The sequence below is a fragment of the Gymnogyps californianus genome, chromosome 17, assembly GCF_018139145.2.
Source record: "Gymnogyps californianus isolate 813 chromosome 17, ASM1813914v2, whole genome shotgun sequence".
Taxonomy (NCBI): domain Eukaryota; kingdom Metazoa; phylum Chordata; class Aves; order Accipitriformes; family Cathartidae; genus Gymnogyps; species Gymnogyps californianus.
Genome location: NC_059487.1, coordinates 15,137,010 through 15,197,789, shown reverse-complemented (window position 1 = coordinate 15,197,789; position 60,780 = coordinate 15,137,010). Strand labels below are relative to the sequence as shown.

The 60,780-nt window shown below is 44.6% G+C and overlaps 1 protein-coding gene across 2 annotated transcripts; it reads left to right on the top strand.

The window, feature by feature from the left end:
* The first annotated feature begins 37,473 nt into the window (after window positions 1-37,473).
* Window positions 37,474-59,972, top strand: CHRNA4 (cholinergic receptor nicotinic alpha 4 subunit). Of its 2 annotated transcripts, XM_050907116.1 has the most exons (6): window positions 37,474-37,534; window positions 38,794-38,945; window positions 42,374-42,418; window positions 42,510-42,619; window positions 52,207-53,587; window positions 59,422-59,972. In XM_050907116.1, exons 1-6 carry the CDS (start codon window positions 37,474-37,476, stop codon window positions 59,545-59,547), a joined length of 1,875 nt encoding a protein of 624 aa, XP_050763073.1. In that variant the 3' UTR covers window positions 59,548-59,972. The 2 variants fall into 2 exon arrangements, with proteins under 2 accessions (XP_050763073.1, XP_050763074.1); XM_050907117.1 differs by lacking the exons at window positions 37,474-37,534; window positions 38,794-38,945 and having other exon boundaries at window positions 52,207-53,033; window positions 53,448-53,587.
* The last annotated feature ends 808 nt before the right edge of the window (window positions 59,973-60,780 follow it).

The following is a 60,780-nucleotide window of genomic DNA, read 5'->3' as shown; positions in this document are numbered from 1 at the left end:
CTGGAGTGTGAAGTCTTCAAAGGGACAGCCTATCTCCAGATTTATATACACCAGCATTTGCCTGAAAGCAGAATCCAGTTTATATGTGAAAATAAGGATTTGATTGCATGTAGCCTACCATGTTTGCTCATAGTATGATGACAGATTTGCAAGATGGAAAGTTAAAGGGTATTTCATCACTCTTTTTTGTAAGGGTGTTTACTGCAATAACTCATTGTAGCTACCAGGTCCCACTGTTACTACAAACCTGCACAGAAACTCACATTAAAAAAAACCATTGGAAAAAACCCCAAATTTTGCATGTGGGTGTTCAGTGCGGATTGAAAGAGAAGTGAAAGGATTTAGTGCCAAGCATGAGAACATTTCTCATGAAAATGAATCAATTCCAATATACTCAGGGTGAAGAAGGAATTTCATGCTTTGGTAACTTTTCCTGACATTGTAATTTATATGGGCCCTGACTGTGTAACCACTGAAGTGCTGAAATGAGTGTTTTTCCCAAGGAAAACACAGCTGATTTCCCCCGTGCGACACCACACAGAGTCACTGAAGCTGGAGGAAACCTCTGGGTGCCTCCTGCTCCAGCCCTGCTTCCCGAGCAGGGAGGACTATGACGTTTGACCTGGCTTTGAAGTCAGACCAGGTTGCTCCGGCCCTTTTGCAATCAATTTTTGAATGTGTCCAGGGATGGAGACTTCACAGCTTCCCTGGGCAGCCTGAGGGCTCTGCAGGGAAACCTGCAGCAGAAGGGTAGACACAAAGTTGACTCTCTGCTGATGACCTGGTGGTGGCTGTTCTTATCAAAACAGAGACAGCACTCGGTTATCTAAACTGCATAGACCCGTATGCAAGTGCTATACTCTCCCTTTTCAGGTTTTCTGCCAAATCACACAAGCACATAATCAAATGAAATCAAGTTATGGCATGACAAATTTAAGGTCACCAGATGAGCGGAGCAGAAAATCTTATACATCCTTTTATCCCTTTGGACGGTGAAATGTATTTGCTTAAGCTTGTCTCATTAAGTCAATCTAACGTGATCATATTAGCTGGCACCCTGGACCAGTCCATGCCAATGTGGAGGCTAGGATTATGGAAACAAATCAGCGGTCTCCCCTCAGTCCTTCCCTTTTCCTCTCTACACAGCATAAGACAAGGCAAATAATGCAAAAACAAATGCAGTTTTACCAGGGGTCAGGGTCATGGGAAAAGATGCTATTCCCTTTTACAGGGTGATAAGCACTGAATATGGCAGCAGGAGACAATCTGCGGGCAGTAAGCAGTGGTATGGGAGGTTTAATTTAGTGCTTTTTGCAACAGCGCTATCCAGTCCAGTATGATAGCATCTGGACACAAATAATATCATTCAGCCAGACAGCTAGGGGAAGGAGATGATACTTTTACTGTCCTGTGAACCACAATACGGTGTGATTTCAGACTATGATAATGAGCATACCGTAATTTTGTCACACCAAGAGTGATTGCATTCAAGTCCTTTTGCAGCATTACAGCTGACAGATCTGGTCTCAGTGGGAATCCCAAGGAACTGAGGCAAAAGTCAAAATTCATCCCCTGTGGGTAGAAGAGAAAAACTTTTGACAGACAAAAAAAATTACCTGGATAATATCTAGCCCTAAAATGTCCAAATGTCACCAATGCACTGACGTTTCAGCTCTGCAGGCACTGGCTGCTGGGATTGACACAGCACCCACAGCGTTAGAGCTGACCAAAACAGTCTGAAAAGGTCTCAGGTGTCTTAGATCGTGGTTTCTCAGCCTAAAATGCAATGTTGCGACCCCTTCTGTTAACTTGGAATCCTGGACTTAATTTTTAAATTAAAAGAGAAGGCTGTCTAGCCTCCATCTATGAGCTTGTTCCTTATGAGCTTTCTGGCACATCCATCCATCCATCCATCCATCCATCCATCCATCCATCCATCCAGTCTTTTCAGACTGTTTAAACAGTACCTTCAGGTGTCAGGCTGCAGAGCTGCCCTACAACAGATTAAACACCAAGGATATTTCTTCTGATGCAATTCAGACATGAATCTCAGAAGACATAGTTTTATTCACCTAACAACTGCTCTGTTTTAAAACTAGTGAAATTCAGAGTGTGCTAATTTTATTAGTAATCACCAAATTATAGCAGTGTTGGCTGGAAAGGGCTTCTGGAAGTCTCTAATCCAACCTCCAGCTTGAAGCAGGACTATTGCCAACACTTGATCATGCCAGCCATGGCCTTAAATCCCTGACCTCATGAGTTTTATCCCTGCCCTTCACATTGTCCTGTTTTCCCATATTTTTCTCACTCGGTTAGTGTTTGTATTATTCTGCATCCAAGAACCCCTAACTGACATCATGCACCACTGTGCGAAAAGATGCACAGATACATAATAGATGTGATTTGTCTGAAAACTGTCTAAGTAAGCAAGAACTAGCACTATCTTTATTTTGCAGTTGGAGACACATGGAGGTACAGATCCGTACATTATATGCCTTAGGGCAGATGAAGGGCAGAAGGGACACAAGAAGGAAGACTGTGACAAACGAGGGGCTCAGTTTGTGTGTCAGGACACAGACACGCTGGTGGGTGTGATGGATGGGGAGTGTGCACAGCGAAGTGTCAAGACCTCGGTACCCTGATGCCTGGAACAAATTGGCTCATCAGAGTTCAAAATGATTGGTGCTGCCCAAGACTCATCTCTTGCTGTCTTTTGCCTTCTAGACTCCAGCCCAACTTTAATCCAAAGCAAGAAAATCCCACTGGTCTCCTACTCATTTCCCACCACAAGAGCATCCTCAGCAGGGGCGGTTCTTGCTGGTCTTCAGAGTTCTGTCTTCTTGCAGCAGTTCGTGATTTTCTGCAATGATTTACTCACCGAGAACACCTCAGAATCAGTGCTTGCAGGACCTGGGCTTGTAATCTATTCTGGGAAAGGAATCCATCTTCATTAACTCTGTAAGCAGCCATGTGCATCCAAAGTCCTATGTTAATAATAACCAGTCCCACACTTGATTAAAACAGAGGCACAACTCCAACACTCATTAAATGCAAGGGCCCAAATCTCATAAACATTCCTGGTGCCTTAATTACAATAGAACAGAGAAGAGACAGCAGATAGTCATGTACTTTTTGACAGACAGTTGCTCTGTATTACAAGGGCATAGGGAATACAGACCTTATTTGAATGCATCAAGAAACAGCAGCCCTCAGAAGAGCCTGAAGAAAATGTCTACCATATTTTAATGATTTTTTCCAGCTAATTTTCCACTTAAACAAGGGAGCAGTATCAGTTTACAATCAGCTAAGACTCTGACACTAGCTTCCAGTGCTTCCTTATCACATTTACAATAGCTCTTTCGTACGGCTTGGTTGGAATTAGCATTCAGGACCAGCAGCAATGCAGGCTCCCAAGCCAAGCACCTGTATACGATAGGAAATTAAAATCAGGAGCCAGAACTGAAAGCCAGATCTTGCATACAAGCAACCCAAATCTCCAGAGGTGTAGTATAGACTGGAGGATTTCATGCTGCATTGAGCATGAATGTAGCCTGATTTCTAGGTCCAAATCTGTTCTTATTAAACACATACGGAGCAAGAATAACCCACAAGGTAGGATTTGGGGTTGGGGACTCTGCTTTGCCACAGATTAATCTTGATCAATGACTTTGCTTCTCTGTCCCCTAGTTCTCTGTCAAATGAAAAGTTTTTCTCCATCCACCCTTCAGGCTGTGAGATGCTGAGATCTTCTGGGTGGGAGAGGGCAGAGGAATTAGGCAGCAGAGTTGCTTGGATAAGCTGTCCAAATACCAAATAGTTATTTGAGTGGAGAATAGAAAAATCCCACCAAAAAAAAAAAAAAAAAAAAAAAAAAGAAAAAAAAAAGCACAGATTCCCTCCTTCACCCATTAAAACTCAAGTTTATGGAAGAGAAAACCTGCCTGCATTGAGAGCTTGGAGAAAGTCACTGGCTGAGATCAGTGCTTTCTCTGTTTCTTAATGTGCATTAAGTTACCTGAATACAAAGCCTCTATGCTTATCCTTTAAGCCTTGTCTGGTCACGCAGAGCAATCCAGCAGAACAATTATCTGTTGCAGGCAGGCAGCTCACGACGGCTCCCAGGTCTTTGTGTCTGTTCCTCCCTCTATTTGGAGGAACGATGCTGATCTCCCTGATCAAGCCTCTGGTCACCGACAGCTCCCATCAGCAGCAGCTCCCCAAATGGGGCTCCACTATCACCGGGCTCCAGCTGCAGTCGGTGCCTCTCCATCTCTCCCACCTACAGTGCCCCACGTCAGACACCTGGCTGCTGCCACCACCTTGTACATCTTTCCTTAAACACACGCTGAAAAAACAAAAAGGCAGAATTTTTTTTAATTCACAGCCATTTTTACAGCGTCATAGACCATGAAAAAGTAAAAATCATCTCCGCCTTGTAAACAGGTCCAAGGGCAAAGTACCTGCCTTGTTGCACTCTGTCCTGACCCAGAGCAGCTTTCTCTCCTCTTAGAGGTAGTTTTAGAGGTAGTGCCCAGTGTTTTAGCTGGGCACATCCCTCTGGGAGAGGGGGAGGCTGCAGCTTTTCTCCCAAGGGAGGCAAATCACTGAGCTGTGGTTTGCTCTGTGCCCTGAGAAAGGAGCTCACAGGACTTTGTCCAGACAATGTCTTTTTTTTGGCATGCTGTCTCTCTAACCTGAGGTTACACGCTGTAATAGTAGAGGTTTTCTGTTGAACCCCAGGTCACAGACAGCAAAGCCTTGCTGAGAAGTTACTTTCTGGATTTGGGCTGTACATCTGAGATGCCTGCTTCCACCACAGTCACCGCAAGCAACAGGAAAGAGGACGGGGTGTGCTAATTGCATTCAAGGCATGGCACTTAGGTCCTGACCATTCAAGTTGGCCCAGAGGAAGCCTGTGATGAGCTGGTGGAGGTCAGACTTTCAGATGCTCACAGGTTACAGTCACTCACTAAGTTAAGAAGTGTTTTGTAGCACAAAGACCCGAACCCTGTCTCAGAAAAGTGAGGCAGGACCCATCTTAGGACTGAAAGACAGAGGTATTAATCTTCTTCTCACACCTTCCCAAGCAGGGTTGAAATGTTTGCCAATCCTTAGTTTATATGAGGTAGATAAGAGTCTGGAAAAACAAGATTATATTCACTGAAGACTTCAAAGAGAAGTGGCAACAGTTTCATGCAGCAAAACCAGCTCTGCCTTCCCTGCGCGTGCAGCCGGAGCCCGTTGGGAGGGGAAGCGAGGTCTGCCTCAACCGAAAGCAGCAAAGGGGCTGTCCCTGTCCCCCTCCCCATCCCTATGCCCAGGACAGCCCTGCCTGGCAGTCCCTGCCATCGCACACTTAGCTACCTCCACAAGGCGCACTGCAAGCAGCTTTCTCCTTCAGAAATGTTAAATCTGCATTTCACTTCTCCCTGTCATTTTCTTTTCATTCCAGATGGCACGTGATTAGAGTCCTAATCAGCTATTAGCTTATCAACACCATCCCTAAGCACAGACCAACCCATAATAAGAAAAAGCAAAAGGGAATTAAAAAACGTTCAGTGGATTGGCTCATTTAGCTTATAAGGGTTTGCATGAAACAATTAACTGGAATCCTCTTGATTGGTATTTTGTAGTGAAGGATGCCCCTATTGACAGCTTGGAGGAAAAATCATTATGGAAAGGAGAGTTATAATGTGAGGGGAAAAATATTGAAAAGGATTTGTGTTCATTCTTTCATCTTAAGCAAAGGAAACAAAGAAAAAGTAAAATTTTATTTGCGCCCAACCACTGTTCCCACCTCCACAGGCTCTGAGTCACTGACATGCACAATCTAAGGTGTATCAAACCCTCATTTGGCTCCGGCAAGATCTTTCAGTGACATCCACAGGTTGTCAAAAAGCAGCTGAATTTCATCGTTTTCACTGGAATGATGCTCATTTGTATCCCTTTGATGATCTGGCCCTACCAATGCCAGGCGTGACACAGAGAGGGTTTGGAGCAGTTGAGGTGATCAAAATGATACTTCAAGAAAATTGGAAGCCAGCTAAGACAGCAAAATACAATGAGAAGCTAATGAGGCATTTAGGGAGGCAGAGGAGAGGGAGAGCATCCCATCCTGAAGGGATACGAAGGAAGGAGCTGAATTACAGAGTCAGATATAAACCTGGTTTGGATGTGCCTCATTCAGCAGGGGGAAAAACCATCTCACTGAGATAAAATATGGAAACTTGCTCAATGCTTAGAGCAAGGACCACCACTGGACGCACAGCGTCTGTCACCGTTACGATGAGCAGGGCTCCTTCCCCCAAATGTTGTATTGAAGTTAAGTTCAGGAGTGTGCTCTAGAGTCCTTCCAGAAACGCGAGGAACCTGCCTTGAGCTATATTTAGGTTGGGAAGTGAAATGGAGAAAATATTCCTCTTTTTTCATCATGGGTTTGTCTCTTCTTCTCTGTCCCACTGCAAATTTGGGGCAGTTCGTGTTCCCGAATGTGCTGCAGACTTTTCCCAGGCGCTGCTGCTCCACTGATGCGCTCCAGCGTGACAGCGCTGTGTGTGGGAACACGCAGGTTCTCCTCTCTGGAGGCAACTCTGCAAGGATAAACACTTCCCCTTACCAATTATTTCCTCCTCATTACAACTTGGAAATCTACTTATTGCCAAATTGTCCACCTTCAGCCGGGCTACATTTAGAATCACTGATTGCTGCCCTTTTCTAAATATAAAATCACTCCTGCTATAGTTAGAAGTGTATTTAATTTTCCTGTATTACAGGAACTAATCTAAAATTCGGTGCAATCTGAGGATTCTCCCTATCTCTCCTCTTGTTGGGTCTTGTTAAAATAAAAAAAAGAAAGTAAGTCAAATCTCAGGCGACTTTTGAAAGAGATAATGGATTCATGTAACCTAGGTCCTTTGAAGCACCAATGGAAGCCCTTTATTATACAAAGCTGACTGGTTTCTCGGTATGTCAGACAAATCAGATCAAGCTCTACAGGTAGAATGAATGTATTCATGTGATATTTTATTCATACATGGCTGCACGGATGCAGCACTGGTAATATGGCATCGCTCAGCAGGCGCTGAAGGGATGGGAGATGACACCGCTCAGTTTAGGTCTCTCTGACAACGTCCCGGGGGCTCAGACTTTTGCACAGTCTCTTCTGGGCAGGCTCTGCCCTCAGCCCCGACCAGGCAGGGTTCACATTTCATTTGCTACCAGAACAGTCCTATAAATAGGATCCTCGGCTAACCCTTCAGATGGCTGATCCTGGCCTGTTTCCCAGCCTCTGTAACTGCCCAAACATCTCTAGATCAGAAACGGGTACTAGCCTGTCCCTGAAGGATGTTGTTGGGCCGTTTTTGCCAGAATAGAAAATTTAGGGTTGGAGTTATGAGATCTTCCACATTTTGGACAGCCTGGGCAGCTGGTTTCCTCACTCTAATCTGCTTATTACATCTGTTTATATTTATAATGCTGTATTACTTGTAATTAAGAAGAAGGGCAGCGAGGTGGCAAAGTGACTTCCCTTCCCCTGCCCCATTTCCCACGGCCCTTTCAAAGGACAATCTGACAAGTCTGCAGACAGAGATCATTGCCGCTATGGCTTGGGTTATTTACCAAAAAACAGCTCTTTGGCATTTGAAGGGAGGAGACATCTGTGTCCTGTGAAAGGAGGAAGACAGCTGAGGCTCTGAGGAAGTTTAGCCAACTGTAAAACTTCTTTCTTTCCTGGAGACAGGGTGAAGACTTTCACACGTGCTTAGAGTCGCCCCTCTTGATTGAAATCAAGAGGAATTGTTAGCACTGAATGGGAGCTTTTGCTGGGGAGGAAAACCCCATACACTTTTCTTTTTTTTAATTATTATTTTAAATAAAGGTAGTGGGAGATCCCACTGAGAAACTATCATCTGGGCTGCTGAACAAGAAGAACACAACAAGGGAGAGTGTATTCTCTGTGGGGGGTGGTTGTTTGTTTGTTTTAATTATTAAACCTCAGATGAAGGTCCATGTTTCACATATTAGCAAAACCTGGATTTTCCATCTTGCAGTAAAGAGGTATTTAGCTTTGACTAAGTGAACTGAAACTTCACCAAACCCCCGCTTCTCCGACGGTAACTTCATGGTGAAATTCCACGCTGAGCCAATTCCCGGCTCAGCATGCGCTTTGTATTGACAACTCCCGTTAGCAAAAAAGGAGGAAGAAAAGAGTAATCTGAACTGAAACACTTTGGATGAGTCTATTAATGTTTGATTGCTGGTGCCCAGAAAGAGGATGTTAATAATGTATTATTGCTGAAGGCTCTACACAGCCTGGAGAGGAGGACATCAGTATGACGACGAAAGCAGTGAGGCACGACTGTGAGCACCAAAACCAGAGACATCCGCCAGTAAGTTTCCATCATATCACTTGCTCTTAAAACCATAATAATGACAGAGACTGTGAAGATATGTAGTACAACTTAATGTAGATGTGTGGTGGTTTAACCCCAGTCAGCAACTCAGCACCACGCAGTCGCTTCCCCCTCCCCCCTCCCAGTGGGGTGGGAGGAAAGGAAAAAAAAGTAAAACTCATTGGTTGAGATAAGAACAGTTTAATAACTAAAGTAAAAATAAAAATACACTACTAACTAAGAATAATAATAATTGTAATGAAAAAGAATACAACAACAACAAAAAAGAAATAAGAAAAGAGAAGTGATGCACAGTGCAGTTGCTCACCACCCGCTGACCGATGCCCCAGCAGCGATCTGCCCCTCCTGGCCAACTCCCCCCGGTTTATATACTGGGCATGACTTTCCATATGGAATACCCCTTTGGCTAGTTGGGGTCAGCTGCCCTGGCCGTGCTCCCTCCCAGCTTCTTGCTCACCTGCTTGCTGGCAGAGCATGGGAAACTGAAAAGTCCTTGGCTTAAGATAAGCGCTACTTAACAACAACTAAAACATCAGAGTGTTATCAACACTATTCTCACACTAAATCCAAAACACAGCACTGTACCAGCTACTAAGAAGAGAGTTAACTCTGTCCCAGCCGAAACCAGGGCAAGATGTGATGACTTCTTCTATTATGTGCATTTCCTTTACAGAAGGTGACATCTCCAGGGGTACCAAGCAATGCTCTGCTATCCCCCGTGACTACATTTACATGTCTAATGCAAACATCACCTTCCAGAAAAGATGGCAAAAAAAACCCTCTCCAAAAAAACCCTCACAAGCTGGTTGTGTGTGTCATACTTGTTAAAGAAATATTAATGAGCAGGATGAGCCAATCTAGCTCAGCCCACCTTGTAAATAAATCCACTCAACATGTCAGTGTTACACCAGAAGGAAGGAAGGTTGGATGTAGAGTCCCTGCTCCTTTTCGAGGATAAGGTGCCTGAGGTTTCTTAAAAATATTCAATGTATTTAAGTGTGTTTAATAACTGCCTGTGAAACCTAAAGTAAGAGACCGTGAATCTTTCTCTTTCACTGGCTAAAAGGCTAACCAAAATATAAGATGAGATGCATTATAGACTTTTAAATGAGAACCACCCAAGGAAAAGCATATGACCTTAAATTTAAAAATATGTCTAATCAGAGCTAGCTGCTAAGAAGGGCATTATTACACTCTACGAGAAACTGCCAATATCGGTGCATTTTTCTCTTCTCCAGCAAGACTGACAGTGCCTCTGGTCAATGCCATTAGACTAAGGCTCCTGGAAGTCTTTGAAATGTTTTTCTTCCAGAATGAAAGGGAATGAGTCAGATCAAAGTTGAATAATTCAGGCTAAAAAGCCCCTCTTTTCCTCTTCCACTTCCTAATTAAGATTAGTGTCTAATCTCCATGAAGACAGAGGTTCAGCAAAACCAAGAAATGGAAGTGCTGCAAATACAGGGCCAGAACCTTTCTTCGTTAATTGAAGCTTTTCAAGTAGCCTCCGCAAGCCATGGACAAATTACCCTCCAGGACCATGTGAGTAGGAAGAGGAGGATGGCTAAAGAGAAAAGCAGGAGGAGGAGAAAGGGAAAAGAAAATATTCTGAATCATATTTTTGATGGGATTTCCAATTCCCTTTATCAGCCTGTACATACTTTCCAGCTCTATGTGGCCCAAGATTGGTGACATTCACCCTAATCATCATCTTGAACACCAAACCCAGCCGTTTCCAGTGCGTGGCTTTAGAGCAGCTTTTGAAGGAAATAGCCCTGACTGTCATTTTGGGACAGTTTAGGGATTTTGAATATGAATATGATCGTTTCTTCCAGAACAAACTCAGTGCTGTTAAAATTGAGCAGCTGAAGAGGCAGAAAGTCTTAGCTGCTGCCTTTTTCTGCAGGCAAAATTTAGGGAGTGGAGGCAACGTTCGGTGCTGTGGACCTGCCTGGCTCTGGCTGAAGGGTTTGCCTGTTTGCTTGCTCTCTGCTTGCTTGGCAGAACAACTTGTCACAGCAAAGCAGAGCGTCCCAGGGACTGCTCAAAACTGTGCCAGGGTCAGCCTGGCCTCTGCCTGGCTCAGGGTACAGACAAGCAAGAAAACTGTGTTTTGCAATAGTTTACTTAAGTAGGGATTTAGTCCTTTTGTCCTGCTGTCTTAAATCGTTGCTACTGTGCCATATTGCATCCCTTGCATAAAAACTGACCCCGACTCTTCTGCTCCTAGCATCTGGCCAGTATTAAACGGTGGCCTCGTGGAAGCGAGGTGAGCCAAGAGGATAAATAATTATCCTTTGGTGTGGCGAGATGGGCTGGGGGAAGGGAGAAAGAAATTAAAATAATCTTTTTGGAAAATGGATCAAAAAGCTCTAAGCGGAGATTATCCACAATCCAAGCCAGGCGCAACGCTGTACCTTAAATAAATAAAAACCCACACTACTAAAATGAAAATTCAGAAGATTGACATAAACCCCATGGAAATTCGTGGCTAGCTCACTCCCTGGCTGTTTAGACCTAACAGCAGCAGCAGAATGACAACAGACAGATTAGACTCAGCAGGGCGCCTTTTGAATCTGTTCCACTAATCGCCTCCTCCCACGGGCTTATTATTATCTTGTGTGGGTAAAATCAGCTTGTTCCCAGTATATCCCCATACAGGGAGACCAAGAAACTCTAGCAGGGCTTTTCCCCTTTTCCCACTGGTGACAGATTAGGGCAATCTGTCTTTAAAGGATGCCAAGAGCACAGAAGTTGCACAAAAGATAATGAGTAGATGGTATTGTGATTTTCAAATTCACGACAACAGGGGGTTCTGCTACTTCTTTTAGCATAAGAGAAGAAATCCATGGAGAAAGTGTGCAATTACCTGTCTCCAGAATTGATGCTGGGGAACCCCAGCAGAGCCAGCAAGGCATGTGGGGGCACAGAGATGGGCAGGGTGAGTTCATGGGGACGGGCAGAAGGTGAGAGGGCTTTTGTGTCACCAGAAGCATCATCAAGGGAGACTCCCACGCCCTTGTCCCACAAAAAAATCCCAATATCTGTAAAGTCAGGCTGCACCTACCACTGCGGGTCACTCCTGGGCAGCTCTTTCATCCCAATGAGAGTAAAAGGGGCAGTTCAGAGCCTTGGAGGTGGAAGAGAAACGCAAAAATGTTACGTTTTGCCTTCAATTTCTAGTTTCCCCAAAAAAGGATAAATATTTCATGACTCCTTTTGCTTAAAATAAAATGCTGTGAGTCAGAGAGAAACTGGCAGCCAGTTCAAATGGGCAATGTTGAAAGATGCAGCTGGTTGTCTTCAAGGTAAAGTGCCATGGCATAAAGTGACTGATAAAGGATGCTGGAGTCAAGGTGACGAGTGACCATTCAAGAACACTTGGCTGAAAGCTCACAATGCCCCAATTCCTTTTTATAATGGGATTATACTTCAAGTTACACAAAGAGAATGGGCCAACCCCTAGGAACTTCTTTGCATGCATGTGGTGGGCAAGAGCAATAGAGGGGCTGCTTGTCATCCAGCCTCTGGTCTGTCCAGGCAGAGGGAAACAAAGCTAAAAGCTCATTTTATGTTGTTGGATCATTTCTCCTCCTTCTCATCTCCCTGCCTCACTGCTGTTTTCGTTTGCTAGCATCAGATCATCTTCTAGGCACGGATTCAGTCCAAAGCCTGGGCGGCTCATCTGCATCCCTTTTTCACTTGAGGAGTAAATACGGCCCTTCTCCCCCGGCAGTGCTGATTCATTATTTTGGCATAAAGGACAGTCTGTTCTGCAAAAGGAAAACGGGTCTCAGAGGGGCATTTTTCTACGCTTTGTCAGACACAGAATTTGTATAGACATGCGTGTAAACAGAAAGTCAGCGTAGGTCCCAGCAGGGGTGAGGAGGGAGCAGAACAAAAGCTCAGACATCAGAAAGGACTTAGAGTGATCAGGAAATGAAAGGAAGGACAATTTGAGATGGGGAGAGGGAAGGGGAGATGAGAGAGGGGGGGCAAATATCAGGAAAGATGTAAAAGAAAGGGAAGGGAAGAGTCAGGAGGCGGCTGAGCCCCCTCTGCCCCCAGAAGTGACAGGAGGTTTATTTTACACAGGAGACTTTTTCCCTACATGTTTTCACAGTGCCTAGGACAGCTAAGCCCTCTTTTTCAGCTCTTGAGACATAAATAAATGGAGGTGTTTCTCCCTCACCTGCATCTTCCCAAGTACCCTGCAATAGACTTACCGCCTGCCTCAGCCCCTGTTACGTTATGCAGTAGCATAAAACTGTTATTTTGTACTGAATTAAAATGAGATTCCTGGGTTATGTATGAAAAGATATCTTAAAGGTAAGAGCCTGGACGAAGAGTGGGGGAACAGGGAAGGCTGTGTGCCGTTCAGAAGGCGAGGTGTTAGGCTCAAGGTCAGTGAATCAATCAGCATCCAGGAGACAGAAAAGAAATTGGACAACGCAGAGTCTCTCTGACATGCAGATCCTAAACACAGTCTTTTGGCGTGGCTCCAGCGACACAAATAAAGGGTTTCATTCCCTGCGGCACCCTGGATGTTTCTCCTTTCAGCACCTGGGCAATTCTTCTTCCCACAGTCGAGACAGCTTTCATAATCCATCATTACACTTACTTGAACTTCTTGCCCATCCATCACACATGTCAGCACTCACAGTAACGTGGACCTCACACTTCACATCCCTCAGACGTGTCCTTCCCCTCACAGGGCTTACTTGCCCTCAGGTTTCTGTCCATGGCGTGTCAGCACCATAAATTATTATTGCTGAGCAAAAACGTGGGGCTGCTGAGATAGCCCAGCAGCTCTCTCTTCCACCCTTTACCTTCAGCACTGTACAACTCTAACGTCCATCTGACAACTGAAAAAATAATAATCAGCTGCTGCCTTTTGGTTTTTTTGCCAGGACTAGGGTTGAAATATTTGATTGACATGAATTCTGTCTAACGTGTATTTATTTAAAATCCCAGTTTGCCTGCCCTCTGCTAAGAATAGCTCCTGTTGACATCACCCATGCTAATTGTATGTGCAAATGAATCCAAATATCCCCCAAAATATACAAAAATCAGCAGGTACAGTGTTTGCAGGGATCTGTAGAGCCAGCCAGGTAAAGTACGTGGGGGATTTATTGTCCAAATGCATGTTGTTATATAAAACTGGTGCAACTCCTTCATATCCCGTGGGAACATGATTCATAAGACCATATCACTGCACCAAGGCTCAAACGTGTCATACAATTAAATGTGATTAACCATCTTCCCCAAATCAATTCAGTCATTTCGACTCATTTTAGCCATTTTTCAGTGTGACTGTTGAAAAAAACATTATTTTAAGGAATGGCTAACCGTGGGGAAGAGGAGGAAACATCTTCATTTGTTGTCAGAACAAATTAGCTGCCCAATAGATGGCAAAGACTCAACTGGGCATTGATGCCGTCTGACACCTGTGGTCAGGACACAGCCAACTCTCTGACTGCTGTGACCAAGTGGATTTTTGCTGGTCATGCAGCAGCGTTAGAGAAGGCGATGCTGACCTGCGGTGAGTGTCGCTTGAAACAAAGCCAAGGGGGTCCTGCTCATGCTGCTTCAGGGTTTGGTTGGGTTTTACGCTTTCCACTTCTCCCATTAAGTTGGTTTCTTTCTGTCCAAAGGAAGAGCAAACCTTGTTATCCTGCTGACAAGATGACAAGTGCAAAGTTTGTGCCAGTCCAGATGACATGAAAAGACTGTTGTTCCAGCAAATCCCACGCTGGTTTGCTGCTTCAGGGTGAGAGCCAGAGATCGGACCCAAAAAAATGAAAACCGCAACTGCATTTCCAGCTAGAACAGCAGCTTGCTCTGCTTCCCTATTTTGTTTGCCCTTGATCAAAGTCAAGCTCTTGTTAAGAAAAAATCTTGCCAACCACTAAGACACGAGTATCTGAGAACTACCACAACCTTTATTTTCCAAGGTGAATAATGATAAGTGATGAATATTTGACCAGGGGACAACTTACTTCAGAATATCAATTTTTTTAAGCTGTCAGTCAAAAAGTATATTTGCAATAGGCTTAGCAGTGCCCTCCTCTGCCATTCCAGGAGGGAAACCCTGGACAAATTTGTACTGTTAGGTAGTAACACAAGAGTGATATGAAAATAGGGATCCAGCAGTCCTCTGGGTGTGCGAGAAATCATAACCGTTGCTGTGCAGAAAAAGAGCTTACTTCCCACTGAGAGCAGTTGCCTGTTCATTGACATGTGCAGATGCTCAGAGGAACATGGGGGAGATCAGGGACCTGCACATTGTAATCAAGAGCAGATTTGGGCTTGCTTCCTCACTCCTCATGTACACACTTCTCTTCTCCGTGCCTCCCCAAGTGAATCGTTAAGCCTGGAATAACTTGCCACTGCCCAAACACTGTTAGAATGGTTTGGAAATAGATAACTCACTGCACTCCCTCCTCCCCTCATCCACTCCCGCACATCTTCAAAGACAACATGGCATAAATTGCAAGCAAACGTAGCATGGAGAGCATGCAAGCCACGTCTAATGACACCGCTCAGCCCCTAAATGCTTGTCACTCCCTTTACAGAATTAGTCCTGACAAGGAGTCATTATCCCTGCAGTAAACACACGCAGAGTGTGCAGCAGGCTGTCAGGACCGAGAGATGCTCCCAACTTTATTCCTGTGATGGTGCTGCTGAAAAGCAGGCTGGTGTTTGCCACCTTGATAAGATGCAGGGAAAGCAGTGGTAATTTTCCATTTGTGTTAGCAACCCCCCAATTCTAACTTCATGCTGAGCCACAAGCACAGGGCTTCAGAGTCTGTTCACTCATTTCTTTGAAGTATGACCTGTCTTCTTGCATGCAGCCCATCCCTAAAAACTTCAGTGCTTTCTCCTTGGTGCCTGTCCTCCTCTGGGGCTTCAGGTTGTACCGATCCCACCAGAAAAGAGGCACCTGCAGCTCTGTGAATCAGCTTCCTCCTTGTTTCATTTGTAACAAACAGAAAATATTTGGCAAGACAGGTTTTTGGGAGAAAAGCTTGCAGAAAAGAAAAGGCAGAATCCTCTGACTAGGTACTATCAACTAGGGACTTAGAAAACAGAAGATCCACAGTGTTAGACTTCCTTTTTTCAGCTTTTGCCTGTCTTCACTTCACGCCCTCAAAGCTGTTCTTCCCCATGAAATTTCCATTCTCCAGTCTTATCCTTTCTCTTTTTTTCTTTTCTTAACTGAAAAGTTAAGAGAAAGAGAATAGAGCTAGGTCTAATAGGAAGCTCAGCTTGATCTTCTGCCTCTTAAGTAAACGAAAATGATTCTATGCTAAGAAACGATATTTGAGGTTTCAGCCAACATTTACTGTTGCTTATAAAGACAGCTTTTCTCTAGCAGCAACCATTCCCTTCCACAGTTACCTGGTTTATATTAACTCATGCTCGTTGGGTGCCTTCCTATAGGGGCTCAGTGCCAGCATGCCTCTGCCCTTTTGCATTATGCAGGACAAGTTCACCTGGCCCTGGAGAGGTAACTGTTGTTTTCCTGGCTTTTCCTACTTGGTGAGTGAACAACACTTCAGTTTTAGTTTTTCTTCCTGATTAACAAAAAGAATGAAGTAAAAGTGGATTGTTTCTTTCTTACGTCTGCCATTGAGCAATTAGCAGCCTGGATATTTCATGGATGTTCTCCGAAACTGTATGAGTGCTGGGAAAACCTCTCCCTGCTGTAGACGAGGCTTTCTCCTAGCCTGTAGGCTGCGTGTTATTGCAATTTGTCTGTCTCTGCTCTTCTTTTGTGCCCTGTGCTCAGCTTTGCTGAATGGAGCGATAGTAAAACCCCACTGCAATGCCCTGGCAGCTCCTGGGGCAGGGCTGGAGGAGCACCCCCAGGATCTCAGCATAGCTACTCCTGCCTTCTCTGTCTCTGTGACGAGATGTAATCACAGCAATGTACTGTGTACGTACAGAAGGCTTACATGAAGCAAACCAAAACTGCAGTTAAATTTCAAGCACTCTGTCAAACACACACATGAGAAGACCTGTCCAGACTTCAGTGCTTACACAGAAAGCCATGCCTTAATATTGAAAGTCATCCTAAAAGATTCCAGCTAACAGCATTGTCATGTGGATGGTAAGTAGTAGGTGCTCCAGTCTAACAGTCAATTTAAGGGATATATGGTCCCCTCCTGGGGTGATTGTTCCTGATACTTTCTGGGAAGATGCTTCATCTCACAGCCTGAGCTGAAACTTCTTTTATGAGGTTAGAAGTGAGGCAGTCCCTGGAATAAAAATACAGTATTTTAAAGGAGAGGAAAGAGTGGAAGCAACTCTTTTCTATGCTGTTGTTGCATGTGAGGGAATGGCTGATGAGCTATGTAAAACAGCCCACTCCTGCAGGGCAAGGTTATCTCCCTGCTGCACTGACCCTCTGGCCTCAGCAAATTCATCTGCTGAAGACTGAGCCAATGCACCACTTAACTGGGACACAACAGGAGGAATTAGGAATCCTCTTCTACTCAGCCTGAACAAACAGCTCAAATCTGACTGTGGTCCTCTCTCTGAAATGCTCCAGGCTTTCCGAACAAATACTCACAACGTACAGAAATCACAGTTCTCTGCTGCACGATAATCCCAACCAACCAGGTATTAGGGTTAATAACCCTAAAAACCTCGTTCTCTCCATGCGTGTCTCTATAGGAGTATGAAGCTTTGTTAACCCTATTAACACAGACCTCACAGTTTGCATAGGTTCAATGAATTCCTTCTTGCTAAAGCCTTTCCAGTCTCCTGTTTCTTCTTTAAAGAGGTGGAGACTTACTCCCAAACTCCGCTCTGCAGCAGATCCTGTGCAGAGATGATCCTCTTATGAGGAAGGTCCCACATTTCTCAAGACTTTAAATCCACTCCAGACTAAGTGTGGATATGGATTTATTCAGGCAGAGGCTGTGAAGTATTTCTGCTAATTATTTTCATTATTATTTGTTTAAGTGTTAGATTTGAAATTTGCATCATGCTGCAAAAGTCGAGTAGGTTGGCCATACAGCTGTCAAGTGAGAAACCACCCATTGCTGGTCTTCGTCTGCACATCCCACCTTCCCTGTCCTGTCTGAATACTTCTAGCTCACAGCATATTGTATTTAAAAGTATCTAGATAAAAGATTTTTCTCTTCTATGCGGAGACAGCAGATGACCTCTGTTGAAAGCTGAAAAATGTTCTTTTTGGAGTCTGTTCTTGGTCACTTGCAATTTTAAATTTCATGAGGAAGGGAGCAGATGAACCAGTTCCCATCCATCACCTGCTGTTTTTAGTGCTGAGCTTGTGGAACAGATCAACCAATCCATCAGAGCAAGCCTTAATTTATTGCTGGTAACTGATTGAAATGTAAGGCCTGGGCCCTGACAAACTGTGGGTTAAGCTGTTAGATGTTTTGCAAATACCATTTGTGCTGGAATGTCAAAGGAGATTAGCCACAAGTGTGGTTAGCTGGGTTTAGGACCTAGTTTTAGCTATTGCTGCCCAAGTCCTCTTGAATATTCGGGCTGGGCTTCGAATTTTTTTTCCTCGCGAAGTCACAGCAAACAGATAATGGAAGCATGTTTTAAAGCAAAAATAAAACCTAATGCCTCATAGCAAGCGTGAGGCTGATGAATGACACCTTATACTTCTATTGTTTTGTTCAATAACCTCTCCTAAGTGAGGGCTGGCATGGGTTACCTCATCCAAGTTTATCTAAATGAATTGTTGATACTTCTGTTAGGGAAGAAAAGAACAAAGCAATGAGTTTATCTCTATTTTGCACCCATACCAAATAAGCTGGGTGGGTAAAATGGGCTTCCAGTGCCAAAAAAGTAACCCTGACAGATCTTAGACAGATTTAACAATTTTCAAGTAATGAAGTCTCCTTAAAGCTATCAGAGCATCCCAGGCTTCTGGAAAGAGCTGAAACATTAGCATAACACAGCATAGGTCACTTTTTTCCTTGTCTGTCTTCCCCCAAAATGTGTGGTACACCGGGGTGCTTTCCAAAGCGTGTCTCAGTATGGCCAGAAGTCAAGAATTCTTGGGCTCTTATCCTGACTTTGCCCTTTGGGTCTGCACAGTTTTGGGGCAAAGGTTTCACTTGGATCAATGGCTCATTCATCAAGGGGACTAAGCAATTGCTCCACCATGATGCCATGATTCGTTAGCAAGTGTTTATGCTTTTTTGTTGAGTGTTAAGCCTGTTTTTTGTCTCTGAGGTTCAATTAGTGTGCAATGATATGTATTCACCGCAGAGAAAGGCTAGGGATGATAGCAGGGGTTATTCTCTGTAACTGACAGATTTTGTTAGAAGCCCTTTTCCCTGTGATCAAGCTGAAAATGTGCCACCTTGTATCCAATGGGATGTAAGGTGGCTGAAAGGGATGGAGGAGCCTCCCCATTGGGGAGAGGAGGTTGTGAAGACAGAGTGAGTGGTTGGGTGGGAAGATGCTCAGGGAGGAGGGGGCTTATGTTGTCTACATTTGAAAGAAAACCCCTGGAAAGCACTTGTTGTGTGGGCTGCAATCCTGGAACAGAGAGGAAGACATGAACTTCCAGACCTTGGAAGATTGCTTAGTCCATTCACCTACCCTAAGGCAAGATCAGCTCTGCTGAAACCATCTGCTTATAGTCCTGCTCGTGCAGAGCTGGTAGGAGTCAAAGCTCCTGAACAGGCACATAAAAATACCCCAGAGTCCTGCTCAAAACCAACTTGCTTCATTTTTCTTTTCATGCAATAGTGGAGCCTGCGAGGGTCTTTATGGACAGAACCAAAAAAAGCCCGTATTTTCAGAACAGGCAAAATAAATAAAATGCATCTTCAAGCTCCTGGAGAATGGAGCAGAAGGGAAATGACAAACCCCAGTGTTCCCCATGGCATCCAGTAAATAATGCAACAAACTCCTGAAAGGAGAAAGGGAAAAAAAAGAAAAAAAAAAAAAAGAGCTGGAGTTCATGTAGCAAGGAGCATCTATTGCTGGCACAATTAGAGAGGGAACTTTGTCCTGGATACCAATGGCAGTGGAAAAGACACGGCAGTTAGGAGATGAACCTAAGTGGGGTGGTGGATGTGATAAGACTCTTTTGATACAACTTGAGGCAGGTAGTAGCAGAGTTTGGTTAGTTTTATAACTTTCCACTTTTTAAAACCAAGAGGAGCAGGCTCTGCTCGCAGCTGCACCAGGAGGAATCAGTCAGGGAATCCCCTGTTCCTGCCTGGCCAGATGGATCGTGCATAACTGCGAGCAGCATTTGGTTCTGGAGGCTCCATTTCCACTTATTGCACACAGGTTGCAAGAAAAGAGAAACTCTTGTTGTGGGAAGAGTCACCAGATGGTGCTCTTACACATGGTCGTAGCAGGTCGTTGCTTGCAAATGCTGTAGAAGAGGGCTGGCTTGCTAATTTGAGCAGTCCTTGGAGCAAACTGTTGGGTGCAGCAGAAGACTTATCCCTAAGATATGTAGATCGTCTGTAAGACGACTGCAAATGGTGGCACTGGGTTAAACTGAGAAGCTGTCTTATCTGACCAAATGCACGCTCTGAGTCCACAGACAAGCTAACTGGACGGGATAACATATTTCACTGTGGGCTGGAGGCACACGTAACTATTTGCTGGGTTTCACTTGACCGGTGGCTTCTCAAACTGTAACAAACCATCACTTGTAATTGCCTATTCATATTTTTTATCTCCTAAGGCAGTGTCTGGACATCAAATGTTCTCTTGGTACTGGTCAGCTCAGCCTTACTGTGGCTATCGCATGAATGCGTAACCAGCACTAAATAGGAATGATTCATCTAGTGTACGAGAAACGAATTTTACACAGCTCTTGAAGACCTCATGTCCTTGACTTCTCTTCTAACAGGAACCAGTCTGGGATGATCCAAATCTGTTCCTGTCAGATTGGGCTTTGCAAGTGTCTGCAAAGCTGATTCGCACAAACAAAAGCAGGAGTTGTATTGTCTTCTTGAACTCCTGAGAAACCTCTTTGGAAGAGGTGGACTGGACTTTGAAGCTTGGTTCCACTTCATTTGTCCCTTATCCCATTTGGTACCTTTTGAAGTTTCCTCTTGCTGTTCCTTATTGCTCAGGCTCTGGTGTCCCTCTCAGTGAGTGAAAATAAATATATATATAAAAATAGAAAAGTATGTATGTGGGTTTTATATTTATCTCTATATTTATATATAAAATATGTTTTGTCTATATATATACACATATATTTATGTATGGTGTGTATATATATTTAAAAATATATGGGTTTTTTAAGTGAGGCTTTAAAGAGTTTCTACTGCCTGCTTAAAAAAAAAAAATTTAGGGAAAATGCAAAGCTGTAATTTCTTATGACAGTAAAGTTATGTTTATTTAACCTATTTTCCGTGCTGGCTTTCAAGTCTTATCCTGGGGAAAATGTTATGCCAATGCGTTATCATTTTTTCACAACTTGGACTTTAAAGAAAGTGATCATCCGTGAGCTATTTTTTTCAGATCTTCAGAAACTTTAAATAGCATTTTTCTGCCTTCATCACAAAACCAGTTAAGCACTAGCTGACTAAATGCATGAGCAGAAATATCTCATTTTGTTCAAGCTTTTAAACTCTCCTTGTCAACAAATGATTTGAGCATCTCTGCAAAGTGTACTGTCACTTTGCTGCCATCTGTCATATGTCACTCTTTCTCTCTTATTCCCCAAGGAGAAATGTCAATTGCTGATTTATATTTCGTGTTTTCCTTTACAAAGGAAAATCCTGCTAGGATACAAATGAATTTTGTGACTCTTACTCAGCTTCACAGAGGATATTAATTGTTCTCTTCCAGGCACTATGTAATTCCTTCTTACTAGCATATTCTGTTTGTCTTTTTTTTTTTTTTTTAAGAAGCCATACCTTCTGTTCATTTTAAAGTACAGCAACCGTAAACAAGTTTCAGCAAAAATACTACTTGTTTGTTGATACTGGTGGGAAGATGCTACTGTGGAATCAAAAGATAAGATTAAATTAGAAGGGAGAAACTTTATTATAATTACTCGAGCCTAGGACAGCCTCAGACTCACGAGATTTGCTTTTGGAAAAAATATTTTTAAATCATCCATGGCAAACCATTTCCAGTTAGCTCTCACTTAGTGTGGGGTAAGAGCTTGCATATAGGCAGACCTGAACAGCTGACGTGTTCAGACAGAGATAGACAGAATTAAGATACCCTTTTGATTTTAAAACTAAGAAAGAAGGGAGGGAAGAGATCTTTTTTACTGCTGTATATTTAAATTGATCCATATGTATAGCCGCTGTCTGTCCAGCTAAGGAGTCTGTTCGTTCATAGAAGAATAAGTAGTAAAATGCTGTTTTTCTACCCATGGAAAATGATTGTTAATGTTGAGCCAGAGGATCTCCTGTTTCGCAGTTTTTAGCTCAAGAAGCATGATGATGGTCTCTGACCTTCGCTTCTCCTTGGATGCTCCTGCTGAGCTTCCCATAGTCTGGCTCAGAGCCTTGTGGGACGAGTAGTGACAGAGAAAGAGGCACCATGGTACTAGAAGGGAACCCTCACAGTGGGTTGTATGGGAGAGGCAGAAAGAGGCCAAATTTAGAGAAATGGTTAGAAACCTGTTTGAAATTCTCCATGCTCTTACTTCCTTGTAAACGTGTGGGCAATGGAGGAGTCTCAGGTGGAAGGAAAGCTTTTGCAGCAAGGGTACCTGACTGCAATAACCATGGAGAAGGAAAGCAGGGCTGGTGGTGGCCAGCAGTGGACTTTCCTTCTTTAAGGGGGTGGGGGAAAAGTTTGGGAGCTTCCAGAGATTTTGGTCACAATCTATACTTCACTTTCAAAGGAAGCTTTATGCTTTTGAGAGAAGAAAACTTCGACACAGCAAGTAAAGAACCCAATTTGCAAATTTTAATAGTCACCATGTGTTTATTTCTTTTCCGTGTGCATTTTATCACTTCTGCTCTCAAGCTCTGGAGAGTCTTCAGCTGATGTCTAGCATTTTCACTTTAGCTTAGAAAAGATGATGGTTTCAAGATTTAATTAAAAGTAACACTCATATTGATTTGTGAAGTTTCCCTATTGCACATGGCAGTACCCGCACCAGACTGCTGATGTAGAGCAAATGGTGCTGCTCCAGCTTTGGGAAGAGCCTTGGCAGCTCTGGCTGTGGTTCTGAGGTGAAATGTGCAGACAGGAGCGATTACTTACAGCCCTTCTGCCCCGCCTCACATTTCTACCTTTCTTGGAAAACTCCAATCTATCTTCTGTTTAAAATGCCATTAAGAGAAGCTCAGGCTGTGGGGAAGCAAACCAGTAGCTCGGGTAACCTTCAGTTGGGTTCCCTTTGATGGGATTCACTAGGCAAGAGTCACCCAATGCCCCATGCCCCCCTGCTGCCCCTCTGTAAGCAGTTTTCTACTAAACCAGGACTGAAACTTGAAGTCAATTGAGCAATAGGATTTTTGAGCTGAGCCTCTTCAGTAAAAACAGGTGCAATGTTAAGCTAAATAACAGATGAGTAGTTTTAAAAGAAAAATGTAACACATTGCCTAGAGGAGCCCTGATGATGTCGTTACCTTATTTTCCCTACGCTTGTGTTGATGTGCTGTTTCCAACAAAAGGTGAAAGACTGCTCACCCCTCTGGATTCCTGTACATTACAAATTAGATCCAGATGAAGCTGACTTTGATTTAAACACCCTTGCAGTAGGAACATTGGCGAGCTGTGCTTCAGCTAATTAAACTTTCAGCAGTTCACCTTCGTGAGAGCTTAATTAGCTGAGAGACTGCCTTCTCTATATTTATCTTGTGTGTCTTCCAGAGATGCATGTCGAAAGGAGGTTTGATTTGCAGGTTGTGTAACCACAAGCGTGCATAAGCTTTTCTCCTCATCTCCATGGAAGGATAGGTGCTGTGTAGGGGTCAATGGCTAAGTTTTTTTTACATGGAGCCTGAATATTCAAGGTACCTGTATGTTTTCAGAGACACGAGTCCCATCATTTTAACCAGAGTTGCACGGTGAGATGTGCCAAAATCTTTCAGTGCTGAAATTGCAGAAGCAAAGCTGTTGCATGTGCAGAGCCTCATACATCAGCTCTGCTGGTATTTGGATCAGGAGCACGAAAATCAGCTTTGGTAAATGATCGTTACTTCCAAATCACATCTGCTGTGTTTAAAATAAAGTACAAAAGCCACTGAAATGCCACCCCATCCCTCTGCATAGGATGCAGCAACTTTCATTCCTGCCTGGATTTCTCGAGATGTTAAACTCTCCCTCTCCTCCCTGCCTGTGCTGGTTGTTTAGTCTTTCTCACGTGGGAATGTGGGTGCTGGTTTCCAGTGCAGATGGGGCAGGTACTGCCTTTACTGGGGGCAACGTGCAATGCTGGGTGGGTGGGAGAGGGACGAATGACTTGTGCATAGCACCTTTTCTCCAAACCCATGTGTCAGCTCCTCCAAAATCCTGAGAAAAGCTTAAAATCGTGAGGCTTTAAAGATGATGCTGAGATTTGTTTTCATGTTTGATTTGCTTGTGATTTCTTAACCTCTTTTTTCACTTGAGCTGCAAATATCAGATTTACAAATCTGCATTAAAAATAATATAAAATATAGGATGTTTTATGGCTCCACAATCTAACTTTAAAGAAGAGGCATTTCACAAGCAAGCCTCATGACAGTTGGGCTCAGAAAGGTTTTATTCATGTGTAGCATTTTCTCAGGCAGGTATCACTAAAGTCCTTCAAAATTCCACCTTGGTAGCCCAGACTAAAACCCAGCAACTCAGCCTTGCCTTCTCTCTTCTAATGGTTTCAGGGCCCATATCCCAAACATGTGAGCATCATTAAATCTGCAGCTGCTGTGACTGTGCGATGCGTATCACTGTTTCACTTGCACGCTCTGGCTCCAGAAACTTTTCCCTCCTCCTGAGAGACTGATAGGACCGGTGGCCTCCCTGAGCCTGCACAGAATGCCACACACAGCCCAGGGTGCAGATAACACCTTGATTCCTCACTGTATCTCCAAACTATTGTAGAAATAGCAGGTGAACCACTGTTTCTGTTAAGGTCAGGTCACCTCTCATATATATCCTGAGAAAAGTCATTGTCCTTCCCTGTAAAATTTTAAAAAATCATAAAAATCATATAAGTGCCACAGCACACTGCAATTCTGGAAAAGAATTGCTTTAAAAGTGCATATATCACTGCCTTCCCCTCCAAACTACCAGTCCTCTTGGAGAATACCTGTGAACAGTCTCTAATAGGGCAATAAATATTCAGCAGGGCTTTGGTGGATGGCTTTGAAGGACTTCTAATTACCTCTAATTAGGCTTACATAGCCTCCCTTGTGCACACTTAACCAATTCAGACTTTTCTGGTTGTCATTTTTTTCGTCCCCTAAAGGCCAGGTCTCGGCTTCATTCACACGCAGCAACCTCTACCAGGAGAACAGATCTGGGGAAGGGAGGTGGTAAATTAAAACGGGGTCCTGAGGGAAAGGGACTGTCCTGCTGGAGGTGGGGGGTGAGTGACAAATCTGGGAAATGCAGGGAAACCAAGCTGCTTCCCAGCAGTGAGAGCTGGGAGGAAAGGGTGGCTCGCACCCTCTGGGTGCAGACCACAGCCTAAAAACATGGATCCTTGTGGAAACCATTGCCCTGCTTGGCATGGAGTCTTATTTTGCCAGGAATTAAGTGTTCCAGGATTGATGCTGGCCACTTTCTGATGTTTGGATGGTGATTTCGTAGCAGCAGCAGTCCAGCTTCCCCAGGAGATGCTGTCAGCCCCGGCTTTCCCAAGCGTAGGCTCTCAGTAAGCCCCTGTGCCTTGGAGGAGGTGTCTCGGGGACTGTCTGTGCTCAGCCCATGATTCTTTTTTCTGATTTATACAGCACTTGGAGGTCTTTGCACTGAAAAGTGTTGCTCTGTATGGCAACTTGGCCTTTTTAGATGTGAGCAGTTCCCCCGTACCTGGCTCCTCCCTATCCAAGCAAGGGCTAAAGTCAGAGTCAAGCATTGAGTTGAGCCTTATTAAGAAAGTCCATGGGTGGCTGTGTCAACCTGAGCACAGACCCCATGGGTAGGGGGGCATTCCCTTGCTCCCAACTCCAAGCCACCTCCAGGCAGCACCTGACCCAGAAATGCCCATTTCCTTTGGAGGGTAACATTGGAAATGTTCCCTATGGAGCACTATTCCCCAAATGCTATGGCCCAACCAGCATCCCAGCTTTTCTTGGCAATGCTTTCTCGCTACATCCACCACCACCACCACCAAACATGGGGCATTTCCCTGTTTCTTTGTTTGGCTTTCACACAGGGCAATTAGCCTCTCCATAGCTTCAATGTGCTGCAATTAGTCAAGCTCCAGCATAGCAATGGCAATGTTCCCTGTCACTATATGATTAATGAGTCTCCAAGAGCCTTGGAGGAAAAAAACAACTAAAAAACCATCAAAAGGTCTGATAACGGAACCAGTGCCTGGAGCTAGGCAGGAGGCACCCAGCAAAGCTCCCGCTATCTCAAGGCCAGGTCACGCATCTTGCTCCAAAGGGGCAGTGTTGCTGCTGCGCAGAGCAGGGACGGGATCTCTCTGTGTCTCTGAGCCTTCACAGCCTTTCTGAGTTAAAGCTGGTTTCTACAGTAGACATCTTTCTCCCTGAATTCCCCTACCCTTTACAGGACTGAATTTTACTTTAAAAGCTGTTTTTAAAAAGATTCAGGCTGGGAGCTTACAAAGGAGCTAGAGAGAGTCCTGTGGATAACACACCAGCTGTGTGGAGCCTTCCTTGGCAAGTAAACCTTTTGAGAATGAAATAAACCTAGGCAAGCAGCTCTGGGCAAGTGTTTGTAACCCGGTTCCTATTCCTGCAGTCCCTGTTCCCAACTCTATTTACTGCTGTGGGTCTAGCCCTGAAGCCTTTGGATGGGGGTCTTCAGAAGTGTGCGCTTTGCTTGCTTTGGCTCAAAACACCATGTGCCTGATTTCCTCCCAGGTTCACCTTCGGTCAGGGCTGACTGTTCAGATACGGAGGCAGGTAAATGTCCTGGCGCATATTGTCCTGTTCTGGCCTGCTGCAAAGATCTCTAATCCACCCTGGTGGAAGTCAGCATCTTGCGAAGCCAGTCTGAGCACAACACGTGGCTGCACCCTGGACCATGAGACGAGGGGCAGCGGAGCTCGGGATTGCCACGAATCCTGACATTCATCCCTGCTGACAGCTGATGCCCAAAGCACAAGGTTGCTCTAGCATGGTTAGCCCTGGGCATAAGAATCATCCTTGTTGAGTGCAAACACCTTTTCAGTGGCAGCTGAACCCCTTGACACACAGATATTGTCCCACGGTGGACACGCTGCTCTGTGCTCCATTATCAGGTGCTGCTCAGTGCTGGTCTGATGGGAACTTTAGCTGCAGCAGACAAAGAAAGGAGGCAGCAAAGAGCAGCACTCAGAAAGGCAGGTCAAAATGGCATTGGAAGGCTTGTCTGACTCTCGCAAGCTGGTAAAAGGGGAGGTTTTCTATGAAAATGTCTTTTTCTCCAGTTGATTTCTTCTGGCTCTGCCTCTGATGTGCTTTCACTGCACTAGGGCCTTGGCATTTATGAACTGCTGATCCTGCCAGCCACATGGGAATCTTTACTGTGTCCGGCACTGCCATACAGGAGGATGTGGTGGGACAGGTCGGACCCTCATCTACCCTGCGAGGGATGCCCCTAGCCAGCCAAGGGCCATCTCTAGCCTTGGCTGCATTAAACACTCAACAGCTTCACTGGAGATGGGGTACAAATTTAAATTTTTGGTGCAGTGTTTCCCTAAAGGTGGCTAAAGTCTCCACCAAAGACAGTGATGGCATCTGAGGGGAAAGGAGAGCCTTGCCAGGGCTGCACAGCTTGATGTGCATAAAGGAAAAAGATGTGCATGGCTCTGAGCTCCCGTGTTGGGACCAACATTGCTGACCCCTTGGATCTCACCTAAGCAGAGATCTTTGCAGGGACCATTTTTGCAGGCGTCTGCTTTCCCATTTAATTGATTTTCAGAGCTGCAGCTAGATTATTTGGGTAAAGATGTTTATATCTTGGATAAACACCAAGAAGTTGAGGTGCTGATCTAGGGTGAACCATCCCCTTGAATGTTTGGGGAATTGCTTGTAATAAGTTGTTGCTATGGCTCTGGACAGATTTGCTTGTATCCTAGCAATGATTGTCTTTGACTGAAGCTTTGGTTGCTACAGTCGGGATCCTGATGGAAATATTCAGACTGTCAGCCCCTTGCCTGCTCTTGTGCCATCTCTTCCACAGATGATCTCCTGCCCCCCTCCACAAAACTGATAGCTTGCCTCAGGCAACGTCATTCCTTGCAACCTAGCAATTTACACCTTGCTGAAATGATTGCGATATTAGAATAACATCACTTCTGCATGGGACCTGACTTGATTTTTAATTAACTGCAGGGCTGGTGTGATCGGTACTTATGAGTCACTGGCTGTAGCAGAGCTGAGCCGCTCTCTGCCTTCAACACCAGTTTCAGTGAATCCCCCCTCAGAAGCCTCATTGATTTTTGCCTGCATAATTTATACATTTGTGTTTGCCTTCTGTGAATAAAGGAGCAAACAATGGCTGGGTCTGCTCACAGAGGCAGTCCTTTGAAGCAAATAGCCCTCAACAAAACACTTTCATGAATTCCAAAGCTCCTTCACTCGTGGGAGAAGAAAATGAAACATAGCAAACCCCAGCAACAACAAAATGTTACTGTTATGTGGGTTTTCAAATCTAGAAAGTTTTCCACAGTTCCGGCAAACAACATTTTACAGAGTAGAACAAGCTATGCCAAAATGTGGCCAGAGATTTGGCTTTCTAAGCTTGCTTCTCCCCTGAAACGATGCAGCAACGGCACTGGCAGAGGGCTGCACGCTGATGCTGGGTAAAGAAGGCTGAGGGCTGGGACTGCCAGGTCTCAGGGTTACATTGCAGGGCTTGCAAGGTCTCATCAGTGGCCTCAGCCACTGAAGTTAAATAAGCATCTAAGAACCTCTGTTTTTTCTCTTTCTTATAGCTGTAAAAAGCCTTAGTCAAGAAGTGAAGCGTACGCTTTCTGTAGGATGGGGCAAATAAGAATTGAAAAGAACCTCATATACATGTTTTAATCCTATCATTTTTAAGAAAAACTCCTGCTTTTTGGAGTATGACTCATGTTTGTGGGCTCTTTTGTTTCTGTGTTAAGTGGTCAGCACTTTTTTCCTTGCACAAAGCAAAGCTCAGCTCAATGATTTGAGTCTTCATTAAGGACAAAGATGAGAAATCTCTCTCCAGCAGAAGGGACGCACCACAGGAACCTCTTCTGCTGGAGATGTTTGAATACAGAGAACAAAATGGCTCTTAGGTCCTGGCAGCACAGCCTTTTATATTTGCTATTATAGTTGATTGATTTTTTCACTCTGTGCTGTGTGGAGCTGTCTGTCTGATTTCCATTTAAAAACTCCGTTGCTCAAGGGGTTTATAGGTGTCTTATATGTCCCTAGGCCATAGGATCAAACTCAACTGCTCCCACATGGGAACAGCTCTGCATCCACCAAAATTTTCGTCCCACAAAATGGATGTAATCTGTGATTTCAATGTTCTCCGCTTCCAAGAGCCTGTTTTGGTTCCCCTGCCAGTAACAAGATCATGACTGAGAATATTTGAGGATTGCAAATATTCTATTATGAGCACTTTCTGGACAGGCAGCAAGGATAATTTGCCCATGCCCATCTTTTCTTCCTTTACACAAATTTTACTTCTTGCTGCAGCGCACAAATTAGTCAGCTCCTCTCTGACTGCACTAAAATGCTTTCATCAGGATTACAAGAAAAATAATGTTAGCACAAGCCTCGCTACTAACAAGGAGGGGTTTTGTTATTTGCTGCTCATTTATCCATACCTATTTTTGTGTGAAATAGTCTGGGGAGTCCTTTTTAATTTCTCTCCTAGTCCATAATGCCAAAATTTGAAAGGATGGATGAACTTTTACTCCTGATGGTCTGGATAGTCCTGAGGACTTCAAGGAGAGTAAGTAGAGACATGTCGTTGTGTTTTTGGAGATGGTATGCAAAAAGAAATATGCCAGTGTCCATTCCTCCAAATTTCTACCCCCAGCTCATTCTGAAGAGTTCGGTTGAATTTCCATCATCACAGATGAAAGGAGGTGATAGATCTTGTGTACCTTGGGTGTGGGCATCCCACGCGAGGGTTTCAAACCCATGGAGCAGGAGATTATTCAGACCAAGAGTTTTGTTCTGTAAAGGAAGGAGCCATTTGATTTTTAAACCTGGAGGCCAGAGGTGGGAATGGATTTCTATTCCCCCAAGTTCCATTCAGAGCTGAACGTCTGATCTGAAACCCGTTTCCAGTTGGGAATATGCTACGGGAGATCAAAAGAGGAATATTTTATCCCCTTAGAGAATAAACTTTTATGTATATTGCTCAGTGTAGAAAATGTCTTCTTCCTGTTGAACAGTGAAATAAAAATGACATGACTATTTCCATTTGCCAAGAGCATTTTCAGCCTGAGCCAGCCCAAAGGCACAACTTGGTATTTTCAAGTGTCAATCAAAGATGCTTTCCCTTCAGCTGGTGCAGGGTCCAACAATAGGCCATATGGGACATTAGTCTATGCCAAATGAAGAAGAATTGAATCAGGAATAAAATATGTCAAAGTATCTTCGCGCTAATTCCAAGCTCTACAGTCATCATGATGGGAGGGGACTTGTTGTAGTCATGCCAGCACAATCATCTTCGTTGGCAAAATAAGAAGCAGCACAGGTATAAATATCCCTGCACTTTTGGATATTTAGAGTGGCAGGATGAGGCCTAAAGACATCATGATAAAATATTTTTGCAGAAAAGTGCAAAAAATAACTGAGTTCTTAAATAGCATGAGACTGCTGTGGTTTTCTGACAACACTTTGATGGGCATGGTCCAGATCTCCAAAGATATTCAGGCACTTGAAATCAAGTGTTTGTGTTCCTCTACTCGGACTGAGCAGTACGTAGTGCTGTAAATAACTGCTGTGCAAACACAGGCATTGTACATGAATCTGGACCCAAGCAAAGGCCGGTGTGTTATTAATATGCAGGACTTGTGCTTTGAAAGCAGGCAAAGAAGCTGTAATTTTAGAGGAAGATAGTATGGTTTTTGGAAATCAGTGGGAAACGGGTGCCTTTTTGAAAAGCTTCCTCCTTAATCAACGAAACCCTTGTGATCCAGAAAACTGTGGGAGTAACAGATGGCTGATGTTTCTTTTCATGTAGGCCAGTCAGCAGGAAAATAATAGAAGCATGTGTCTTAATGAGCAGAAAGAAGATGTGAGCCTGAAGGTACCAGTAACGTGGGAGATGGACACAGACAAACCAGGTGCTACCTTCCTAGTGACCGAGAGACTTTCTTATCTGTTGCTCAAAAAGAGAAGTGAAGGGAGAAAGGATCTTTGGCCCTAGTTCAGACTATTATGATATCCTTTTCTGGAGCTCTTGGACTGACCCCTCTCCACCTTCCTAGGTGCACATTGGAGAGATGCAGCACCCAGATCAGGTACCAGTATAGTGAGTGTGGCCACAGCTTGTCTGGCAGCCATAAAAAGATGATGCTCTGAACCCCCTTTTTTTTAGTTTTTAACTTTGAATGCAGACTTTATAGTAGGTACCAAAGGTCATCTCAACTGGCTTGATTATAGCCAGTCTACCAGACGGGATGGTAGCATCTCAACAACTCCCAATTCCATAGATTTCCTAAAGAAATCTTTCCTCCCCTGTTTGGACAGTACTTCTGAAGATTCTCGTCCTAAGACTGTCTGTCAGCTATATACGGATGAATCCAGCCATTAATGAGGAGACTGATTGAAAAATAATACGCTGGAACAGAACTGTCATTGCAACATCTAGTGCAGGAAGCTTTTGGACAGAGCTTAAGGCAGTATATATGGTTTTTTTTTTCATCCTAGCTCTTCCAAACTCCAGAAGGACAAAATGCTGTTGAATTCTGGAGATCACCAGAAATCAGCATTTCAGGATTGCTTCAGAAGCTGTGGGAAAGCTGCCCTTATTTCCCGCACAAGCAAGGCAGGACCCCAGTGCCAATGAGCGTGAGCCAGTTACTACTCAACTATAATTGAGATTTAAGAGCTATCATTTCCTATTGGTTAACCAAGGAAATATTTATGGCCAAAGCTTGGTGCCAAGCACAATATTTATGACCAAGTTTTTAGCACTGACTGCATTTTTTAATGCTGATTTTTGCACAGAGGACAGAGATCACATTCACACTGATGTGGGCATGAACTTGAAGCCTGAAGTCATCAAGACAGGGCTTGGAGCAGGGTCTATCTCTAGCAAATCTCATCCTTGCTTTCACAGCAGCCTCGGTGAGAGCACTTGAGGTAGACATCGGAACGCCTGGATTGCTCTGTTCTGCTCTCCATGCCTGGCTAAAATGACCTGCTCAGGGTGCTAATGCCTGGCATGGGTGCTGTTCTAGATTGTGTCTATGCACTGAGATCGAGGGCTTCAAATCAGGTTGGCACCTCCTGAGCTCCACCGATTCAACCAGGAGGTGGCTGGAGAAGCTCCCAGCTCCTGTTCTCCAGCTGGACAGACGGTACATGCACCACTGAGCCCCTGATGTTCATAGCTCGGGGTGTCCAGCAGATTTATTACACTTCACATTAATACATCAGGCCAGTAGCTTGGGAGAGGTTGTAACTTACTCAGCCACCTCATCTGGCTAATTACATTGTGGGTCTCATCAAGCCCTGCTTTGCTCGTAGCATGCAGTGTCCTCGGACAGGTTTGTGCCCGTCGGGAAGTTGTGACCTGTAGCTGGTGCCGATTATGGAGAGAAAAAGGAAAGGATTTGTCAATCAGTCAAGTCCAGATTTTTTTAGCGAATAAAATGGGCAGCATTTGCCCTCTGGTGAAGAAGGACAAGAGCCTAATTTAGATCTACAAAGCTGAGCAGTGAAACCAAAGCTATCCTTGGAGAACAAACTTGTCTGGAGAGACATACTTCTGTTCTCTAATTTAAAAATCCATCTTCTTGGATCTCGAGAGAAGCGAAAACTGCCTCCTTGCTCTTTACGGGCTCTTTACAATGAAGTCTGGCATTTACAAATAAGATGTAGAGGTTCATCTGATTTGTAACATGAGGTCTTTAGTAGTTGTAGAGCTGGAAGCCTTAATGAGGCCATGACTTGCTGCTTTGCTTCCTTTGTGTTTTCAATGGTTGGCTCACTTTGTTTTGTTGCTTTGTTTTAGCATAGCCAGAATCACAAATCCTTTTGTTGTTTTATGAATAATGAACCTTATTCAGAAATTCCCAGTGCATTTTGTTGACCCCATGAGTCAATGGTCAGAGAAAAAGATGTTCACCATGTCACACAGCTGTGGAGGAGAGAGAGGTGGGAACCAGCCAGGAGACAAAGGTGGTGAGAAGATTCCCCCTGCTCTCCATCAGCACAGCCTGTCCAGAGGTAAATACAACTGGATGCTTCCCAGAGCTTCGTTATGGAGCTAATCCTGCAAGGTGTTGAGCTCCCTTAACTCCCAGCTCAGTAATGCATGAGAATTTCAAGGCAACACAATAGGTTAATGCATTAGGGCTCTTGCGCTTGGAGTCAAATCTTAATCAGCTCACAGAGAGGAGGGAGAGATGTTGCATTAGCCATACTGCCCTGCTGTGAAGTGAATATATTATCTGCTCCATGCTCCATTGAGGATCTCTGCAAGGCTGGAACCATGGGGGCTGCCCTGGGTCAGGACTGTGGTGCCCTGGCTGGAGGACATGTGCCTGCGGTGGCTTCGAGTACCCAGGGCCGGGCTGGCAGGCAAGGGGCTGCCAGTTTTGTCTGCTCACTGTGTGCATTTTGTGATGGAAACTAGTCTAGAAAGGAATCATGTGGGTGATGCAGCTTTGGAGCATCTCACATTAGATGCCTTGCTCATTACCAATGGAAAGCTGGTTTCTCACTGTGGATGCTGTAGTTGTTGTAAAGCCATGACACTGCCTTTGTTCCCAGAGTCTGATCATTGCCATGAGGATGCTCCAGGAAATAATAAGAGGCTACAGGAGTATTGTATGGTTGGAAACCCATCCACTCCACAGCCAACTTCCAAGAAGGAAAGAAGTCTGGGAGAAGCCTGGGCTTCATAACCATATCTACTGCTTTGGAAATAATCATTACTACACTTGCTTTTTCTCTGTTGTTTTTATTCCCATACAGGTGTCTTAGCTTCCCTGCATGGCCAAAAATCTCTTACACAGTAGAAATGTTTGATTTAGTTAAAAATGTCTTTCAAAGTCTTCTGGCACTTCACAGACAATCTGAAATAAATACGAATAAATCAGTCACTCTTGTGAGGTTAGCAGTACCTTGCAGATTTCCCCAGAGGCAGCTCAAGCCTCCTCTTCTGAGAAACAGCCTTGCACATCCCTCTGCTCTGCTCATTTCAGTGCACATTTCACTGAAAGGAGATCTCTCCCCCTTCCGTGTTGGTTTTCTTCGTACTGCTTTTGCTCCACCTGAAGTCTCTGTTGGTGACGAAGCAGTTAGGAACAGGAGAGGGAAATCTTCTTTATCACAGGAATGGAGACAAGGAAAAAAAATCAGATCACCTTTGAATGCAAAGATGGTGTTTCTCAAGCATTCCATTAACTGGCTTTGTCCCCTGTGTCAAGCCCAAACAGGGAATGAGTAAGGAGATATTATCATTATTATGTCCCACTTCTGTAGATTCAAACATGCAGATGACATTTTACAAAATAAACAGAGGCCAAGGGCTTGCCCTGGAGAGCTGGCAGTGACATCCAAGACAAGATCATGGAGAGAGAGGGCAAATTCAAAGAAAACAGGCAGTCCTAAGGTTCCTTGTTAGTGCAGCGTGCCTCTGCCTCCTTGAGGAGTTGAATTTTTTCCATATTGAACTAGTGCTGGCAGGAGAGGGGGCTCAGGCACAGTTTATATGCAGGCACCCAACTCTCAGGGACCTTCAAATCCCTTCTGTCGGTGCCTTTTATAGCATAAAAATTATTTGAGAAAGGGCTAAAGTGGGGAAGAGATTTGCAGGAGTGCAGAATGCAAGACAGTGGATTCCAAAGTTACCAGATCCTTGCAAAATCATGGAATTCTACTAAATGACCCAAAACACTTGAACCCAATCTTGTTACTGGCTTGCCCTTATTCCAAGGACAAGTCTCAGATTTCATTGAAAACTGTGGGGGAAACACTGCCTTAGTTCTGTTTAGCTCAGTCTACAAGCTTCAATAGCTGGGATGTTTGCATTCAGTTTTTGTGAACATCTGGATTACCCAAATTATCCACGTCTTTTTCAGACAAAGGAAGATAATAATAATGAGGAGGCTCAGAGCCAGGTGCCTGAGAATCAGGCCAGAGTCGCAGCTTTCTCCCACAATAAAAAAATCATTAAAACCTTTAAATGGCATCTTTTGTCCCAGTCAGACTGAGTCCCTTGCACATGTACCACTGGAAGACATTGCCTTCCAAATACACACAGGAGCTGATGAAAATTTTGTTATGGCCCAATGATGCAGAAAGAAGCTGGCAGTGAGATTTAACAAGGTCACAAGCAGAAACCTCTGTAAAATATGCTCATTCCCCACATCATATAAAAACAGGGCCAGGGAGGTGAGGGATAAACCTTTCATTTATAGGAAATGATGATTTATGATTAATTTCCAAAAGAAGGAAATCCTTTTTTAATCAATATTATTTATAGGGTTAATCCAAAGGCAGTATTTGCTCACCAGCTCCCTTGCTCACCAGCACAGAAACTGAGGCAAGGTGAAGATGGATGGGGTTTGTCCATGGGATTTGAATCAACTCTGCGCAGGAGGGCCTGTAGTCAAGGATACCTGTATTATTTAAGGCCAAGGTTTTCAAAAGGGAATAGCTGATCTTGGATCCCTTGGGTTTGGTCGCCCAACGTGTGACCTGTGCAGAGTACCAGCCTCCTTGAAAAATGGCCTTTAGAAATCGTATTTCTCACCATGAGCCTTTGGGAATTTGTACAATTTGTTGTATCTGGTGCTTGTTGCTGGAACTAGACGGGCTGAAACCCAGGATTCCCCCATTTAATGCTGCTGGGTACGAACTGAGCAGCACTGGACCCAGAGAGGAGCGGAGGAGCGTGCAAACTGCAGTGACGTCCCCCTCCCTCCAGATTTCACAGAGCAAAGCGTCTTAAAGAAATGGGGTTTTCTGGTTGCTGCATGGATGTTCGGGAATGTATGGTTGCAGTGTGTGACTGAGTGATGCTGGTTTTACCCTGATAAGGAATGATTGCCCTTCTGCTGCCCTCGTGCTGGCTGTGGGAAGGAGAGGTGCTCAGTGCTGCACAGGACCTGGCTCTCAGGATGTAACCCGTGCTTCAGCTTTAAGTTAATTTGATCTCACATCTGCTGTTTATTAAATTAATGCTGGATGGTTCCCTGGAATGAGCACTGCAGATTTTTATAGCATGTCACAGGTGCTCAGGTGCTGCAATGAGGGTCAGGACACTGAAAGCAAGGCAGGCAAACCATATAGAAGTCCATACACCCAGTGGAAAATATGGTGGGGTTTGTCATTCGAAAGGCTGACAACTGTTGAGGAGGAGATGAGACAAGAAAAGCCAAGACAAGATGAGTTTGGTACTACACTGATGTTATTTATAATCTCACTACAGACCTAATTTCTCTTGTGGCTTTAATCCTCCCCATTTTCAGCCAGCAATCTATTATATTGGAAGATATTTGAGATGCTTCGGAAGTAGGGAAATTATTATACATAAAATATGTAACTAGTATTACTAGAACAGACTTTGATTAATTTTGCAGCTGGCAACATTACCCCTGCCTGAAAATGAAATCCATTTGCTATCTGTGTGGAAGTAATTGTGTTAATATCAAAGCTAGTTTTAAAATGAAACGGAGAGGGATCTACTCCATGTCTTCCGTGCGAGGAATCAGGGATGTGAGATGAAGGGCTAGAGTGATAATTCCTTGCTAATACAAGGAATTATCCTTTCCTCCACAAAAAGTCTTCATGACTTTGGCGGAGTTATTTGTGGTATATTTAAGGTACATTCAAGTATATAGAGATACTCAAGTAACCTCTTGTCTCAGTCTCACCTTTGATTTGCATATTGCCTACAAGCAGAGACTAATGTTTGTATTTGTACTACATGTTTGCACAGCACCAAGCACAGCAGAGCCCTCTTCTCATGGGCAAGTTCATCAGCCCAATAACTGTCGACAGCAAAGATACACGCCCAGGCCAGAAATATCTCTCAGGCTAATTACCCTGTTAGTCTACAGGAGTGATTTGGAAAAGCACTTGGACAAGATGAAACAGACAGCTTTCGTTAATTAGGAACTGTTTGGGCTTCAGGTGCTCTAAAGATCCCAGATGGCCCCTTATCCACCACCTCTGGCTGAAGCTGGGGTCTGGATCCCCCCTTTATTTCTCATGCTAAAAGTTTTCCTCCCTGCAGCCTGTTTGCTGGAGCACACAGATTCTCTCCTCCTCCTAAGCAGGAGGTGGGCAGGTCTAACTACATTAAATATACAAACATACTGTGCTCCCTCTCTGCTCCACCAAGGGCTGGCGTGGGCATCGGTGGCCCATCAGCGGCAAAATCTGAGCAAAGGCTGCCCAAAGGGCTGGGGGAAGGGTGAAAACAGCAGCAGCAGCAGCAACAAATAAACCGAGCAGCCAAACCGCCCCGTAGGAAAGGGGAGAGGAGCAAGCAGGAGAGCCCAGGGAGGCTGTGCATTTCGTGTCTCTTTACAGGAGCTTTCTGCAGCCCTTACGCATCTCTTGCAAGTATATGTGCATCGGTGTCCCAGAGAAGAGCATCCTTCTAGGAGGAAGAGCTGGAAATCAGTCAGAAGAGAAAAGAAAAAACAAACAAACCACCAGCTATTATCCCTTCCCAGAGGCAGGTGAGAGGGAGAGAGAGAAAGGAGTTTAGGGGAATGAAGCTGGAATCCAGAGACTCAGAGAGGAAAAGTTGCCCTGACGGGAGACTCTGTGTACTAGAGCCTGAGCTCTGCTCCACAATGGGATTTCTCGCGTCTAAAGGAAACCTCCTCCTCCTGCTGTGTGCCAGTGTCTTCCCCGGTAAGTTTGAGAAAGCTTTTCTATCCCTGCTCTGCTCTTTAGCTCTCTTCTCCCTTATCCCTCTCAAAGGCATGCTGCAAAGACCGATCCCTGTCAACACAGAATTTCCCCCACGCCTGCATCCTCCTGCCCCATCGCTGCAGGTCCCCTAAATACCAGCCTCTGCTGAGCAATGCTTTGCTTTTATTTTCTGCTCCTTGCCTGATTTGATGGGGAAAGGGTTAAAGCCGCGATGGGGAAGGGGACAGGCTGGAGAATACAGGCAGGGGCTCAGCATCCTGCTTTTTGCCTGGGTTTTTCTTCCCTGGGTAAAGTGTGTTAATGTGTCTCCGGGCTACAGCTCCGGCTGGGGACAGCGCAGCCAGCGCTCAGCTAATGCTTCCCTTTGTATAATCCAGGGCAGCTAAAGACTAAGTAGGAGCCATATTCCACGAGGGATGCGGGGAGAGCCCCCGGCTCCCTCTTCCCACTTGTCCGTTGTGGAGGATGCGTCTGCGTTCAGCCGGCACAGGAGCGCAGCTCCCCCAGCAGCCCCCTGGAAGAAGGGTGGCTTTAATTTTTAATAACCAACAGGCATCTCCAGCAGTTCCTGTAGTGTACGTGCAGGGTCAGGGCTGCTCCTTGCAGCCTCCAACTTTTAAAGTCATTATTGAGGGAAACTGCACTCTTGTTGTCCATTTTGTGCTCTCCTCTGTCCTCTTTCTCACCCATTATTTTTGTGAAAGGCCAGCTATGAAGGTTAGTTTGAAGAGCTGAATTTCAGTCTGCCTTTTTTTTTTGTGATGTGTTTGATGCCAGTTTTTATGAGTAAATCTGATCCAAAATCCCTATCTCCCAGCAGGAGGCTGCTTTTTCCTTTTTGTCTTGCCCTTCTAGCATCCCTCTTTCCTGCTTGCAGACTTCAATGCTAGAAACTTGCCGCAAAGTGGCCATAAAAATTAGACCAGGTTCAGGGGACAATGGCCCATGTAGTGTTTTTCAAATGGTTTTAGTGATGCCCCCACTCTCTGCAGACCAGTCCTGCTCCGCAACGGAAACTCTACACTGGGAATTGGCTGCGATGGGTGAACAGAGTGAGAAATACATGGCGATGCTTGGGGTAGTGGGGAGGCAAGTCACCAGCGTGGCTCACCTCCGTGTGTCCCTACTTGCCCATCACTGGGGTTAGCCCAGGGGTCCCCGCCGGTGAAGGCTCCAGCTATGCTGGCACTTGGACCGGCACGCATTTCACGCCACCGTGCCCCATGCCTTCCCTGCAGCCTTCGGCCACGTGGAAACGCGAGCCCACGCGGAGGAGCGTCTCCTGAAGAAACTCTTCTCCGGTTATAACAAGTGGTCCCGCCCCGTCGCCAACATTTCCGATGTGGTCCTCGTCCGCTTCGGCTTGTCCATTGCCCAGCTCATCGATGTTGTAAGTGCAACCCGTTTGTGCAACAAGTGGCCAAGGTTAACTGGGTTGGGGCTCGGGGAGAGGCTCCTGGTGCATGTGGGTTTTACTGGCTGATCCAGGCGGGTCGGGTTGGGAAGACTTTGCTCTCAGCAGAGAAGAGTTATCACGCAGACAGCTCTGCTGGAATGAGGAATGACGCATGTGAGTAGCTGGTCATCAAAGTGGATCCTTTATTCTTCCTTTACTATAGGCAAAATCCCAAATTCCTTATCAAAACCCATGAGACTGATCACAGCAGAGCAGTGGAGCAACTGGTATAAATGCCAGAGAGTCCTGGCTAAGGAAAAAAACCAAATAGCTGATTTAGAATTTGAGCCGTAATTATTAACAGTAATTTACACAAGCTAATAGGAACAGTGGTTTACGCATCTCTGGAAGATAGCTTGCCTGAAGAGCTTTCTGCAAATGAAAGTTTTGAGGATTTTTAGCTAATCTGGCAGATATTAACATGAAAATTGTTTCTGAATGCTTGCTCAAATAGAAGTTACACACGTGCAAACTGCATATGCTATATACAAACGGAGTGGTTTGCACTCCGGACTGATGCGCACTGAAATGGTATTTAAAGGATTACTCTATCACAGTGTTGGGGTCAAGTGTTGAATCCAAAGGAGATCCCTGCAGGGCTGCAGATGTTGAGAACGCACACAGGCTTTCTAGTTTGTGCAGCTCTTGCTCCCGCATGCTTCTCTTTCCTGTCCCTGTTTGCATGCAACACTTCCCAGGCCAGTGTGTTTGTGTAGGTGCAGATCTCTTGAACAAATATCGGCCTCGCTTTTGGAGTCTCTCTGTCGCTTTTTACTATATTCGTGTGGCAGAGTAAAAGGGGTGATAATGGAAAGTGTAATGCCACTTAAAGATATTACTGTGGAACAATCATAACGGAAGACTCCCCACAACATTTTATATTTTGAGATAAGAGTTTTGAGATGCAGACGAAACAGAGCCGAGGTGGTGCAGGAGGTGGGCAATCAAAGACACTAGTTGCTAGAGAGTTGCATCTGCTTGTGCACAAGCCATTAGCTTCCAGCTTGGCAGCACAGAAATGGTCTTCCATTCCCCTCCTCTCTCTTACGTCAGCCTGAGGGATCCAGGGCTGTTTGCAGTTGCTAATGTTGAAGTTGTACGGTTCTCATCTGAATAATTGATAAGACTAAAGATGAGACATTAGTGACTGTGGAGGCATGAGAGAGACTTTCCATTATGCAGCTGCTGAATTGTGGAAGAGGGGGGATCGATACACCTGCTTCCTAGTGCTTTTCCCAGTTTACTTAAGAAGAATTAATCTTCTTAAAATCATGTCAGTGGTTAGAAGTGCAACTAGCAGGCAGTTCTGTGCTGGGGCCAGTGGGTACAGCTGGAGGAGAGCTCTCATCCCCTCCTGCCCCAGTCTGTGTTGCTGGGGGCTGATGACACCCCCTGCCACCACTGCAGCACTTCAGCTGTCTCTCCCCCTTCCCGACAGTGACCCTGTTTTGGTGCAAACCCCGCTGCAATTGTTAGACCTGACGTTCAGCTCCCCACGACAAGAAGTCTGAAAGAGAAATCAGAGCTGTATTCAAACCCCAGCTCCCGCTGACAAAAGCTGGGAGCCGGGGAACAAAAATCAATGTGGAACTTGACATCCCTGCATGTCCTTACCTCACCCTGGTGTGCTGAGGGTTTTGTGAGCCCAGAAAAAAGTGGTAAGGGATCAAGCATGTGTCTAGGAGCAGCCACTGAGAAACACATTTGGACTCCTAAGCCTGTGTCTCTGCAGGACCTCATGTGCTGCGTTCACCTTGAGAAAAGAGGCCAGGCAGTGCAACACCACCTTTGGCTGCAGAATCACCCGCTGTCCTCTGGGCTGGCTCCGTGCAGGAGAAGTCAGCCGTGCAGCCAGAGGAGGCAGGCAGTCGTTAGCACATTGCAAATCCCCTACGAGATAAACCGATGGGACTAGAGTCGTGCTTCGCTTGGGTCAGGAGGATGGCAGAGCCCTCAGGTGTAGTGATGGGCAGGAGTTTCCACCGAGGGTCTGCACCCAGCCAGGGAGGAAAATTCCAGTAAAGGGTAACACCTGCGAGACTGGGATCCCCAGAGCAGGGACTGTGGTGGAGACTCTCAGATGCTTGAATTGCAAAGTGGTAAGAGAAGCAGATGCTCAAGGATTGGTCCAGCCCAGGGCATGGCAGCCTCCTCCAGTGGCATTCCTCATCTCCCATCGGCACCCAAGGAAGTAGCTGGGTATTTTCCCTTCTTTGTTGTTCATTTGAATGTTCTTTGTATTCTTCCTTCCTCGATGTGCTTCTGGTCCCTAACCCTGGACGAGGGTATCTCTGGTCAGGTTTTACACTTGGTGCCACAACAGTAGTGAGAAGGCTCAGCAAGGGGAAGGCACAGCCCCCTCCAAATCTCCTAGCTTTTAATGTTCAGAATTAATCCTTTACTGCCACAAGAGTAAGGTTAATGACAAGCAGTTTGCTTCCAAATGAACCCTGTCAATTGAGCTGCGTTTGATGCCAACCAAAGAGAGAGCGAAAAGAAACAAACACATGAATAAGCTCTGAGCTCTGGTGTGACACTTAAATCAGACCAGCACTAGGCTCTGCCCCACATAATTTGTCTTAGTTATTTACATCGGAGTTGTAACAAGCATGCAAGACAAACAGCGAGCAGTAATTAATTCTACTACAGTGCTGCCAGCATTATATCTGCCTTACATTATTTAAAAGTCTCTCTATATATAGTTCTACCTTTCCACACTGTTTGTACTTAGAGTTGGGAAAAAGTCTACCAATTGACAGCATGGCTATACACCAGGCTGTCTAAGGGTTACGTGTCAGCAGAGTAGCTTGGGTTTATTCAGAAAACCCAATCCGTAGTGCTCTAAGTTCATGTAGTTGGTAGAAGGAGAAACACTGCTGGGCTTCATGTTTCCAGAACTGTGTTCACGGATAATATTTCACAGTAGAAGTACTAAACACTACTTGCGGATGAAGCTGAGCATTGTAATCCACGCACATGTGTGTGAGCAAGTATATATATATATATACACATCACTCACCTTCCTTCAGTGCTCAGGTCAAAGCCAGGCTGTGGAGCTCTTTCATTTGCCTGGCCCCGTCGTCCTAGGCTGAATCCATCAGCGCCGAGGAAAATCCCAATAAATTCAAGTCCGTCTGCTCACAAGATGGCTTCGGTGCAGGCTCAGCTGTTCAGTGGTATGAGGCAGCTGTGCCCTGTCCCATGTTAAATGACAGAAACATCTGCTTTCTATTTCCAAGATGGAACTTACATTTATTGCAGAGGTGATAATTACAGAAATTAAGTACAATTAAGAGAAATTTTATGAGTTCCTTGGGCTGTTTCATCTACTTCTGTAACCAGTATCTGATCTTGCATTTCAGGATGAGAAAAATCAAATGATGACCACGAACGTGTGGGTGAAGCAGGTGGGTGCACCAAAATATTTGCTTTTCCACGTTCCTTTTCAGTTTTGCGATCTGAACTCTTCCAGCTTTGTAACCGCCTCGTTTTTGGCAGGAGTGGCATGACTACAAGCTACGCTGGGACCCCCAAGAATACGAAAACGTCACATCCATCCGAATCCCCTCAGAGCTCATCTGGAGGCCCGATATTGTCCTCTACAACAAGTGAGTGTGAGCACTGTGGCCAGAGGGCAAACCCAACCTTGCAAATTTTCTCTGCCCATGGTGTTAAGGTGCTTCTTGCAATTATTCCTCCTTATTTTGTTCTTTGTGGTTGAATTCCATGTAGATTCTCATAATATCTGTCCCAGACGTGCCTTAAATGACATGACTAACATTCATCACAAGGGCTTTGTTCTCCTAATGATCCTTTCTCTGGACAGCGAGTTTTGTTGGGGGATGCCAGGTGTTGTTTTCTCTTCACATGTCAGATACACAATTAAGCTGGATTTGAGCTTTCAGTCCTCTTCGATTTCATTTCGCCAAGGAGCTCTCCCCTAATTCACCACCATCAACTGGAAAAGCCAGTTACTGAGGGTGGGCTTAAATATGGAAAATACGCTGAAACATGTCAGACTTGTGTGTCTACAAATACAGGTTTCGGGTCAGCCCAATACCATTCTAGAATTATTCTTAAATAGATATTTGTTCCTGATCCCGAATGCTTGAAATCTGTCTCTTGTATGGGCACTTCCTAGGGAGCAGGTGGTTGTTTTCTTTCTTTCCTTTGGCGCCTGTTGATATTCTTAGAAAGGCTGTCTGAGTGCCAAGACTGTTTTCTCCTTGGCTTATCATACCAGAGTTCTCCAGTCTCCTAGGATGTAGGATAACCCAGTCTGCCTCCCCAGCACAGGCTCCAGAGAAAACACTTGCTGCAAGCATCAAACAAAACCATCTTTGTATGTGGCTAACACTCAGAGAAAACACGATGGAAGCCAGGCTTGTTTTTAATAAATAGTTGCCTGGTTCTAGTTTGATATGATTTTGCTTCTGTTTAAAAAAAGAATAAAATGGCTGAAAGAGGAATCTGTCCAGGGGATTGTGAGCTTTGGAGACTATGGAAATTGTTCTCTTTCCCATTAGCTTGTCTCTGATCCTCAGTGGTGTGGAGTGATTGAAAACCTCTTGGAAATCACTGCATCCTCACATAGCACCTTTCAGAGATTAGACCAATGGAAATGACTAATTCATAGGCACTTGCACCTTCCTATCCTGCAGGGACACACTCTGAGCGTGAATGTTATCCAAGTGCCTCACATTGCAGCCAAGAAAGATGTTCACAGTTTCCCCTGGAAAAAATGAATGTCCTTGTCCTTCTCATTGCTTAATCAATGACAATGGTAAGGATTATTATTTTCGGAGCTTCTGGTGGTTGTTGTGTTGGACCATAGTGCCAAAGGAAATAGTGCTACACAAATCTCCATCGTCTATGGGACCTTTGTGCTTCAAACCATCCATTTGCTGGAGCTGCTGGTACCCAAGAGCCTGATGTGTCATCTCTACATCTACTCCCTTGGCTCAAAGGCTGGGTAGCCTTTGGATTCTGCCCCTTGCATGCTCTGCCTCTCTGCCCTGCTGTCCTAGTCCACTGCCGCTGTCACTTGAGCATCTACAGGGACTCCAGGGAGCAGCTGCCTATCTGCTGGCCACAGCAGCTATTCCAGAATGTCCTCCTTATCCTCTTCTGGAGTGCGAGTCTTTCAGCCTTGCCCACCTCATTGCTTGACTCAGTCTGACTTGCAGGGAGGTATGGAAGACAGCAAGTCTAACTGTACTGGTGACCTGCTACCACGCAGGGAGATCTAGTGCCCTAGCTACCTAAATCCAAGCTACTTCTCTCCCTTTATCCATAATTACCATTAATAATCATGCATTCCTCTGTTGGTTGTCATGAGCCTATCATGCATTTTTAATTGGTTACTTTATCCATGAATTAAACATGGATGTAGGCGCCAACCATTAGCCAGTCAGTAATGGTTTTCCATTAATTCTGTATCTCCTTGCAGCTATATTTGCCCATGCTCTTTTATATAGTCTTATGTAAACTCTTTTCTGCCCTGGGATATAATTCTCTCTTCTACCTAACTTCCTATCAAACACATCTGAAGCTGCAGTCAATATCTTGGTTGCACTGCTCTAACAATCAGGTTTCATGTTTTTTAGGGGTTGCAGGGCAAGGCAGAGCAAATGCAATGCATGCAAGGCAAAACCTGTAGCATGAGGGGACACCAAGATTAGGTTCTTCTGCATGGCAGCTCACCAACTGCGTAACCAGACAGTGTTTCTCCTTGCGGGCATCTCAGCTAGAAATGTTTCAGAAAGAAAGGCTTTGCAAAGGCAGCGACTGCTCATGGGTGATGCTAACAAGGATTCCCTCTCATATTTTACATATATATATATATAAAATATATGTATTGGTTAGAGGAATTTAAAGTAGATGCACGTAATTCTGGGTCCCTAAGAGCAAAAGAATGTGTGCAGAGACCTTGATGGAAGAGAGAGAGTGGCCACACTGGCCTTTTGCACTGTTCAGGCTTTTTAATGTGAGCTATTTATTGCTTACCACATGCTCTGCCAGAAGTATGGTATTTCTGTTTGGGATGGTATCCTTTGGAAAAGAGACTTTCTGGGCAGGAGATTATACAAATGCCTCATCTGTTTTCATCTTGGGGTATATATAGAAATGGTGAAATTTAAAATGATTTGAGATTTACATCTTTAAGGAAACCTATCCCCTTCTTGTGAGGTTATTCTCATATCTAAGCTCATTATTGTCAAAACCTTCCATTTATCCACTCTAGAGGCCCAAATTAAATCAGTAAACTCAGCTGGTTTGGCCTAGAGAGTATATGTAGTTGTCAACATTCATAAGGAATCTAAAACCAAATTAATTTCCTACAGGGAAATTAATATGCTGTTGAATTTTCAGTCTTGATGAGATAAGTTCCAAGACTCTGTAAATAGTTTCTACTAGATGTGACAAAACATATGTATAACAGAGGAATATGAGCTAATAGTGAAGCGACAAAGCCTCTTCTTCTCTGCCAAGGAGGCCAGCTGTTCCTTATCTGAGGCTGTAAAGGCTCTTCAGACACCACCAAATCATTTATAAATGAATTATCTAATCCTCTGCATTGACTCATTTTCCCATTCATGAATGGACTTCAAGCACATTTTAGTTTTCTTTTCTATATTTAAAGTAAAAAAAAAAAAATAATTTTTTTTTGTCTAATCAGGGAATAGGCTCTTGGGGCTGCATTTCGATTTTTTTTTCACTTCTCCACCACTGTGTTGAGGCATTTGGACCCTGTGCAACATAGAAACTCCAGAGGAGAAAACCCTGAAACTGCAGGTTTGCAGCCAGGTGCTCCAGCTGCTAAAGGCTGCTCAGAGGAATGCAAGGCCATGGCCTTCAGCCTAATGGATGGGCAGGGAACTTGAGCTTTACTGGCTAGTTTTCAACTGCATATTCATGATAGCATCATAGCATTTGTCTTCTCTAGCCTGATGATTGTAAAACCTGGGAAGAAGCTACTGGGAACATTCAGACTTGAAAATTTTCTTTTTTCTCAATATTTTCTGGTGTTAGCTGTTCCAAAAAGTAATCCCTGCCTTAGCCTCCATAGTCACAAAAAAAAAAAAAAAAAAAAAAAGACAAGATCATACATGAAGGCAATTCAAATAAAAATTCCTGTAATTAGGAGTAGGAAGTATCTTGAGGAATTCACCCAGTGGTAATATGGACACGAAGGATTACAGGACTGGGTTAGAAGATCATCTGGCAGGCACCTTTTGAAAATCATGAGAAAGCAAAGAGTTCTTTTGAACTATATTATAGCAGCTTGTTCTTTTGAACTATACTATGATGTTTGCAACCAGTGAGACTTATGGAGTAACACTGGTTTGCTGACTCATCCCAAAGCTGTTGGGAGGAGAAATACCAAAAGATGCCCTAGTCTAACCTTTAAAATATTGGAAACATTCTTGACATTATTCTTTGTGTGTGTGTGTATGTACTTGCACAGATCTTGTCATTTTGCACCAGATGATTGTACTTATAACAGGCCCATAATTGCTACTTCACACTTAAGCTTTCCTGATTCTTCTGGGAGTTTAAATGACTATGTTTCTGGAGAGGAATTATATCTCTAGATGCCTTTGAGGTTTGCTGCCAAGCTCTATCCAGTAATACAGGAACAGATAGAAAGAAATCTATGAGAGGGATCTCTCTCATGGGCTGTTGCTGTGTTAGCATCCAAGGACTTCTCCTACCATTGTGCTAAGGACAGAGCTAGAGTTTTGCCTCCAACGTGCTGACGAGGATGCTTGGCAAAGGGAAGAACTGAAGCAAAATGCACAAATTCAGCACCGTTAAAGCCTTCTGAGAAACTTGTGCTTATTTCATCGGTGTAGCACAGCCATTTCTGAGACAGATGCCTGTTTTACTGAGGAACAATCAAAATATCCGTTACTACTGATTTCTAAACATCTGAAGCAAGCAAAAGCTGGGATGTGACCTAAAGAAGTACACATCAGTGCACAGACACCTCCAGCTATGTACCCAAGATGTTTTGTACCCAAGTTGCCAAGACCTTGGAGATATTTAAAACCCAACTGGACAAGGTCCTGATCCTCTTGTAGCTGACCCTGCTTTGACCAGGGAATTTGAATTAGATCATCCCCAGAGGTCCCTTCCAACCTGTGAATTTGTAGTTACTGTTGTGGTAGCACAAAACAATTGTTAAATAAAATATTCTCTGATTTGCCTTTGGAGAGTATTTTAATCTGAACATTACAGAAGCATCTCTTTAACATCTACCAAAAGGGTGCAGGATACATTCTTTAAAGGGGTCTTGAAACTCCAATTTGTCTTGGTTACTGCTGTTCAAGGAAAAATGCTTTAAATGAGGACATTCTAGCTATATCCATATATGTATATAGCTAATTTTCAGGCTTTTAAAGCTCTGTTTGGATTTAAATTGTATCATCAGAAATTAAAATAAATGTGTGCCTCATTTACATGCATTCTGAAAACATTTAATTTTGTGAGATGATGTATCTCCCAACTGCAGGGAAAATAGAAACTGGCAAAAAAAAAAAAAAAAAAAAAGATTCTCCATCAGCAGAGCTTTTTAATGAAATACGGTTGATGGCTGCCAGTAAAACAATGCCATTCTTGAACCCTTATAAACTTAGAAGATTTTAGAAGAGCAGCCTTTCTTCTCGAAATGAGAAATTAAAAGCTGCAGAACACAGCAGCGCTATTTCCGTTGGCAAAAACAAAAGCAACTGTCTTCTGTCTTTATTGGTGTGCACTATTGTGTTTGACAGGAAAATATAAGAGCTCCATTACTTTATTACTGACAGTTTTTTAGAGCTGTCAGGTCAGGTAATCAGGAGAGCCTGACTATCTTAATTCTCAAGTTCTTCTTGTGATCTTTACCTTGCACTTGCTCCTTCTTCCAAATGGTTTTTCACGACAACTATCACAACACAGTGATCTAGACTGAATGAGATGAAAATGTGCTACCACTATAAAGAAATGACTGTAGATTTTCTCTGTCCCACTATATCAGATCTCCCACCTTCCTGTCTAAGGAAATATTCACGTTACGCAGTCAGGGCTCTCAGCACAACTTGGCCAGGAATGGGTTTTCCCACAACAAAGCTTTCCACAAGAAAATGGGGTTTCCCCAGTCTCCTAACTGCAGACTTCATTTGCAGTCGGTTGTCTCACCTTCATCCCTTGGAGGAGATTGAGGAAAGGCTTTGGAAGACGGTCAACAGCTAGGTGACCTTGTTTGCTCCCTCTCTCATGTCAAGAGGAGCAGAATGAAAGCCTCACCCAGGATGAGAGCATCTCTCTAGGTTCACCCGGCATCAGCAGGGCACCAGCAAGTGTAGCTTCCAATCCAGTAAGCATATGCTTGAAGGTCCAGTGTGAGTGGTAAGCTTGGGGAAGGAGACAAAAATATATGTATGCACGAAGCGTTAAGACAACTGCGAACCCTACCTTTGCACGATACAGCTGGCTTGGATACAGTCTATGTACAACAGCATGGCTAATTTACCCTGCTTACAAATTGCTCAAATATCTCTACATTGAACTGCAATGAGAAGTTCAAACATGCCCAGTAAAGTCAGAAATTACTTCACAGCCCTGTTAGGTTGGTAAGGGAGAAGCAGGAGGATCCCCGGGTGTTTTATGGCTCCTCAGAGTCATTAGCTGACTCTCAAATGCAAGAAGCTATTCTGCTGCTGGTTTCGCTCCTGCCATGGCACTGCAAGCAAAATCCAGCTTGGAAGGCAGTGCCAGTGTTATTTGTAACAGTGTGTGAGACAAAGAGGACCCATGATGAGGCTGGGTTTGTTAGGCAAGGAATTAAAAAATATCATCTTCCTCATCAAAGCAGCAGATCATTTATGGAAATAATTGACACACGAGATCTGCAGCATCACGCTGGTTACATCTACACTTGCAGAAGAGAGGCATGTGGCTAGTCACACAGAGACCGAAAAACTGCCAGACAAGACATTTCTGGGAATGAAACACAATTACGTGAATTATTACTGTTCCTGGATGAATTTTTAGGAAGAGTTTCATGCCCTTTTCCAACCGTTTTCAAAAGGAAAACCACACACCTGTGTTATTTACCCAGCCACTAACACATTGCTCCACCTAAGAAGGGAAACACTAGTGGATGCTCATTATCCCTTTTCTGTAATATGAAAACATATTGTTCCATTAATGAACGATTTAATCATGCCTCAGAGATCTCATTAAACGCAGAACTGGATTCCAAATTCCTATCGAGATTTAGAAAGAAAACCACCAAGAACAGCAAACACTGGACTGTCCCTTGCTGTGCATGTTTTGTGTCTCAATCTGGCTTTAGAGTGCAGGCAAAACCCAGGAGAAACAAAAAGATGGTTTTCATCCAAAGCAAGTGGTCCTGGAGTGTAAATTAGATTTAAGAAAGAAGAGGTAGGAAAGGAGTCGGGTGGATGGTACAATGGCATTGCTCAGTTTTATTTGCATCGGAGTAAAATACAGTGGTGGTTTTGCCTTGATCCCTTTGCGACAGCAGTCTGGGTTTGTATATATTTTTAGCTTTCCTGTCTTAAAAAAAAAAAAAAAAAAAAAAAAAGACATTTTAAAGCTTTAGAAAAAGTCCAGTTCAGAGGTCAAAAAGCACTGGGTCCTTTTGTGTTTTTTTGTTTTTCCAAAATCTGCCACAAAGAGCAAAGGCTTTCCATTATAGAAACAAAGAAGCGTTTAGTAAAAACCTGGTTCCCCACCACACAGTAATTCTGAGATTATTTTTCCATTAATTCAACCAACCTGGAAAATTGTCTCAAAAGACAAAGATCTGGGCTGTGATCCTGGGGGCCGGGGGCATGTGCCATCTCTGCCCAGATACCGTGTTAGCCAAGACAGCTCACTGAGGGCCGCATCCTGCCACTGTTTCCCAAAATGAGCAAGACAACACTGGTCTCACTGGAAGCCAGGGTGGTCGTGGACTGACGAGGATGCTTCACAGGGCAAGACCAAGTATCAGAAAGTCTTTTTTTTTTTCCCTTTTGCATATGAATTAATGGATGATCTCCTAAAGAAATAAATTTAAGGAAGTTCCTCTGCCTTCAGCAGCTTGAGGGGCCCCGCCGGATCATCCTTGCGCTGTTTATCTTGCTGCTGGTGAGGAAGAGGAGAGGTGTGACCCCCGTGCACCCTGTCACTGTACGGCTGCTGTCACGGCACATCTGAGCACTGAAGCAGCAGAGCAGGACCAAGGGAGTTTGCCGATTGCCGGGGAAGTGGCTGCAGGCTGGATCGGCTCCAGCCGGGAGGGCTGGGCAGAAGCAGAGAGCTTTCTATCTATATCAGCCTGAATAATTCATCTCAGATTTTTAGCAGAAACTCTCCCTCCCCTGCTCAGCTTCCCCTTTGTTTAGCAGCGTTGCTGTTTGAGACTCGGCATCACACAACAAGCTGCTTCTTCAGTATTCCCGAGCTCTGCAGTGGCTCCAGCCGGGTGGGTAAGATGGTCCCCAATTCCCTCCCTGCTTTTTGGATGCTCTTTTCTCTATTCCTGTAGCTAGACTTGAGGGCATTGCTCCACAAACAGATTCCACCTGCTTTTTTTGGTTGGGATTTCAGCCTTTCAGACATTTGCTCATGATGAAAAAAATTGCAGCTCTGTCCAAACCTCACCCACATTTTAAAGCTCCTTGAACCAGAGTGTTTGATCCAGGTTGTGACTGTCCAAGGACACCAAAATCCTCTGTCTGCAAGTAGAAATGAAGGGAGAGAGAGAGTCTGAAGTTTCAGCCAGTCACTGCACAAAGGGGCTGCAGATGTAGGGGCTTGGCTCATTTTCAGGTGAAGGTGTAATTTTGTGATTCAAATGTCCAGTCTCCATTGTAATGAATATTCGAACAAGGAGATAGGTTGCTTGTGCAGCTCTGAACGCTTCAGTTTTGCTGCTTTGTGTAAGCTAACGCAGGCTGCAGATCCTGCAGACACTGCCTGGAGGAAGGACATTGCTGTAGAGAAGGTACCTGTGGACTTGGCCCCAGACGTGGAGTTTAAGAAGTGTCACAGTCCACGTGTCCTCCTCACTGAGAGCAGGGGAGGAACAGCGCTTCTTGATGGCATAGCCGTGCAAGGCATTAATTACCTGCTGCGCTAATTGAATCTATTAATGAGATAATTTCTTTCTGTGACCTCCACACACTGGGGCAAGCGGCAGGTTCAATGTTTAATGTGTAGTAGCAGAGCCGTGGGTGTGAGGAAGGAGCAGAGCTGCGGCTGGTGATGCTGAGGCAGGTGGAGGACAGGGCTGTCTCCAGGGCTGGGGATCCCATTCCCAGAGTCTCTCAGTCTTCCTCCTTTCTCCAACATGATTACAGCTCAAGTATGGCATTCCTTGGTGGTCTTTCTTCCCCCAAGTCCCCAGTGCACTTGCTTCTTCTGTTGCCTTTTTTGATCTCCTTCACTTGTATCCCAGACCCCCTGACGAGCTGGAAGCAGCCAGTGTCACGGGTGCACAGCACTGTGCTGTGGGAAATGAGTGCACTGATCAGTTGAGAAAAGCAGATCCAAACCCAAAAAATGCTGTTTATGCAACAGTTTTTTCACTGGCTGGAAAATGGCTTTCTGATATAAAATCCTGGGTTGTTATCTATTTATCTTACACCAGCACACAGACCCCAACTGAGAGTCCCTGTAAGAAGACACCATAAAAGACAGCTCTCTTCCTGACTGGGAAATTAGGAGATTAACTTTCATTATTCCTATTAATAGGATGGTCTTGCTGGTTTTCATGTAAGAGACTGAATGAGTACCCAACACTGTTTCGTTTATAGCAGCTGTCACAATTAATTCTGCAGAGCCCACAGCCACACTACCTGATAGTGGTTCTTCCCACCTCTCTAAGGCAAACTCAACCCTTTCCAGGGCATCTGTGGGTCACTTTTGAGGAAAACTTGTGTACGTTCACCTCAAGGACCTGACTTATGCAAGGTGAGGGCTGATATTTGCATGCAAATCCAGTGCTTGCATAAGCCAACAGACTTCAAAACCCACTGGATAGAGTGGCTGGATCTAGTGCTTGTACATGATGTGCCGCTTGCATCCCTCAGGTGCCCCAAGTGCATTTTTGGCAGCCAGGCACTAAATATCCTATTTCTTTAACAAAGTTGAGATGTCCTAGAGAAACCTTGGTCTTCTTTTGTCTTCTGTCTCTCCCCAGTGCTGACGGTGACTTTGCAGTCACGCACCTGACCAAGGCCCACCTCTTCTATGACGGGAGAATTAAATGGATGCCACCTGCTATCTATAAAAGCTCCTGCAGCATCGATGTTACCTTCTTCCCCTTTGACCAGCAAAACTGCACAATGAAGTTTGGCTCCTGGACCTATGACAAAGCCAAGATAGACTTGGTGAGCATGCACAGTCATGTGGACCAGCTGGACTACTGGGAGAGTGGGGAATGGGTCATCATCAACGCTGTGGGTAATTACAACAGCAAGAAATATGAATGCTGCACAGAGATCTACCCTGATATAACTTACTCCTTCATTATCCGGAGGCTGCCACTGTTCTACACAATCAATCTGATCATCCCCTGCCTGCTGATCTCCTGCCTGACTGTCCTGGTCTTCTACCTCCCCTCTGAGTGTGGAGAGAAGATAACCTTGTGCATCTCCGTGCTGCTGTCCCTCACTGTGTTCCTGCTGCTCATCACAGAGATCATCCCATCTACCTCCTTGGTCATCCCTCTGATTGGAGAGTATCTTCTCTTCACCATGATATTTGTTACCTTGTCTATCATCATCACTGTCTTTGTGCTCAACGTGCACCATCGTTCCCCGCGTACCCACACGATGCCTGACTGGGTGAGGAGGATCTTCCTTGACATAGTCCCGCGCCTCCTCTTCATGAAACGTCCCTCCACAGTGAAAGACAATTGCAAGAAGCTCATTGCATCCATGCACAAAATAACCAATACACCAAGGCTTTGGTCCGAGATCGACGTGGAACCCAACTTCACTACCTCATCTTCCCCCAGCCCCCAGAGTAATGAGCCGTCACCCACGTCTTCCTTCTGTGCCCACCTCGAGGAGCCAGCCAAGCCTCAGCCTATTTGCAAGTCCCCTTCTGGGCAGTACTCTGTGCTGCACCCAGAGCCTGTACAGGTGACCTGCTCCTCTCCCCAACCCTCGTGCCGCCCCCTGAGTGACACCCAGACCACCTCCATCTTGAAAGGCAGATCACTAAGCGTTCAGCAGATGTACAGCCCCAATAAGGCAGAGGAAGGGAGTATCCGCTGTAGGTCTCGGAGCATCCAGTATTGCTACCTGCAAGAGGACTCTTCCCAGACCAATGGCCAATCCACTGGCTCTCCAGCATCCCAGCGGTGCCACCTAAATGAAGAGCAGCCCCAGCACAAGCCCCCTCAGTGCAAGTGTAAATGCAAAAAGAGCGAGGCAGCTGGCACACCGGCTCAAGGAAGCAAGACTCACAGCACCAAAGAGCAACATCTTGTGTTGATGTCCCCAGCCCTGAAGCTGGCAGTGGAAGGGGTTCACTACATCGCAGACCACCTGCGAGCAGAAGATGCGGATTTCTCAGTAAGTATGCTAACTTAGCCTGCTCTCCTTGGGTAAGTCAAAAATTATCTGCTAAGGAAGCCCCACCAAACGTGGGGGCTATACAGAGAGTGTACTTGGTGATGCAGGCTCAGCCATCCCTGATATTGTGGCTTTTGAACACATTGGCCACTATGGGCACAGCTGGAGAGTTTGTCCTTGGGGTCTTGGCAGGCATGAGGGCCGAGAGGGTAGCACAATCAGAGCATGCTCAGGGCTGCTCTAGAACAATGGGATTCTCCAGCAGAAAATAGGAGTAAAGTTGTCGTTAGGTAGGAAGGAAGCAGCTAAGATTGTGAAAGAGACCCAAAAAGCAGTCATCTGGTAGGAACGTAGCAGACATTCTTTATAGAGAAGCCTCTGACAGATGGGGAATTCACACTCTCTGTTTTTTATTAAGCATTGACTCTGGCTACTGAGCCTAGGAAAGGAAATTCCCAAAATAGGTTGTGGATGTGGGCAGTGCGTAGTAGCGTGGGGACGTTGCAGGGTATGTTTGGCTCTGCGTGATGCAATTCCTCATTAGTGGACTTCCACTGGAGCAGTTGGCTCTGTGCAGGAAGGTGGGTGGACAGACAAATTTCACACTTACTCTGAAGGGGTAAATATGGCTACAAATAGAGAAGGAAAGTAGAGGCTGAAAGAATTTCTTTTAATGGGGAAAGTGATGCACATACAAACACCACATCCTTTCACACCTCTTGTAGCTCTTCCCCTGCAATACTATGGATATGGTGTGCTAGCTAATTATGGCCATAATGAAGGAAGCCACAAGATAACCTGAAGTTAGTGTTCTTACTAAAGAAAAGTCTTATCTAGCTTTTCGTAGAGGGATCTGTCACCAAAAGCTACTTTTTCAGCTGTGCTTACAATTTGATTTTCTCAAGATTTAGAGTCAGTGCAAGTCATAGTGATTTTATGCAAGACTTCCTGGGCATGAAGAGTGTCTTTATATTTGCATTTTTCACAGCACTGAGCACGTAGCAGCAGCAACAAAAGATTAAGTGCTACTGTCCATTTATATACTCTTTGGTACCATAGTTTGAGAGGCCTCTGTTCTTTAATGTATTTCACTTCACAACATCCCTTTGAGGAAGTAACTGTTTATTCCTCATGTTGAGGAGTGACAGCCAAAATATAGAGATGAGGTGACCTGTTCAAGGTCACAGAACACATCTGTGGCAGAGATGGGCTGTGAATCCCCATCTTCATTTGTTGACAGCCCAGCACTCTTTGCTGGGCTAAAGCACTTCACAAGCACATTAGGACTGCGGGAATTAAACTCTGCTCTCTCCTAGCAATAATCACAAGTAAACCCATGGAAGTCAGTTGATTTTAACTCACTTGTTCCCCCATGGTGCAAATGAAAGAATATTACATCAATAATACTTCCCATTTCAACTGGTTCTCTTTCTGCTAAGGTTGTTGATATTATCAAGAACTGAGTCAATGAATATTTTGGGTTCTTTCCTTTTAATCTATGATTGTAGATGTCTTTAAAATTAAAACAGTCTTCAGAAGCCACAAATTTTCTTCTTATGCCTTCCACTACTCTTCCCTCTTGAAATGAAGCGATTATCCTGAGGAGAAAGCTATTTACAGCACTAAACATCAGAAGCAGAAGAAAAGGAGCAGTTTTGAGGGCTCTGACCAGACCTCCTGCCAGCCCAGCCTGCGAGCAAAGGCACCAGGAAAACACGCAGCAATGAGCAGAGAAGGGTCACCCCCAGGACCACCGATGCACCAGGCTCCCCAGGAAGAGCCTGCAAACCTGCCCACAGTTTTCTGCTCTTTCACAGCAGTTGTGGTTGGCACGGTAGGCAGAGGCTGGGTTTTCAGATTTGGGGGAATAATTGCTGACCCTGGTCTGAGGCTATACTATTTTCCTGTTCTGGATCCAAGTAATGTCAAGTGGGAAAGCACATTTTTTTCTCCAGGTGGAAATGACAAAGAAGAAGGAAACATGATCTGGAATTGAAATTTACTGTAAGGAGCAGAACTGATCTAATAAAATGAGAATTCACTGGGGAAAAAAATTGGTACTCAGAAATTTGCTTTCATCTTAAAATCAAATTGTGGCATTTCTTCATGGAAGTCTTCAACAAATCTATCAGCAGGCACCTCTGATGCAGCTGCAGCCCCTGAGACACAGCTCGCTGTCTCTTGGGTAATATTTTCAGAGACATGCACCTTCCCAGAATGAGAACAGAGCTTCTTTTGAAGTTCCTGTCTTTTTTCTAAAACACCATTGCCACGGGGGCAGTGCTTCTAAATTAAAAGTAAATAGCTCATTTAATTAAGTGCTTCAGCAAAGAGAAAATGGGAAATGCAAGAGGCAGTTGTTTGTTACAAAAAGATATCTGCAAACAATACAAGCACAATGGTACACTGGGGAAAATGCAAGACCGAATTGTCCCAGCATATGATAGAAATGCCATTAGAAATTAATTACAGGCTGAGAAGCAAAACAAGTTGCATGTCACACATGAGCCAAAATAACCAGACACCAACAGCACCGTCTGGAAGGCCTTGTTGTCCTCATGCCTGTGTGCATCTCCGGACTACTCTAATAAGAAGACTTTGAAGACAGCTTAAAAATAAAATGGGAGAGAATGTAGCTGAGGGGGAGGAAACACGGGATAATCTCACCAGTTTATTTTTAACAAAGTACAATAAAACCACCTGGGACTGCTCTAATCTGTGTTGCAGGCTCTGGATCCTAGGGATCAGATGTCACCAAAGCACCGCAACCCTCCACTCAAATCCTGGGGCAGGATGCCCTCTTCCCACTGCTCAGACCTGCAAGGAGCTGGACCAGGGAAGAGCTGCAGATTCCCTCACTTTTTGGGAATTTGGGGGTGGGGGAGTCAGCTGGTTCCTGCCCCTGATCCTTTCCTGAAAATAGTTTTGAGTGAGCTTCTTAAAAACTAATCAAAATACAGCTCAGGAGTTGGGGTGGCAGATGTTGACGGACAGCTGCATTGATGTTGTCAGAGAGGCCTCCGCGGATCATGCTCCACGTGAGGTGCTGGGCCACAGGGAAATGCTACAGTGCTGTCAGAAAACAAAACAAAACAAATCCAGATAATTTTCTTTTCCTCCTCCTCTTTTTTTTTCACTGTCTCTCCATAATTTCCAATTTCACCCTTCTGTGCTCTTGGTCTGAAGTTGGATATTGATTTTGCAAACATCTGATGCACTCCCAGCCATCATTTTCAAGATGGGCTGAGTATTTATGCATACACCATTACATTTGAAAGCAAATTTCTGTTGCACTTTTCAAGTTGTTCCTCTTCTCCCATTTCCCCCTTCTTTTCTCAAAGAGAAACTGATCTGGTTTCTTTTCTTTGCGTGATCTAGCACTCACTTTTACTAGCACTAATACTCAAAAAAGCTTATTTTGCCAGAATGGGGCACTATTTACTCAATCCAGCTTTCCAGTTGGACATCAGATGGTAAATTGCAGATTTTCTTTACGCATTGGTTGCATCATGAGACACTAATCCCATAAATACAATCATCCAGAGCTTGCTTAGCTGCCCTTCTCACGAGGAATTTTAAGCATCAGAGACTCAGTCCAACTCTCAGCAAATGATGAATAGATCAGAAAACATGTACAGCAAAGGGGAGTTATCCACTGAGACCTTATCCCTAGGATGAGAGAATTCCTTTGGATTTCAAGGGTCACGATTTCTTTTACTCACCCTAAATATAGATGGATGTGCTAAGGGCTGTACAATCATAAAACAACATGGTTTCCCCCAAGAAGATACCAAGCTTCAGGATGAACCTCTATTTGTTTACTTCTGCCTATTGAATAGTAAAGACCTGCTTAACTTGGTGCTAGTTTTAAAGGGAATGAAATTATGCATTGCACAAAAATATTTAACTGATACTTACACTTTTGAAAATGTTCAGGTATTCCTGAAATTTAAGATGCTTTATTCAGAGAAAAAATTATGGGAAAGTACGATATACTTTCCAGTGCGTGCCTCATTTCCCAATTTACAAAGCTGCTTACTGAGCCAAGGAGCTGGAGCGATCCCAGATGATTTAAAGGCCTAACTGAGCAGTCCACATGGCAAATAATGAGAGGCGTAGTTAAAGAGCTCACTTCGCTGGCATTGCTTCAGCTGAATGTTGTCTGCGTTGAGGCACGGAGTGATGACAGGTACTTTGCAAATACATTGGAAGATTCATGATCAGTTTGTGAAGGGTTCAGCACGCCAAAATGAGGTAAATGCACATACCTTACCTGCAAGGAATAATTCTCTTAGCTCAATAAAATCTCACAACATTGGTCAAGGAAGCCAGGATTGTATATTCTCTCCCTCTGACACATCATGATTTCTCTGTACCACCCACAAGGTATAAGATAAAATTTAGTGGTGCGTCCATGGCTGATGAAGAAAGAGAAGACTCGAGGTGAGTTTACAGAGTCCCTGTGTTGTGCTCAGAGCTTGTTTGTTTGGTGCTTGACAGATTATAATATTTTAGGACCTGAAGTTGCCACTATACCTGTGAAAACATCATCTGCAGCAAATGGCTGTTTCATTGATATTTGGATTGCTTCCTTTACCAAAATGAATTTTCAGCATAATCAGCAAATCCTTAAAAAACCAAAAATCAAGCCAGGTCTCCTACAAATCGTGTTTTAGCTCACACCTACTGTTCTGGGCTACTCTCTTATTATTATCTCCGTTTAGAACAAAGCTAGGATCTGTGGATGAAAAGGCCTGTATCGTTAGTGTTATGTTATTGTTGTACTGTGCTTTTCACTCATGCTGCTGCCCATGTACACGGCAGCTTTGGGCACGGTGAAGCCACGGTTTGCTCAGGGTCACAGACTGGTAGGTCCAGTAAAGCAGCCCCAGCAAAGCGCAGCCTTGGCTTTGCTGTCTCCTTCTCCTTACACCACACTCCTGACTTGCTGCAATCACGGCCACTGAAGAGGTTTGAGCTAGCTCCTACTGAGATGTTTTCCCTAAAGAGCAAGGCAGCGTGCCAAATTTCAACCCTCGGGTCTATTCATCACCAAGTGGTATATTGTAGGAAATTATAATGGGTACAGCCGTATCAAATAAAACTTCGCCATCTGATCAGTCCTCTTCCTGGGAAAGAAATTAATAACAGCAATGTAATAAAAGAGGTTTTCATATGTATGTGGTTTCTTACTTAATGAAATAGCTATTTACAATCCCTGACTGATGTTATTAATAAGTACTAGACCTCCCCAGAGAGGAATTGCTGGAAAATCCTCCCACAGCAAGACAAAAATGGGGAAAAAGCGGAGTGAGGAAGACCATTTCTTTTATTTGCTGGTTCGTTTTCACTGCTTACTCACCCAAAGCCGAAAATCCCTTCGCAGAAAGAGTTTGGCTTCGTTAATCTGTAAGCAAATCTGTTTACTAGCATGGGGAAAAGAGTAATTTCTTTCCCCCCCGCTCCACCCTCCCCAGCTTGAATCCCTACCTCATTTACACACCCAATGACAGCTGTTGCTCATGGAAAATAGGATAGTGAGTGTGCAGATGAGCTTAATTATCCACGGGCGTATGTCATCCCTGGAGAGCTGTGAACAGGGTTTGCAATTGCACATGCACACCCACGCAGTCTGGGAATCTGTCTCCTACATCAGCAATTGATAGAGTAAATCTTTGCCATCATATAGGACCACTAAATGTAAGTCTGACCTTCCCCTCCTATCTCTGGACTTAAATGAAAATATCCTACTTTGGAATAAAGCACTAATAGCCTTCATAAATTTTAATCTCAAATAAAGGTTAATAATCAGCCTTTCATCTCTGTGTTCCCAGGTGAAGGAAGACTGGAAGTACGTTGCAATGGTCATTGACAGGATCTTCCTCTGGATGTTCATCATTGTGTGTTTGCTGGGAACTGTTGGTCTCTTCCTCCCACCGTGGCTGGCAGGAATGATCTAAATATAGCCCCAGAAGGAAGAAAGTATATCCCACTCTATGGATTTTAGTTCACCTGGAAGGAGAGGAGCAGAGAAATGGAGGCAGCCCTTTGCATAATTTACTGCGTGTCCGCGCTTGAGTTGCTCCAGAGCTCTCTGGGAATACTTTCCGAGGTCGCGTCGTTTTGCCAAGCCATTTTCATCTCTTCCATCTAATTTAGGGGAAAAGTTCTTATTAAAGTCTGTACATAGCATGGTGGCATTCATTGGCATATACCCAGCAATGTAAGAACACGAGCTTGTTCCCTAAAGCAGCACATAAAGAGGCTTCGCACCTACGAACCAGCCCCTGGCAAATTAGCTCCAGTTGTCTTCAGAGGTCTCAGTGTGCCCTGCCTAGTAATTTTGCCCTGTCAAGCTGAAGTGGTTCAGGACTGTGTGTCTCTGTATGAGTTATTTTATAAATAAAGTTCCAGATTTGGGATACCTGTGCGGGACGTGGTCTGTGGTCGGTTGGTAAAGACGGACAGACTGGAAAGGCTGAAAGAATTGCTTGAGGCAGCTCAGCCCCATTGGGACCAACAGTGATCATTAGCACAGCAGTTGCAGTCTTTATATTGACAGATTTTACTTTGGCCAGTGCCCTTCAGAAGCCGTGGGGCCATAGCTGAGTGAGGATCATGCAAATGAAGGGAGGATTTGGGGTTAAGTTTCGGACTGTGTTGGTAGCACTTTAGCGTGCTTTCAAAGGAAATTTCCTGGATCCAAATTACAGCTGTTGCAAAAGAGCAGAGGGTCACCCTGAGCTGTAAAACTCTTGCTGTAGGTGTGGAAGGTGCTTAGACATGGGGAAGCCACAACAGAAATCCAGGATGGTGTGTTAGCTTAATAAGGAAATGTGCCATTATATGGGGGAAACCTGAACAGGACACACAGCCACACTCGGGAATTCAGAATGGCGCTTTGCAGAAATTACAAGTGTTATGGCCTCAAATTTGGCCAGTTGTTTCAGCAGCTGTGCTCTTCCCAGCTCTATCCAAACTAAATCAACCTTTTTGCACATCTTGTCCTTGCTTTGGGACCTGCGGCAAGAAGGCAGGGACAGGCACCGCTGGCCAGAGGGAGGGGGCGACGCTGGAGCCCTGTCCTACTGCAGGGAGACATGGGTGCATGACAGTACAGCTGAGCCAGATGTGTGGGTGAAAGACTGGAAGACAGAGAGCAAACGTGGGTTTCATCTGTCTTCTGCCTGTTC

Bases quoted from the DNA above. Each gene is read 5' to 3' on its own strand.
- CHRNA4 (XM_050907116.1), top strand. From the start codon at position 37,474: ATGGGATTTCTCGCGTCTAAAGGAAACCTCCTCCTCCTGCTGTGTGCC. The intron at 38,946-42,373 runs GTAAGTGCAACC...CTTGCATTTCAG, and splicing joins TTGCCCAGCTCATCGATGTT to GATGAGAAAAATCAAATGAT. The intron at 42,620-52,206 runs GTGAGTGTGAGC...GTCTCTCCCCAG, and splicing joins GATATTGTCCTCTACAACAA to TGCTGACGGTGACTTTGCAG.